The sequence below is a fragment of the Podarcis melisellensis genome (assembly GCF_964234715.1).
Source record: "Podarcis melisellensis genome assembly, chromosome: 3".
NCBI lineage: Eukaryota > Metazoa > Chordata > Lepidosauria > Squamata > Lacertidae > Podarcis > Podarcis melisellensis.
This window is the reverse complement of record NC_138530.1, coordinates 68,479,041-68,535,887: the sequence shown is the minus strand read 5'-3', so window position 1 is coordinate 68,535,887 and position 56,847 is coordinate 68,479,041. Positions and strand designations below refer to the sequence as shown.

The 56,847-nt window shown below is 42.2% G+C and overlaps 2 protein-coding genes across 5 annotated transcripts; both read right to left on the bottom strand.

The window, feature by feature from the left end:
• Positions 1-8,361: 8,361 nt before the first annotated feature.
• Positions 8,362-44,143, bottom strand: LOC309366438 (amine sulfotransferase-like). Of its 4 annotated transcripts, none has more exons than XM_081905007.1 (7): positions 44,012-44,143; positions 12,485-12,629; positions 11,241-11,449; positions 10,577-10,703; positions 9,714-9,808; positions 8,916-9,096; positions 8,362-8,574 (listed from the first exon to the last, which is right to left on the bottom strand). In XM_081905007.1, exons 2-7 carry the CDS (start codon positions 12,624-12,626, stop codon positions 8,450-8,452), a joined length of 879 nt encoding a protein of 292 aa, XP_081761133.1. In that variant the 5' UTR covers positions 12,627-12,629; positions 44,012-44,143; the 3' UTR covers positions 8,362-8,449. The 4 variants fall into 4 exon arrangements, with proteins under 4 accessions (XP_081761133.1, XP_081761135.1, XP_081761134.1 ...); XM_081905009.1 differs by having other exon boundaries at positions 44,008-44,120; XM_081905008.1 differs by lacking the exon at positions 44,012-44,143 and adding an exon at positions 14,192-14,340.
• Positions 25,522-43,069, bottom strand: LOC309366444 (amine sulfotransferase-like). Its single transcript, XM_081905019.1, has 7 exons — positions 42,995-43,069; positions 42,757-42,901; positions 34,453-34,661; positions 34,073-34,199; positions 30,382-30,476; positions 26,148-26,328; positions 25,522-25,779 (listed from the first exon to the last, which is right to left on the bottom strand). The coding sequence occupies exons 1-7, from the start codon at positions 43,052-43,054 to the stop codon at positions 25,655-25,657; spliced, it is 942 nt and encodes a 313-aa protein (XP_081761145.1). The 5' UTR covers positions 43,055-43,069; the 3' UTR covers positions 25,522-25,654.
• Positions 44,144-56,847: the final 12,704 nt, after the last annotated feature.

The following is a 56,847-nucleotide window of genomic DNA, read 5'->3' as shown; positions in this document are numbered from 1 at the left end:
GCAAAGAAGCTGCAAGCTAAGGTCTTGGAAAGCCTTATGTAAAGGTTTAAACTTCCATCGATTAAAATCATTAAACCCCCCTTGGAAGCAGGAGAAGAGGGGGGAAATTTTGGGTTGCGTAAGCCTGCAGGAGAGAGTGATGAAAATCAAATTACCACTGCTCTGAACCTGGAAACAGGCTGCCAGTAAGATTGACGTCTTGGGAGAGTTCATTGACTGTTAATAGAACGTATGTTGACAGTTAGCTAAATAAGAGAAATATATTGTTTCCATTGTCCTCTTCTGCATTTAAAAAGGAGGAAAAGTAACTGAAAATTGAAACTAACTTTATTTCTTGAACTGTGCTTGAAAGGATTGATACAATTGGAGACTGTTTCCCTCTAGAGGGAGCCTTTGAAACTGTTACAAGAGTGGAGCTGGGGAATCTCCAGCTGCAAGATAAGAAACTGTGAGAATCAGGGATTGACCTTGGACCATTTAAGAATGTCGACAGGAGAAGCCTTAGTGACTGCATTATGTAAGATAAACTATTCGTTGGAACAGCTCCACAAGAATACGAATGTTATGACTACTAAAATTGATAACTTGGGACAAAAAGTGATTAATTTGGGACAAAAAGTGAACATCAACACAGAAATTATTCAGGATTTGGTACAGGAATCTACTTTGACAGGACAAATTGTGGAGAAGGCGAAGGAGAAAGTTGTTGTTGTTGAACCTAAAGTAATACAAGTGGGAGCCCCAGCCTTACAGAGGCAAATTGAGGACTATAAGTTGAGGCCTTTTATGATCGAATCTAGAAAAAGTCAGATTTTGAGGATCGGAGCCCTGCTTGGACTGGAGAAGGAAAGTTGGATACATCCCTTCATGCAGGGATTTACTGACCTTTGGGACCTGGACTTGGGTCAGGAGGAGATTGAAGTTGTGGGGGCCTTTGGATTTGGAGGAATCTTGAAACATGTCCTGAAATACTTTACGGATCTTAGCTTTAACTATGGAAATTTGGCTGACCTGTCGAGAAGGAATAAAAGCATTGTTAGGTCAGAGTCTCCCCGAGATCTGCTCTTCAGCATCAAAGAATATGAAGAAGACCTGCAGAAGGGACTTGGAAAAGAGTTAAGAGCCTTGGACATAAAATCTCCAGGTTGATGGACTATATGGAATTGATGGAAATGACTGGCAGAATCCGAGACCAGGGAGAAGAGATGGTGGAAGAAGATTGGAAAAGTTTAAAGTCTATATATAGAAATACTGTAAAATTAATGAGTGATAGAAAAATGTTGGAATGAAATTTTATGGCCTTAGTAGAAATGTTATAAGGAGTTAAGCATAAATAAGTATTTTAGTATTAATGGAAAATAAGGTTAAAAATATGTTAAGATATTTATATGACAGAAAATAGGGACTACCAAGAAGTGTTTCCTTTGTCTTTTTTATAATAAATTTTTATTAATTTCCACATAAAATACATAACACATCACATTTCAACTTTAACAAATTTTTCATTTTGGACTTCCTTCAACCTCTCCGATAATCATCCGAATTTAATTTTTAAATACACATTTCTTAAATTCCCTATTGCCTTTTAATATACCTTTTAATCCTGTTTTTCTTTTTTGCAACATTTCTTCGACTTTTACAGAGCTTCTTTAAATGCCACTAACGTTATTTCTCTGTCACTTATACCTTCCCAATAATCCACCAGCTTTCCCCAGTCCTTGATAAACTTTTGATCTCATAGATATCTGACCTTTCCTGTCAGTTTATCCAGTTCTGCATAGTCCATCAGCTTCATTCTCCACTCCTCTAGTGTTGGTACTTGTTCCTGTTTCCAATTCTGGGCCAGCAATATTCTCGCCGCTGTTACTGCATATTGAAATAGTTTACAGTCCTTTCTATTTATTTCGTTTCCTGTAATTCCTAAAAGAAAAGCCTCTGGTTTCTTAACAAATGTATATTTCAACATTTTCTTCAATTCATTATAGATCAGTTCCCAGAAGCTCTTCACTTTTTTACATTCCTACCACATATGATAGAAAGTACCATCCTTTTCTTTACATTTCCAACATTTCTTACATGTTTTATACATTTTTGCAAGTTTCACCAGTGTAATGTACCATCTATACATCATTTTCATAATGTTTTCTTTTAACACTGTACATGCAGTAAATTTCATATTGTCATTCCATAGTTTACTCCAATCATCAATTTGTATATTATATCCAAAGTCCCTGGCCCATTTTATCATAACCGATTTAACTTCCTCATCTTTTGTATGCCATTCCAGCAAAATTTTATACATTTTAGATAATATTTTATATTCATTATTTATTATTTCTGTTTGAAATTTTGATTCTTTCTCTGCATAACCATGTTCTTTAAAATCCTTCTTAAACATTTCATTTATTTGTAAATAATGCAACCAATCATATACATGCTCTTTTACCTCTTCATAGGATTTCATTTTCCATCTCCCCCCTTCCTTAACAATTAACTCTCCATATGTAATCCAATTTTTCCTCATATTAGTTTTTTTGACACTCATAACCTCTAGTGGAGACAACCAGTGTGGAATTTTCGGCTCGAGTAGGTTTTTATACCTATCCCAAATTTCTTTCAATGATCTTCGGAAAATGTGGTTCTCAAAACCTAGATAACCTTTCTTCTTTCCAGACCATAAGTATGCGTGCCACCCAAATCTGTTATCAAATCCTTCCAAATCTAACAACTCCGTGTTATCTAATTTTATCCATTCCTTTAACCAACAGAGACATGACGCTTCGTAATATAATTTCAGGTCTGGCTGGGCGAAGCCACCTCTTTCTTTCGCATCTGTTAATAACTTAAATTGAATTCTTGGCTTCTTACCCTGCCAGATATACCTTGAAATTGTTCTTTGCCATTCCTTAAAAATAGCCGTCCCTCTGATTACCGGAATTGTTTGAAACAAAAATAATAATTTTGGCAGAACGCTCATCTTTATCGTTGAAATCCTCCCCCACATCGATAATTTCATTTGTCCCCACACCTTCAGATCTTTCTTTATTCCATTCCACACTGGTATATAATTATTCTGATATAAATCAATGCTCTTGGGGGTTAACCAGATACCAAGATATTTCACCTTCTTCACTACTTCTATTCCTATTTGCTGTTGCATTATTTCTATCCTTTCTTGATCCACATTCTTAGCAATTATTTTGGTCTTTCTCTTATTCAGTTTAAAAACCTGCTACTTGACCGAATCTCTCCACCTCTTCAAGAATATTTTTGGTGCTCTCTAAAGGCTCTTCCACCGTTAAAACCAGATCGTCGGCAAAGGCTTTAACCTTATACTCATTCCGGCCTAATTCTACCCCTTTTATTTCCTTATTTTCCCTTATAGAGTTTAAGAAGACTTCCAGGACCATGATGAATAACAATGGCGAAAGTGGACACCCTTGTCGTGTACCTTTGGTTATCCCTATTTCTTCCGTAGTCACATTGTTTACAATTAATTTAGCTCTTTGTTCAGTATATATTGCCTTTATTCCATTCAGGAATTCCTTCCCCACCTCCATAAATTCCAAGTTTTTCAACATAAAGTCCCATGATATATTATCAAAGGCCTTTTCCGCATCTACAAATATTAACATTGCTTGTTTCTCATTCCTGGCAAAGTGTTTCCTTTGTCAGCGGCCAGGACATTTTGCTAAGGTCTATCCCCAACGAAAGGCCTGGCAAGGCATGATGGGGACAGCAGACCACGATGAGGAGGGGGAGAAGGGGCCGGTGCAGGGAAATGAAAAAGCCTGGCTGCCGACCAGCAGGGGCAGCAGCCAGGCCAGCGACCAGTAGAAGTGCCCCAGCCTGACCCTCCCAAGGCAGCTATAGCCATTGAAGTGGTGCTAGAACTCCCAAATGGGCACCCAGTCAAGGTGAATCGTCTGCTGGATTCTGGGTCCTCATGTAACTTCTTCAGTAGAGACTTCGCCCTGGAGCACCAGCTCCACCTGTTGTCCCTAGATTTCCCCTTGCAGGTGACCACCATTGATGGCAGGGAACTACTGGGGGCGAAGTGACACACCAGAAACCGCCAATGCGGATGAGTGTTTCCAGGCACACAGAAACCATTGCCTTTCACGTGGCCACGCTGGCAGGACCCCCAATAATACTGGGAATGAGCTGGGTGGCACTACATGACCCAGTGGTGTCATGGCATCAGCGGTCGCTCACCTTTGGGTCAGCTTACTGCTTAGAACACTGTCTGGGAGGGAAGGAACCAAGAATGACTGTGGCCAGGGTGGCTAGGGTGGCCCTGGAGGAAAAAGGGTGGGTGCCACCACAATATGCAGATTTGAAGGAGGTCTTCAGCGAGAGAGAAGCAGACAAACTGCCCCCCCCCGGCCATTTGACTGCCAAATCAACCTGCTTCCAGGGGCCCAGTTACCGGTGGGTAAGCTGTATGCCATGTCCGACTGGGAGATGCAGGAATTGAGGCAGTTTATTGACAAGAACTTTCATAAGGGAATTGAAGGCAGTGGGGGGAAGTCCAGTGTTCTTTCTGGACAAAAAAAAAAACCCAATCAGCCCAGATTAGTCGTGGACTACAGGGCTGTAAACCTGGTGTCAGAACCCATGGCCTTCCCAATGCCCAGGATTGATGATATTTTGACACGTGTGAGGCAGGGGAAGATTTTTACCAAGCTGGACCTCAAGGGGGCATACAATCTGATTAGAATAAGGGAGGGGGACGAATGGAAAATGACCATGTTCACCTACCTGGGGGCTCTTGAGTATTTAGTTATGCCATTTGGATTACAATCGGGATCCGCCTGCTTTCAATCCTTCATGCACCATGTGTTGGGGCCCCTGCTGTACAAGAATTGCGTGGCCTTTTTGGATGGCGTTTTAATTTATTCGGAGAATGAAACGCAACACATCAGAGACGTCAGGGAGGTGCTACAGAGATTGAAGAAGCATCAGTTGTGGGTCAAGCTGGGAAAATGCCAATTCCACGCCAGGGAGGTCGAGTTCCTGGGGTACAGGTTTTCAGACAAAGGACTGGCCATGGACCCAGGCAAGTGAAGGCAGTGCTGGAATGGAAGGCCCCCCAAAACAGAAAGGTTCCTAGGCTTCAGCAACTTCTACAGGAAGTTCATAAAGAGCTTCGTTCACTTGACAGCGCCCATAATGGATTGTCTTAGTAGCAAAAAGAAGTTCGCATGGACAGAGGATGTGCAGCAATCCTTTGAGAAACTGAAGAAGGCGTTCGCCTTGGAAGAGCAGCTCCTGCACGTGGATCCGGAGAAGCCCATGAAACTGGAGACGGACGCGTCAAACCGCGCAATTGGAGCGGTACTTTTGCAACCCGGGTCCAAGGAGAACTGGAGACCGTGTGCCTTTTTCTCTAGGAAGCTGAGCAAGTCAGAGCAAAACTACACGGTGTATGACCGAGAACTGCTTGCGATCTACGCGGCATTTCGGCAATGGAGACATCTTTTGATAGGGGTGCAGCACAAGATCCAGGTCTGAACTGACCACAAGAACTTGGAATACTGGTAGACCGCGCGAGTGCTCAACCAGAGACAGATCAGATGGTCCCAGGAGTTCGCCAAGTTTTTCTTTGAGATACAATACGTGCCGGGAGGGGAAAATGTGAGGGTGGATGCACTCTCCAGGAAACCGGAATACATGGAAGGGGAGGGGCCACTGGAGACCAGGCACATGTTCCCCGAGGACCGGTGGGTGTGGGGGGGAGCGTTGGTAGGGAAACGAGAGCTAGCAGGGCTCACCAGAGACGATGAGTTTGCTCAGACTAAAATCAGGGAGCTCAGAGACGGAAAGGAAGACAATGGGGGGGTTGAGGAAAAGGAAGGGCTACTGTACTACAAGGGGGCGCTGTATGTACCATGAGAGACTTTGAGGGAGAAGATACTTAGACAGCTCCATGACAACCCAACAGCTGGGCACTTTGGACAGCACAAGACCACGCTACTTGTCACCAGGCAGTTCTGGTGGCCAAAGGTGAGGGAAGACGTACGAGAATATGTACGAGGGTGTGACCAATGCCAGAGGGCAAAGGGGGAAAAGACTGCCCCCGCAGGGTTACTGGAACCCTTACCTACACCGGAAAGGCCCTGGGAGGTGGTGTCCATTGATTTTATGACAGATCTGCCCAAGTCAAGGGGAAAGACAGCGGTCATGGTAGTGGTCGATCTACTGATTAAATGTGCCATTTCGTAGCTTGCTCACATGCAGTGTCGGCAGAGGAGACAGCCAGGCTGTGGACCACATTTTTAGACTGCATGGCACCCCATTGAGGGTAATCTCAGATCACGGAAAACAATTTACCTCCTGGTTCTGGCAGAGACGCATGAGCTTGCTGCAGGTCGAGGTGAGCTTCTCGACGGCGAGGCACCCAGAAACCAACGGACAGGCCGAAAGAGCGAACGGTATACTCCAGCAGTACCTACGCTGCTATGTCAGCGAGAGGCAGAACGATTGGGTAGAGAAATTAGTTTTGGCTGAATTTGCGTACAATAACGCTGAACACGTGTCCACAGGAATGAGCCCTTTCATGGCCAATTACGGGTGTCACCCCAGGGCCTTCCCGGGATGGGGGGAGGAAGGATGGAGTGTACCTGCGGCTGAGCAATTTGCTGAGGAAATGGAGGCCTTACACCAGCAACTCAGGCTGAACTTGGAGCGGGCCAAGGAAGTTTACAAGAGGCAGGCAGACAGGCACCATCGGGAGGGGGAAACCATACGGGTGGGAGACTGGATGTGGTTGTCATCCCAAGGTTTGCCCCTAAAGGGAGGGTGCAAGAAGTTGCAGCCTAGGCGGCTGGGGCCTTTTGAGGTAATACAGCAGGTTAACCCAGTGGCATTTAAACTCAAGTTGCCCGACAGCATGAAGATACATCCGGTGTTCCATAGGTCCCTACTTTCACATTACAGGGAGGGGTTACCACCCACCCGCGGGTAGAGGAGAGGGAACACTGTAACGAAGCTACAGAAATACTCAATTCGAGGTGGCGAGGTCACCAGGTAGAGTACTTGGTAGCCTGGGAGGGAGAACCCAGGTCTGAAAACACTTGGGTCCCTGCTGAATCAATCACTGACGGGTATCTGGTGGAAGAGTTTCATGGTTTGTTCCCGGGTAAGCCCAAACCATTAGCTAGATTCTGGGAGGAAGAATTTGGACCCACAGACTACGAAGGGGACTTTGTGGGTTTTCCTGCCTCTGAAGAGGAGAGAGGGGAGGTGTCCGAGGGAGAAGAATCAGACTGGGAGGTTCAACCAGCTGGAAGAGATCCGAGGGGATGGGAGGCTGGTTTTGAATCCTCAGAAGATGATGACAGTTCTTTCAGGGGATTCCCCGCATCGTCGGTCGAGGAGAGAGAGGAGGATGTATCGGAAAATCGCGCCAGGGGTGAGAGGGGTCCTGAGGAGGGGGTGGATGTCAGGGAACTGTCATCAGTGCCGGAGGGAGAGAGCAAAAGCCAGAGGGATTCCAGAGAGCGTCCAGGGATCGGGGGAAGCAGCCCATCTTCTGGGGAAGAGAATCAGCGTAGCACCAGTGGAGAAGGGGGGCAGATGGGGGAAGCGGCGAGGCGGTCCCATGACTCCTTGCCTGGGACCAGCGAGGAGAGTAGGGGTCCTCCGTTGCCCACGCCCTCCTTGCGCAGAAGGCTTTCGTGCAGAGAGGGTAGGTGGAGACTAGGCGTCAAAGAGCTTCTTTGCTGGAAGAAGTTTAAGAAACGCTCACTCGCGGATTCTGCCAGCAACTGAGTCAGCCACGGGTAAGTGGCGTCCGGACAGATAAAGTTTACTTTGGCAGCCCAGCCAGGTGTTTGCACCCAGCTAGGGAGATAGTTGCCTGCTTGCGCATGAGCAACCCCTTAGAAATCATTACAAAGAGGCAACAACGTTGTTCCACAGCAGGCTTGTTCTCTAGACTACTGGCCTTCTCCCTGGGTGAGCGGTGAGCATCCGGGGGGCCACACAGTAATGTGACCCCCCTTCAGGGATGACACCAGGGGTGGTCTGTACCCTGCTTCCTGCACCAGTGCATCTGAGACATCAATAGTTGGTTAGTTTGCTTATTTTAGCAATATTTTTTATTAAATTTCAATTACAATAATCCAATGGTAGCCTCATTATAACATTGCCAAATTAAAACACAATTACTAATCCCAATAGATATCTTGGTATTCCTTAACTTTTGCACATGGGGTCACAAATTAGGACATGTTGGAATGTAGAAACAGAAAAAGTGGACAGTAAAAATGTAATTTTATTGTTTTTTTTAAAAAAAATTATTGCTCATATTCGAACATTAGGAAGCTATTAACCCATCCATATGAAAGTTTTTTGGGGTTGTTTTTTTTTTACTAACTCTTACAAATACGGCTGGATTAAATGCATACAGTGCACTTTATTTCATCCTTCCAAGCTAAAGGTAGACTCATGATTCCTCATTGATGTCCCAGCAGAACTTGAAGGGCAGCTTTTCCATTCTCTTCTTAAAAACACTGTCAAATCTTTCACTTTGTGCGACTGTCATCATGTTCTTCCAGTCTCCAACAGTGCCTGGCCCAGGAAGCAGACAAAAAGAACGTGCATTGTGGTGGTCAAATAAATATCCATAACTCCAGATATATTCCATCCCTAGCTGGGTATATGTCCCTCAGTGTGAAAAAATTTCCACACTCTAGATTGGAAAGACAAATATGCCACCCTTAAATATACATATTTAGAACAAGGAAAAAACAACAGGGGAAGTACATAATAGAACAACTCTAAAATTGGGAAACACCAGAAACTGAGAGTTTCATGAAGACAGAGAAAATGAAATCACCATCTCTTGGTGCCTATCAAAGGTTTGAGATTTTGCAAGCACCGCCAATTCAGTTCGACTGCCACTGACTTACCTTTGCGAAGAAAAGGTCCTTTGCTGTGGTCCAGGATATCCAGTGGCATGAACTCATAGTTTGCCCTGGGATCTGCTTTCATTTTATTAAATGTAGCCTGATCCACAACAGCATCCACATCCTTTTCCGTCAGTCTCTTTCCCAGGAAGTTGCATAGTTTCAATACAGAGCTTTTTAGATCCTGAAATGGAACGTGGTTTTAATGCCAGGCCATTAACAATAGAGAAACCTGACAGCTTGGCGACTAAAACTCATGAAATAGGCAGGATAGCAAGCAAGGGAAACAAGCAGCCTGCATGTTTCTTTGTCTAGTTTGCAATAATTGCCATTGCATTATTATATTATATTAAATTATATTATTATATTATATTATATTATATTATAATACTCTCATTGTTGTTGTATTCTATGAGCCATGCAGAATGCATTATATTATGGGGCAGCTCTTTCAATTGAGCCCACAAGTAAATAAACAAATGCCCCTGTTGCAGACACAAGGAGGTTCTGCGACATCTCTCCTCAGCATCAGAGGGCCTGTGAAATGACATAGCTTGCTTGGGATCAAGACACTTTATTTATAGTGTGGGGAAATAGTTACAGAACAATATTCACAGTCTAGGGTCTGAAAAGGTGCTCCTGATTCCATGGCCCACTGATCTTTTTTTAAAAAAACTTTAGAAAGGAAATGAAACTAGCAAGGGGGCACTTGAACGATCATATTGCTTCCTTCCTCCATTTTGTAAAGGAGAGTTTTGATGGATGCTTAATATCAGACTGCATAGCATTTTCATAACTTACCTTCTTCATTTCTTCATAGGTAAGAAACAGAATATTGAAGTCATCCTTGTGAGAGTACCAGCCTTCCACATGGTCCAGCCATGAACTTGCAAGTACTGATGAGAAAGAAGTTGAGTTGGCACAAAATGTAGATCAGGTGATTTTTTTTGAAAAACATTCAGAGGGAAGCAGTAAAAACGTATAAACACCATCAAAACAATTTAAAGGAATCCTATTAAGAACCAGCAGTGGTACAAACCATTAAACAGAAGCTGAACTAATACCACCCAACCTCACCAAACACTTTCTCAGAGAAAGAATTTGCAGAAGAGTTCTGCATTTTAAGGCTCCCTTCTGTGCTTCCAGGCAATGTGATGGAAGAGTGATGGGTGGGCTGAGATCAGTCTAGCCTTCCTCCAGCTCCCTTCCTTCCCACACTGCCAGTTTCCTTATATGGTGTGGCAGTTAATACTTGCAACATTTAAGAGACTGTGTCAGGGTTTCTTAGTTATTACTTGACACAAATCTCTACACTTGATTAAGGATTAGGGGCTGCACCTTGTAATGATTTGTAGCTGCTGCATCCTGATGCAAAGAGAATATAAATCCACCTAATTTTCTTTGGGAGTTGGCTAGATCTATTCCCTACCTTCTGCATCAATGGACACTAGTCATCAGTGGCATAAAATGGTGTAGTTGGAGTCTGAGTTGGAGACTCTTTGTGATGCATGGATGTGGAATTTCCTCAGAGTAACCTATAGCATCAGACATGGCATTGTGAAAACGTTCCTTATCACAAAGAGAATTTCTTTAATCTGTTGTCAAAGGAGGATAAAGATGAAGGGACAAGAGTGATTCATTTTAGAATAGCAAATCTTCCTTACCTTTTCCAGCCAAAAACCTCTCCATGAAAATTCCAAAATCTTCTACCTCTTCAAATTTGACTGCCATTTTGGAAAAATGGTAAAAGGAAACCATGACATCCTTTGGGTTTCTGGCCACATAAACAACCTGCAGAAATAACAACCAATTCCATTCTATTGCTGATCTTATTGTTTCTACTGTTTCTTTTGTTTTGCTTCTGTAGTTATTTCTGTGGTTGTGAAATGTGTCTGGACCCAAGTTGTTGAAGAGGGATATATATGCCTAAAATAATAAATGGATGGATCTCAGATATCTCTTCTTGTGGATTCTTGGTGCTTCCCAGTTGCTTTATATCCCTGGCAGCCTCCTACTCTTTTGGAACATGCATGTCACATGCACAGAGCAATCCTATGGTATTGAATGAACTTATTCTTATTATGTGTGTTGGATGGCATCCTCCAAGACTTTTACTACGATGGAGCATAACATCTTTGCTGCTTAGGAGTCATGGGAATTATTCTAAGCTCAGGGTGCACAGAGCATTATTCATTCATATGGAGAAAGGATTGCAGCTCGATGAACTGCCTTGAAAAATGGAGAAATGTTAATGGAAACTGAGGTGATCATTTAAATAAGCAAGACAAACGTTTAATTTTATCAAATAATAAATGTGCCATTTCCTACTTTTGCTCTTCTGTTCCTTAATCCTTTGGGTACTAAATAGTAGGGAAGATGGGAAGCAAAGAGACGAGGTGATGGGCGACTGTCGTAATCCACATTGCGTATATTGTACTCCAGCCACGGAGCCCTGTCTAGTAAGTCGACTTTTTCGGTTCCATCTCGGTGACCTTCATGATAAATCAAGCTCAAAATATTTTGGGTCCATATTGTGCCTATAAATGAAAATAAGCCTATTTCATTCTTTCATTGTCATGAATGTACTTAGTACTTTGCAGAGTGAAATAACTGAGAACAACATGTCTCAGCATCGAGGAGGTTACTGTTGAATTGCAACACTGTTAAAGAAAAGAAATGAGGGAGAGGAAGGAAGTCATGGGAAACACAGCCAGCAGAGGCAGATTCAGGGATCTGGCTGCACAGGTTGCCACCACTATGACATAAAAATAGAAAGTGGGAGGTGGGGGGCACTAAAGTTTGGTGTCACACAGACCACCACTGCATTAAGGGCAGCAATGGGTGATTGAGGAAGATTGACCAAGGCTTCCTTTCCATTTTGGATGAGAAAGGCGAAGTTCAGCTAAAGGCTTCATAGAATTTGAGGATTTGGGAAGATAGAACAAAACTGGCAAATAAGTTCCCTTAATTTTCAGAAAGCTACCAAAAGCTCTATTCCAGATTCTTTGCAGCACATTATACAAATGATTGTCAAAGTCCAAGGAATAATAAAAAAAAGGTTGTCTGGTTCTCCAAAATACTCCAAAGAAGGGTGAAGGAAGTTCTGGTGGGGAACTGGAAGTTATTGCATGTGGGGCACAACTGCATTGGATACTGGCAAAGTTGTGGCAGATAAAAGCTGAAATAAAGAGTCATGGGATGAAAGCTTTTTAAGAATAGAATTTTACAAACACTATTTTACAACCACATACAAAATCCTGAAAGTCAGTAAATACAATAAACCCTTAGCAAGCAAATTTGAATGTTTTTGAAGTGTATTTATGTTGTTTTCAAAACCTCAAACAGGTTGACACCGGTGGAAAACACATTATCTCCTATTTTTAAAAAACAAACAAACATGACCCGGTTCTCCTTTATGTAACCAGGTAAGTTCTACACTACGCATATTCACCTCAATTTTGCATTTGGTTTTAAACTCGCCTTAGTATAATATGGATACTGTTTACATACATGTGGATATCCATCATGGTTGAATAGCAATCATAGTTCGTCCTATGAAAATGCACTCTTACCTGACTTTGGATAAGTGACTAAAAATACATCGCTGTCTCTTATTTCAAAATCCTCTAGGGTATCCAAGTACTCCACTGAAACCAAATCTGGCTGGAAATAAAATCCTTTGTATGTGAAAACATATTTTTCATCTGGTTCCATTGCCTGTATAAGAATAAAGAGAACAGTTACCTCTATTATGCAACAACGGGAAATCACAAAGAAATAGAGGTGTCATTTTGTGAAATCCTACTGTTTTTAGCAGAATCCCATGCTTCTCTTCCATCACAGGTGAGCAACATAAAGGCCGATCATTTAGACCTTAGAACAGAGACTTGGCTCATCAACAAAGCATTCTTTTCCTCCTACTTTATGTCTGTTTTTGTTTTTGTTTGGTCAGTGCTGCCATCCTGACACTCATTCTTGTACTCAGGGGAGGTGGGAAGGAAGCAAAAAACTGCTCCCTGTAAATGGAGCCAGGGGAAATGAAAGACTGAAGTCTGTTGGGAACTCTTGCCAATTCCTCCTGAGTTCTTGATCCGCTTCAAGAAATTGGGATGACATATTTTCTTGCCTGCCTGGGGCAAAACCAGTTTTTCTTTCAGTGTTAGCCTCTGACTGTTCCTGGGGTCATAGGAGAGATTGTTCCTGTTCTACTCTCTCGACGACAGACAGTGCATGCATGTGTGTTTGCAAAATGAGTGGATGCTGGATGAAGGGGACACATGGCTCTGTGTATGTTTGAGGTTGAATGGATGTCGAAGAGGGGAAAGAGAGACAGGGTGGTAAAGAGAAAGGTATTGTTCACTGCCCATCTGGCTTCCATTGCCAGCTCTGACTGAAACTGCTGCTGGAATGTGGTGCCTAAGGACGTTCCATGGAGGGAATGCTGCCCTCAGCTTCATCTATGATAATACAGAGAGTTGGCTACACATACAATGGGCCCTATTGGGCAGGCGTTCCCATACTGAGACACCACTGCCAAAATAGCCCTTTCTTTTTTTGTCTCCTCCCTGCGCCAATTTCTCTCCTCCCACGTAGCGTCTGACAAGGAAGGCACTTGCAAGGGTGGGCTCAGTGCATGGTATAAGGAGGCGGGGAATTGTTATGGGAGAAAGATCAAGGCTCCATTGGGTTGGGTGCTGAGGAAACCAAAGTTGTCGCCAGTGTGTTGCTTGTCTTTTATACCTGTTGGGACATTTCAAGCCATAATATATAATATGATGCACCAAATCGAGATATAACACCTTGTGATATTTTAGACGAAAGGATGGCTTATAAAGTAAATAAAAGAAATAACAATATTCAGTTGCTTATAATTGATAAAGAAATAAAGTGCCATGAAGCCTGAAAGTCACTTTAATTCTCTATATAAGTCTTGTGTGTCATCGCTAAGAAATGCAACAATCTTTTAGTGGAAAACATTATATGTACAAAATAGTAACAAGAAAAATACTCTGGTTGATTTTCCAATATATACCGTAAATGAGCAGGGTTCTGCTTGCACAATTGGAGTTCACATTCAATCCCCTTAAAAAAACTTTTAATCTCTGGTAGCACAAGTGGTGCACTCTGTGTGACACCAGAAAAGAATATGAACTGTGACAAGAGTTTTCATGCATCTTGTTGCCCCTCGGGACTCATGCATGAAAGAGTTGATTAGTTGTTTGTCATTTAGTAGTCCTGCTTTGCCCTGGAAAGTTTGAATTACAAGAAAACTTACCTACCTTTTGTTTTTAGAGTCAAAAAGTGTGGGAGAGAGAGGGAGAGACCGATCTCTTCTGTAGCTTGGAGTATTTCAGCTTTTGAAGGCTCAAGTTCAGAGCTCTCCAGGAAACTGCTTTATAGAATTCTGTTAGATAATAAGGGTTGGATTAAACCGATGGCTCCTCCTTAGTAAATCATTCCTGGCATGTTATGTAAGAAAAGAAAGGTAACACAGGTGCATAGAGGCATAGAGGCAGATAATGTAAAGAATAACAGGGGGAGAACTTGTTTCTTTACACAGCCAATATCAACAGTGGTCTTCGTCTGTTTAAGAAATAAAAGCAGTATTACATCTGGTCTGCTAGTAGAAAATGGGCTCAAATGGTAAGAGAGACCTGAGATTCACCAATGGATGTCTATTTGTACACACATGCCTGCACTGACTTACACCCCAATAACACCAACTTTGACTCCAAAATAATCCCTATTTGTTTTAATAAAACTTACTAAATAATTAGCATGGATTGTTTTAGAAATCTATCCAAGAAAAGTAGAAACCTTTTTCATTTGTGCACAGCTTATCTGAGATCAAACATGACTCATGTCCAAGAATAAACTTTCAGATCCAACAGATTGGCAGCAAGCTTTCCCACCCTCCAAAGATTTTGAAGAATTTTCAGAGTCCACATCGAGATGGACAGCTCCCAGTCATTTTAGTCAGAATTCCATGAAAGCTATTTCGCAGTACACAATGCCACATGCAGAAATGGCTCGTTTTGTTTTTGTTTATCATCTAAAGCTAATGTTTTCAGGAATACCTTTGCGTAGAAAATGCACTTGCTGTCTTCCTGTATTCTCCTTGCTAAACTGTCCAAATTTATCCTGCAATGACCACTCCCAACATCAAATTGTGGCGCCTTTTGCATGGTCATGTTCAGACCCCCGGATCCCAGTGAGATTCCTGGTAGTTTGGGCTGGCTTCATCCTCCCTAGGCTGGATACCTGGAGGTCTCCACCTACCTCAGCCAATCGCCCAATCCCGCCTGGGGAGGCGTTGCCAGGGGATTGGCCAGGTAAGGGGAGGGACCATCCTGCCCACACAACAGAAGATGAATCTTACCTCCGAAGCGGCAGTGGCGACAAGACTGCGATTCTGCAGCCTTGGGTGGCGGTTTCAGGCCTTGGGCGGAATCCTTTAGTCTATCTTCCTAAATGGGGTGTGTGTGAAGCGGTGACCCACGCCTCCCTTGTGGCAGTGATACCAGGGTTCCCCGTTAAAGGGATCTTGAGGGGAGGCATTGGCCATACGCCAAGAGGTTCTCATTGCTCTCCCCTCCAACGGCGGTGAAACGGGGGGCAGGTTCTCTGCTTGAACATATGTTCTCCAGAGCCAGCCCAACCCCCACACATTCTGGATAACCCTAAAGTCTCCCAGATCCCCGGCTGGGGATTGGGAAGGATAAGCGCCCAATGCCTGAGCCACGGTCTCCCTACATCTGAAACTTAATAAAGTTGTGGCCAATTTTAATCCCATAGCACGTTGTTTTGAGTCATTATTCCATTCGGGGGTCACCTGGGGTTGGGGGGGGACTCCGCCTGCCCACGCAAACCACTTTCAATGTCTTAGGCTTGGGCAGCTCCACAACTTTGTCTATCTCCCCCTACCTCAGCTCTCCCCCCACGAAATCATGGGGTTTTTTTATACAGCACCCCTGAGATTGTGAAATCGTAGTTTATTTTATGGTTGCAGGGTTTTTTTATTTCAAAGGATGGCAAATCTCAGTTGTGTTTCCTAATAAATGATGCTGACTTCATATGCTGGAGCGATAGATGTTTCAGTATCCTTACAAGCCATTCCTGGCTGATAGATGTTGGTTTCCTGGGTCCTTTATCCATCAGCTTTAGTTGCTAGGCAGACAGTAATAGTACTCCAGAGCATGACAACCAATTGGCCAAAATATTCCGAGATATTAGAATTTGAAAGTGGTGAATTTAAATTACAGAGTTTTGAGAAAATAAAGTCCAAGGTACGAGATTGGCTCCATGGAGACTTTTAAACAAGACAGGAAACTCGGATTCCAGGTGGAAAAATCGAAATTAGAAACTGAACTGCTAGAACCCAATACTAAGAACTTATCAAGAATGTATAACATGCTGTTGAAGTGGAATACAATTGATGAGACAGTTAAATCAGCTATGATTAGATGGGCACAGGACTTAGGCCATGATATTATGTTTGCTGACTGGGAACAGTTGTGGACCACAGGTATTAAATTTACGGCTTGTAATGCCTTAAGAGAAAACATTATGAAAATGATCTACAGATGGTACATGACCGCAGTCAAGCTCGCGAAGATTTATCATTTGCCCAATAACAAATGCTGGAAATGTAATGAGACCGAAGGTACCTTCTTTCACCTTTGGTGGACCTGCCCAAAGATTAAGACCTTCTGGGAAATGATCTATAATGAAATTAAGAAAGTACTCAAATGTACTTTTCATAAGAAACCAGAGGCTTTTCTCTTGGGCATGGTTGGCCAACTGGTGCCAAGGAGGGATAAGATCTTTTTTATGTACGCCACAACGGCAGCAAGAATTCTTCTAGCAAAGTATTGGAAGACACAAGAGCTACCCACGCTGGAAGAATGGCAGGCGAAAGTGATTGACTACATGGGACTGGCAGAAATGACCGGCAGAATCCGCGACCAAGAGAAAGAGACTGTGGAGGAGGACTGGAAGAAATTTAAAGCATATCTTAAAAATTGCTATAAATTTGAGGAATGTTAAAGTGTTAAGGGAGAGGAAGATGTATAATTACAGCTATATTTATCTTCTTTTTTTTATTTAAAGTGAAATTGAAATGAGAATAAGTTACATTTTGATTGATTAAAAGGGTTGCTGAAAAACTGGAAAACTAGGATGCAGAAAGGGGAAGGTATGGGGAAGTCTGAGAAAAGAGGCTTATGAAAATGAGGTTAAGAAAGCAAAATGTATGTTTTGTCTGTGTCTGTTGTTGTGTGTTTTGTTTGGTGTGGTTTTGTTGTAAAAATTGGAAAATCAATAAAAATTATTATAAAAAAAAAAGTAATAGTACTCCAGAGCAGGAATGGGGAGAAATCTGAATAATGTTTTAATGCAAATCCACCTAATTTCAACTTCCTCAGTCTGTGAAGAGAAACACAGCTAAAGTGCTGAGATAAGATGGGGCCTGGCACACTTCCCCTGTGCCGATGGACGCCTGTGCCAATAGAAAAAACTTGAGCTCTCTTAGCAGAGTCCTTAGCAGAGTTCTGCAGCGGTAGAAAGTGTTGCCTTGTGTGTGGATAATAAATCAGACTGAATGCAGGCTTCTTGCTAATCTCCAACAGTCTTTAATGAGAAGAAACATAACATCATAAATCAGCCCGGCGAGAGAGCAGGCATTCCTTCATCTCTCAGCCAAAAACGAAAGGAAACTCACACACAAATAAAGATTCCCGTATGTGAACATAACCATGCCTCAGAATGTGAGACACAGAACTGTTTAACCCTGTAAGTTCTGATTCTCCTCACATAAAGTTCATCCATCAAAATTCACACATCTTCAGATTTTGTGATACACCTTTCTACTCATCCATACCCTTAAGACTTAGAAGAGGCAGAGACAGTTTTTACTTTGAAAGCAGAGATGGATCCTGGCACACCTACTGCTTGCTGAGAATAGGACTGGTTGACTCAACCTGTACTAAATTATATTGTGATGGTTTATAAATATCAGAGTCTGGTTACAGTTTGAGATCCAAAGAATGGGTGCTGCTAAACTCTTGGAAGAGCACAAAGAACCATTCTTATTTATGTATTCTTATAAGCTGTAAATAATGGAATCTGTTATTTTTTCATGTGATCGTGTTTGCTCAGTGAATGACAGGGAGGAGAATGTGTGTCAAACAATGCAAGGAATACATTCTGGGTGCACTTGTCTCTTATCAAACTTTGCTGCCTTGAACTGGCATGCAGTATGAAGGTGCAGCTTTTTTCCTATAGGCTGGCATGGGCTTGAATTCTGATTAATCATTGTCATTCACTAGGAATTGAATGCTTCCTCCATCTAAAATGCTTGTGAGGCAATTTTATATTGGAGTTCAAATAAGTTCTCCCATCAAACTACTTTTTCAAATCTGCTCAGGTCAGAGTTTTGGCACTCTTGCAAAGTTTATGACCCTTGGGGTAAGATGAGGTCCTCTGGAATAAGACTTTGTGAGTTGAGGACCCTCCACCCGCATAGGATTATAATAAGACACACAGACACATTATTTTAGGTTAATGGGCAAAATTAGGCCACAACTTTTATTGGTTACAGTATATGAGTAGTATTGGCTTAAGCATTGGATGAAACAGCAATACAAGACTCCACCCCGCACAGCCGGGAGTCATATTGGGGTTAACAACCAATAGGAGGAGCTTGTTGATGTAAATACAACTGGAAGCTCCCCCGTGACATCCCTGGGGGTCGTGCCATGGCCCTAGCCACTAGCAGGGCATCAGACAGGATCCTCGTCCTCCGGATTCCTTTAACGGAATACCCAAAAGAGGAGGGGTAGATGATGGCGCATACCCAATCCTCCAACACAACACACATATTCCAATGCTTAACCACAACCTGAGCCAAAAAGCTCCCCACCAATACCCTCACTGCTGCAACTAATTCCTAATACTTCTGATGACGTCTGCCAACCACACATCATTTCCTTGATCGGAAAGATGGACGCCATCGTCACGAAACAGAAACACATCGCTGAATCGGATGTCAGGATGTGCAATCACATGGCCATTCATATATAGCAGCTTGCGGGCCACCGCACGATTCAGAAGTTTCCTGGATTTGTCAATGGCTATAGGGTTATGACTGCTACACCACACCCTTCTTTTTAGAAGGAAGGACCAAAACACAGTTGTTTCTGGGAATAATACAGCCAGTTCATCAAAGTCCTTCTTAATGTGGAAAAACAAGTCCACGCTCTTCCTGAAGGCAAGGTCATTCTCCCCTAGCTGGATAATCAAGATGTCGGGAGGACCAAAAGATGCTGCATTTGCCTTCACTACTGGCATAAACTCTTCCCAACGCATGCCACGTCTTAAAATCCAGGAAACACGAACACCTGATGGCAGACCAAGGTCATTGCCGATGCCACACTTGACCACACACACGGGCCCAATGAACAATGCTATGACCACAGATCCAAATTTGGAGACCTGGAGAAGCTGGAAAATAAGAAAATGAAAAGACAGATAAGGGTTGAGCACTATGGATTTTGAAAATACAGGTCAGCAGTTGAGAATTACTGATTCTTGTGAATGTATCCCTTATAAGCATTTGACTTCTAGCAACCTAGTTCCTTGATCCTATCTGTTGGGAGGCCTAAATGGGACGCCATAGTGGCTGCTCCAATCCTAAAGGAGTCTGGGAAACCACAGGCATCAATTGCCTTACGTAAGACACGCGGGAACTGGTGTCTCATCAAGCAGGAACCATCTTCATGTATGAATAAAGGGCCCACACAGGCAGATCTAAGCCTCAAATGATGTTTTTTACTGGGCAGGGGCCCTGATGTTTGGATGCTGCTAGCTTGATCAAGGCACCCCTGCCGCTCTGGTCCATTTTTGACTGCTGAATGTGCAATACCAACTCAGAACTAGATAACTGAATGTCTTCTAACAGCAGGCCCCATGAGGTACTATTTGATTGGGTTTCTGCAACAACCTCCCCCACTCTCAAGGCTCCAAAGAAAGCAACAGCATAGGCAGCGGAAAATAATCATGCTTCATATTTTGACCAACAAATGGACCTAGGTTTTCTGCGTATCAAACAGAGAACGCCAAAAGTTATTGGCCTTCTGCCATCCTTTTTTGAGGGTTGAAGCCTGCTCCATCCCTCGATTGCACTATGGACAATAAAGTCTGCACAAGGGTCAAATGAAAATGTTGATTTGCTAAAGAACGTAATTGTAGCAATGTGAATTTTAAAAGTTTTTGCAGCACACCCAAAGTTATGCAAATGTGCCAAGTATTGTAGAACATGATCAGGAGTGGGTGGAATACCATGCATGAGAGCTATCTCCTTAAACTGAAATTCCAAGAAATCACACCAGGCTTTTTTATACGACCTGAGAGTGGAAGGTGCCACAGAGGCCAATACTCCCTTGATAACTACATGCTTCCAAGGCTCCAAAGGTGGTCCGGGAAAGGTTCTGGCAGCAGGTGAGCCTGAGGTGCTAATGACTGGAAGTGGTTAATCTGAAATCGAGATTATTATTAATGCCTGGGATGAATTTGGCAGAGAAAATAATATTAATTTTGAGGCACAGCAGCACGAATGCGTGAAGCAAACCAGAAACCCTCTCAGAACGCGAAGACTGTTTGGCCAGGACGTTCACCACTGCTTGATTGTCTGTCCTAAAGCACACCTGGCGATCATGAAATTCATTAGTCCAAAGGTGCACAGCCAACACTATGGGAAAAAACCTCAAGAAAGGTAAGGTCCCGAGTGATGGCCTCGCCCTGCCAGCTTTCAGGCCAACACTGAGCACACCATCGCCCCCTAAAGTAAACTCCAAAGCCGAGGGACCCTGTGGCATCTGACTGGACCTGAAAGTTTGAAAACAGTTTAAGGTTGTCCTGCCATAGGGAGATTCCCATTGTAATTTTCTAGAAACCTGAGCCAAATGTCCAAATCTGCCTTGACAGACTTGGGCAGGTGGACCCTGTCATGTGGGGACTTAAGGCACACAGATAACCTAGCCAGGCGGGCACAGAGAAGTCACCCTGGGGATGCTACCCTGCAAGCAAAGTTAAGGTCTCCCAGGAGAGACTGGATCTACCTGAGGGTGACCTTCCTGAGGGGGAGAATTTGCAAAATAAATTCCTTAAGGGCAACCAGCTTATCCAGGGGCAGACGGGACGATTGGGCAATGGTGTCTAATTGAATACCAAGAAAGGTGAGCGTTGCAACTGGGCCCTCTGTTTTGTCAGCTGCCAAGGGGACTTCCAGCTCCTGCGTCAAGAAAATAAAAGCCTCTAAAAGAGAAGTACATTCAGAATTATTTGATTTCCCAATCAATAAAAAATCATCTAGATAACGAAGAACCCCTAACAAACCAGTTCTATAACGCAAAGCCCAGTCCAGAAAGGTACTAAATGTTTCAAACTCTGCACATGCAACCGAACAGCCCATGAGCATAGCTTTATCAATGTAAAATCCACCCAGAAAGCCAAGAAGATGGAAATTGCCAGGGTGAACTGGTGATAATCGGAAGGCTGATTCAATGTCACACTTTGCCAAAAGTGCCCCCTGTCCAAACTGCGAATAAGTTTGACAGCCTGATCAAATGAGGTATATTTAACGGAGCAAAGTTTGGGGGGCATAGTATCATTAACTGAACCCCCTTTTGGATAGGACAGGTTATAAATCAGCCTGAATTACCCTGGGGTCTTTTTTGGCACGATGCCTAAAGGTGAAATGTGAAGGTTTTTGAGGGGGGAGTTAAAGAAGGGGCTGCCACCTGCCTGCCTTGACCTCTTTTTCTATCTTTTTTCCTGGCAAACTCTGGCATTTCCCTCACAGATTTTTGGTTTGGAAAATCTTTAGCTGTAAGAGTACTTGACAGTACTCTAAAGAGTATTCTAAAACCCTGAGAAAAACCATGCCACAAATAGGAGGCTGCTTCCTTACTAGGATAAATGTTTAAAATATGACACAGGGAGGAAAATTTGATGGGAGTGAAAGCCAAGCAAAGGAGGTTGTTATCTGCGGTTTGCTGCTGAGCCATTGTTGGGACCAGGGGTTGTTTTTTGGGGGGGAGCCCTGCTGATAGTGCCCCTGGCCCCCCGAAAGGACTGCCTCCGTTTGAAACATGACCATACCAGGTGGGCACCACCACACACTCATGAGGATACTTAGAAACCTGCCTTTGGCATAACGCTTTGTTGTGCTCCCAGCAGAATTTGCGTTTAAAATCCATCTTTGTGTCCTGAGCAGATGTGATTGTGTTTGCTCAGTGAATGACAGGGAGGAGAATGTGTGTCAAACAATGCAAGGAATACAATCTGGGTGCACTTGTCTCTTATCAAACTTCACTGCTTTGAATTGGCATGCAGTATGAAGGTTAGCGTTTTTCCTATAGGCTGGCATGGGCTTGAATTCTGATTAATCATTGCAAAGTTCTCCCATTTATCTTTTTCAAACCCACTCAGATACACTTGAGGGCCCTTTGCAATGTTTATCATCCTTGGGGTAAGATGAGTTCCTCTGGAATCAGACTTTGTCACTCTTCTTGCACAACCTTTCTGTAGGGGAGTGAGGTGAGGTGAGGTGAGGGAGCGATAAGCAGCCTGTCCTCTGAATTAAAGCCAAATGTGCTCAATAAGACTTTGCCTCTAATAAATTTGTTTAGGAATGAAGCTTTCAAAGAGATTATTCAGTACCATAAAAATAAATATCTGTTCCAGCAATCAAGATTATCCCCCAATTATTTGCAACACATGGATTGCTGATTGCACAAGCATTCTTCAGGGGCCAAAGGTGAGTAAGTGACAAGCAGCATACAATAAAACTGCTCTTGTAATTTTTATGTTACTTTTTCTACAGTTCTGAAATTATACTATATCACACAGTTATGCATACCCAGTAATTTGGTGTAACCCACCAAAGTGACTTATCTTCACCTGGGAAATGATCAAGTATCCATATTGGTTTTGTAGGACCATTACAAGGAAATTGCTTCTTGCCTGCAATAGTTCTACTCAAAATGCCTTCAAATAATCACAAGCATCAGTTCCAACAATCACAGCTCTTGACCAATTATTTGCAACACATGGATTGACAGATGCTATAACACATGCACATCCTGTTCTAGAGGAGGACCTAAGCAAGGAACTCTATTGAGAATACTGCTTGCTTGGTTCCAACACAGCTTTAGATGGACATCAGCAAATCTCTCAAGATCTGGACAATTGGTAAGGTAAAGGTAAAGGGACCCCTGACCATTAGGTCCAGTCGTGACCAACTCTGGGGTTGTGGCGCTCATTTTGCTTTATTGGCCAAGGAAGCCAGCGTACAGCTTCCGGGTCATGTGGCCAACATGACTAAGTCACTTCTGGTGAACCAGAGCAGCACACGGAAATGCCGTTTACCTTCCCACCGCAGTGGTACCTATTTATCTACTTGCGCTTTGGCGTGCTTTCGAACTGCTAGGTTAGCAGGAGCAGGGACCGAGCAACGGGAGCTCACCCCGTCGCGGGGATTCGAACCTCTGACCTTCTGATTGGCAAGTCCTGTGATTTAACCCACAGTGCCACCCGTGTCCCTTGTGTGTACCAATGCATGTGTGTACCAATTGTGTGGACAATTGGTACACACATGCAAGACAGAGAAAAAGTTTGTACAGTGGTGCCCTGCAAGACAAACGCCTCGCAAGACGGAACACCCGCTAGACGAAAGGGTTTTCCGTTTTGGAGGTGCTTCGCAAAACGAATTTCCCTATGGGGTTGCTTCGCAAGACAAAAAAATCTTGTGAGTCCCCGCGGGTTTTTTTCTGCTTCCCCCCCCTTTTCCTAAGCCGCTAAGCCGCTTAACAGCTGATCCGCTGATAAGCCGCTTAACAGCTGATCGCTAGAAGCCGCTAGACCGCTGTAGCGCTAATCCGCTAAGCTGTCAATGGGCTTGCTTCGCAAGACGAAAAAACCGCTAGACGAAGAGAATTGCGGAACGGATTCTTTTCATCTTGCGAGGCACCACTGTATAAGTATTCTCAAGCTGGAAGTAGACTCAGTTCACCACTAATATTCCAGCAAAACCTGAAGAGGAGCCTTTCCATCTGCTCCTGAAAAACACTCTCAAAGCTTTCACTTTTTTGCAATGGCCATCATGTTTTCCCAGTCTCCAAGAGGGCCTGGCACAGTGGTGGTCAAATAGATAGTTGTAACGCCAGGTTGTCACAAACTGCTATCCCTAGTTGCTGCACAGAATCCGGCACCTTTATTGGGAGGTTCCAAGATCAACATGCACATTCTTTTAGTGTAATGTCTCCCAAACATGGAATAGTCACATACCCTTTTTGAGAGAAAGAGCACTTGGAACCCCGGGAATCTTGCACTGCTCAAAATTGGAGTGGCATGCAACAAGATGACATAAGAAGTCTTTCTTGACAATAGATTGCGGGGGTAGGAAGCAGAGGGCTTCTTCACTGCTTTGCTGTCAGCTCCAGCCCAGGTTTCTCAGAGATGGGCAGTGGGGTCAGGATGGCACTAGCGATGTGCCCCTCTGAGCTCCTGAGACCTTGCCCAGGGCCTGATGTGTTTGATCGCTGCTCTCAGGCCTAGGTTGGACATTGGGCTAAATTTTCCTAGACCTTCAGGATGTGGCAAAGTGCAGCCTTCTCCCTTCATATGTCCCGTGCTTGGGCCCTGTTCCAAGAATACCTGGGGCCTAAGCTCTCTAAGGAAACTATCAAGCACGGTGGGTTGAGTCTGCAAGGATTTTTTGCACTGGCGCAGGCATCTTTGTGTCCTTGGAGGAGATGGCGGCAGTGTTGGCAATGGCTTAGCATTGAATTTACTCTAGTTTCCTCCCCTGAAGGAGAAGGCTTCTTGCTGATTGCAAGAGGCACCAAGGTTGTTCCACAGCAGGCGGTGTCTGGCTTGAGGTGTCCAATGTTTCAGGGCAGAACATTTCTCTACTACTGGCCTCTTCCCTGGACTCAGATGCTTCTTGGGATCCTCATTTCACCTCCTCCATTCCCCAAAATTTGTTTTAACCCTTTCTCTCTGTTTCACGATCCCGATGGAATTTGCCCCTTTTCAACCTGACCCATGAAAGAAATTGCTATGGGCATCAAACATGCACTGTCCATTTTCCCCACTTGTCCTCCCTGCATATTCCTGACACACCCTCAAAAATGACTCTGTGGGGTTCAGGAGAACCCCAAGAACAGAGCAGAGGGAAAGGAAGGTGAGGGGGAAGGGGTTGTGCCACCTGGCAAACTGAAATGTTTGTCCTGAGAGAACAACTGGAAGAGTGTGAAGTGAAATTCCACCAACAATAAATAAATAAATGACTTGAATGACTCGTATGATTTACATTTGCATCTGCAACACCAATAGTTAGTTAGGTTTTTTTAACAATAATCTTTATTAATTTTCAATTACAATAATCCAGTAGTAGCTTCATTAAAACACAGTTACTAATCCCAATAGTTAGTTTGGGATTCCTTGACTGTTGCACATGGAGTCAAAAATTAAGACATGTTGGAATGCAGAAAGAGAAGAGGTTTACAGTACAAATGTAATTGTATTGTAGTGGGGTTTTTTTAATATATATATATATATTACACATATTCAGGCATTAGGAAGCTATTAAGCCACATGAGAGGTTTTCCCCCCTAACTCTTACAAATAGGCCTGGATTTAATGCATACACTTTAATTCCTCCTTCCAAGCTGAAGGCAGACTCATGATTCCTCATTGATGTCCCAGCAGAACTTGAAGGGTAGCTTTTCCATTCTCTTCTTAAAAACACTGTCAAATCTTTCACTTTGTGCGACTGTCATCATGTTCTTCCAGTCTCCAACAGTGCCTGGCCCAGGAAGCAGACAGAAAGAAAGTGCATTGTGGTGGTCAAATAAATATCCATAACCCCAGATATATTCCATCCCTAGTTAGGAATATGACCCTCTGTGTGAAAAAGTTTCCACACTCCAGATTGTAAAGACAACTATGCCACCCTTAAATATACATATTTAGAAGAAGGGAAAAACAACAGAGAAAGTACATAATAGAACAACTCTAAAATTAGGAAACACCAGAAACTGAGAGTTTCATGAAGACTGGAAAAAATGAAATCACCATCACTTGGTGCCTATCAAATATCATAGTAGGTGCCAAGTGAATCTGTCGGGAATTCTGCAAGCCGCACTAAATCAGTTTGATCTGCCACTGACTTACCTTTGCGAAGAAAATGCCCTCTGCTGTGGTCTATTAAATCATTTGGCAAGAACTCATAGTTTGCCCTGGGATCTGCTTTCATTTTATTAAATGTAGCCTGATCCACAACAGCCTCCACCTCCTTTTCCGTCAGTCTCTTTCCCAGGAAGTTGCATAATTTCAATACAGAGCTTCTTAGATCCTGAAATGGAATGTGGTTTAAATGTCAGGCCATCCACAATAGAGAAGCCTGACAGCCTAGTGACTAAAACTCATGGAACAGGCAGAATAATAATAATAATAATAATAATAATAATAATAATAATAATAATAAAAAACAACCTGCTCATCTGGCTGTGTTTTCCCAGCCACCCTGGGAAAATACAATAATTAAAATACAATAATTAATCAAACATTAAAAGCTTCCCTAAACAGGGCTGCCTTCAGATGTTTTCTAATAGTCAGATAGTTGTTTATTTCTTTGCCATCTGATGGGAGGGCGTTCCACAGGGTGGGCGCCACTACCAAGAAGGCCCTCTGCCTGGTTCCCTGTAACTTCGCTTCTCTCAGTGAGGGAACCGCCAGAAGGTCCTTGGGGCTGGACCTCAGTGTCCGAGCAGAATGATGGGGGTGGAGACGCTCTTTCAGGTATACTGGGCCGAGACCGTTTAGGGCTTTAAAGATTAGCACCAACACTTTGAGCTGTGCCCGGAAACGTTCTGGGAGCCAATGTAGGTCTTTCAGAACCGGTGTTATGTGGTCTCGGCAGCCACTCCAAGTCACCAGTCTAGCTGCCGCATTCTGGATTAGTTGTAGTTTCCGGATCACCTTCAAAGGTAGCCCCACGTAGAGCACATTGCAGTAGTCCAAGCAGAAGATAACCAGAGCATGCACCACTCTGGCAAGGCAGTCCAAGGGCAGGTAGGATCTCAGCCCTGGACACAGAATTGGCCTGCACCTCCATGGACACCTGGAGTCCAAAAGGACTCCCAGGCTGCACACCTGATCCTTCAGAGTCACAGTTACCCCATTCAAGACCAGGGAGCCCTCCACACCTACCCACCCTCTGTCCCCCCAAAACAGTACTTCTGTCTTGTCACAATTCAACCTCAATCTCTTAGTCGCCATCCATCCTCCAACTGCCTCCAGACACCCACACAGGACCTTCACCACCTTCACTGGTTCCAATTTAAAAGAGAGTTAGAGCTGGGTATCATCTGCATACTGATGAACACCCAGCCCAACCCCCCTGATTATCTCTCCCAGCGGCTTCATACAGATGTTAAAAAGCATGGGTGAGAGGACGGAACCCTGAGGCACCCAACAAGTGAGAGCCCATGGGTCTGAACACACATCCCCCAATACCACTTTCTGCATACGGCCCAGGAAGAAAGAGCGGAACCACTGTATGACAGTGCCCCCAGCTCCCAGCCCCTCTAGACAGTCCAGAAGGATGCCATGGTAGATGGTATCAAAGGCCGCTGAGAGATCCAGCAGAACTAAGAAACAGCTTTCAACTTTTTCCCTAGCCCACTGGAGATCATTGACCAGTGTGACCAAGACAGTTTCAGTCCCATGATGAGGCCTGAATCCTGACTGGAAGGGATCCAAATGGTCCACATCCTCCAGATGTGCCTGGAGTTGTTCAGCAACCACCTGATCAATCACCTTGCCCAAGAATGAAAGATTTGAGACTGGGCAATAGTTGGCCATATTGGCCGGGTCTAAAGATTTTTTTGTTAAGAAGCAGTTTAATGACTGCCTCTTTCAGTGGGTCTGAGAAGCCCCCCCCCCCGAGGGAAGCATTCATCACCCTGCAGAGCCCATTGCCCAGCCCTTCCCGGCTAGCTTTTATAAGCCAGGATGGGCAAGGATCAAGGAGACAGGTGGTTGGTTTCACTTGTCCAAGCAGCTTGGCCACATCCTCGGAGGTAACAGATTGGAAACAATCCCATACAACTTGACTAGACAGGACTCTAGCGCTTTCCTCCCCAGCCCTGCTCCCACTGTGGCGTCTACCTCATTCTGAATCTAAGAGACTTTATCAGCAAAGAACTTTGCAAAGTCATTGCAGAAGATATTGGGGCCTTTACCGGGCCCTGATGGCACAGGCGGTTCCATTAAATTGTGAACTACCTGAAAGAGTCTCCTGCTGCTGTTTTCTGCAGATGCAACAGAGACAGTGAAGAAGGTCCTCTTTGCTGTTGCTATCGCCACTACCAAGTGGTAGGCTCAATGTTGAGCTCTAACCCGTATCTGCTCAGATTCAGAATGAGTTTTCTGCCACTGACGCTCTAGCCGTCTCAATGATTGTTTCATCACCCTCAGCTCTGGGGAAAACCAAGGGGCTGTCCAGGCTCCATGTAATCGGAGAGGGCGCTTTGGAGCCTGACAGTCAATAGCCTTGGTTAGCTCAACATTCCAGCGGGCCACCAGGGAATCAGCTGAAAGGCCATCAACATGGGATAAAGCATCCCCTACCACTCTCTGGAAACCATTTGGATCCATTAAGTGGTGGGGGCGGACCATCCGAATTGGTCCCACCTCCCTGCAGAGGTCACGGAGAAGTCCAGTTGCACCAGGAAGTGATCTGACCATGGCACTTCTTTTGTTTCACTTTTACTTAGTGTCAGGTCACCCACATCCATAGAGGTGAACACCAGGTCTAAGGCATGTCCATGGTTTGAGTTGGGCCAAACTTATTTAAGGACAGCCCCATGGAGGCCATGCTTTCCACAAAGCCCTGAGCAGCCCCTTGTAAGGTTGTGTCTGTGTGGATGTTAAAATCCCCCAGGACAACCAAACCAGGTGTTTCCAGGAGAATATCCACCACAACCTGAAGCAGCTTGGGCAGCGAATCCTTGGTGCAGCAGGGAGGTCGGTACACCAAAAGAAATCCTGTACTGCCCCTATTGCCCAACTTCCAGAACATGCACTCAGAAAACTGAGCAGGGAGGTCGGTACACCAAAAGGAATCCTGTACTGCCCCTATTGCCCAACTTCCAGAACATGCACTCAAAAACTGAGTCTTCCCAATAGGATGCCTGGTGCAAGCTAATGACTTCCTAAAAATCACTGCAACACCCCCCCCCCACATGACCTGGGTTGTTGTGCGTAAGAGAAATCTGGTGGACAAGCAGCGGCAAGAACAGGACCATCTGCTGCATCCAACCAAGTTTCTGTCACACATGCCAGATCAAGTCCTCCATCCACGATCAAGTCATGGATGGCAGTGGTCTTATGAATCATTGACTTGGCATTGCACAGCTGCACCTTCAGGTCATGTGCTGATTCCAGTATCCATCCGGTCAAGACCAGACCTGGAGGCAGGAATAGTCCTCAAACAGCGACTAAATCTGCTTACTCTCTAATGACATGGTCTGGTCTTAGCGTAACTCCTCCTCCTACCCGTGATCACTGAGATTGGTTGTCCCAGTACATCCCCCCGCGGAACCTGCCCCAGCCATTCTGTTGGCTGGGGCCCACTCCCAGGCAGCCTGGACCCCACCCCTTAAAAACAAATTACAAACTAAACAAAAAAACCAATAAAACAATAGAAACTAAAAATAATTTAATAAACGACTCTCATACTAAATTTAAGCAAATCCCTAACCACAACTAAACATTTAAGCTAAAAAAGAATTTAAAAGGATAAAAGAATAATTTAAAAACATTTTTAAAAGAACCCTCTCTACTGTACAGAGGCCTGTCAGGCCCCGTTCTCAGGATAACAAGCAGGGGAAACAAGCAGCCTGGATCTTTATTTGCCTAGTTTGTAATAATTGCCATTGCATCGTATTATACTCTCATTGTTGCTTTTATTCCATGAGCCATGCAGAATTCATTATATTATGGGGCAGCTCTTTCAACTGAGTCCACAAGTCAATAAATAAATGTCCCTGTTGAAGACACAAGGGAGGTTCTGTGAAATCTCTCTTCAGCATCAGAGGGCCTGTGAAATGACATATCTTACTTGGGATCACAACACTTTATTTATCGCCCCATAATCCCTCAGGGGAAATGGTTAAAGTGCACTTTTCGCAGTCTGGGGTCTGAAAAGCGGCTCCTGAGTCCATGGCCCACTAGTCTTTTTTTTTTTTTTTAAAAAAAACAACCTTTAGAAAAGAGATGAGACTAGCAGGGGAAGCAGCAGCTGAGGGCACTTGAATAATCAAATTGCTTCCTTCCTCTATTTTGTAAAGGTGAGTTTTGATGGATGTTTAATATCAGACTGCATAGCATTTTGATAACTTACCTTCTTCATTTCTTCATAGGTAAGAAACAGAATATTGAAGTCATCCTTGTGAGTGTACCAGCCTTCTACATGGTCCAACCATAAACTTGCAAGTACTGATGGGAAAGAAGTTGATTTGGCATAAAATGTAGATCAGGTGATTTTTTGAAAAACATTCAGAGAAAAGCAGTACAAACATATAAATTCCATTAAAACAATTTAGAGGAATCAATTTAAGAACCAGCAGTGCTACAAACCATTAAAGAGAAGCTGAATTAATACTATCCACCCTCACCAAACACTTTCTCAGAGAAGGAATTTGCAGAAGAGTTCTGCATTTTAAGGCTCCCTTCTGTGCTTCCAGGCAATGTGATGGAAGAGTGATGGGTGGGCTGAGATCAGTCTAGCCTTCCTCCAGCCCCCTTCCTTCCCACACTGCCAGTTTCCTTATATGGTGTGGCAGTCAATACTTGCAACATTTAAGAGACTGTGTCAGGGTTTCTTAGTTATAACTTGACACGAATCTTTACACTTGATTAAGGATTCGGGGCTCCACCTTGTAATGATTTGTAGCTGCTGCATCCTGATGCAAAGAGAATATAAATCCACCTGATGTCCTTTGGGAGTTGGCCAAATCTACACCCTTCCTTCTGCGTCATTGGGCACCATTCACCAGTGGCATAAAATGGTGTAGTTGGAGTCTGAGTTGGAGACTCTTTGTGATGCATGGATGTGGCATTTCCTCAGAGTAACCTATGGCATTAGACATGGCATTCTGAAAACGTTCCTTACCACACAGAGAATTTCTTTAATTTGTTGTCAAAGGAGATAAGGATGAAGGGACAAAAGAGATTCATTTTAAGCTTCTGGATCCTGTCTGCCTTGATGAAAGCAGCTCTCAAGAGAGTGGGAAATCATTGCCGAGGGAAAACCAATGATGATTGAGGGTTATTATCCTTGCATGTTTCCCGGGCTTCACTCGCAGTTCGTCTCGGTACCTGACTCTTGCTCTGGCATGGAATGCTAAAGACAGGGATTTGTTGAGTGCAAAAGCACTCCACCTGCCGATAATCCTCCTATACCGCCACTAAGAAACAGAGGTTCTCCTGTTAATGAGAGCTTAATTTTGACTAATGTATAGGCATGTGCTAGAAGAGATGAGATTACAAACTGCAGAATGGAATCAACCGCAAGGTCATCAAGGTTTGAACTTGAGAGAAGACTTCATTCGGTACAAAAGACAGCGGGAGGTGAGCCTACGTCTTCTTTATACAAAGTTTTTTATTTCTTTACATTTATGATATGCTAACCCTCCCTTGAATGCTAGTCCAATTTATATATGTGCAAGTGAGGAAGGAGGACACTGGATTGTTGATATGGAATACAAAATTAAATGGAACTATGTGTGAAGAAGAAAAATGGAAAGAGAGAGGGAAGCTCTGTTTTGCAAAAGATTTACGATGGAAACTTAGAGCTGTCTTTTCCATATCCTTTATTGTTTATGGGCTGAACTAGAAAGTGCTAAAAGGACTTGGAATTTAATTTAATTTAATTTAATTGGAAGTACGACTTTGTAGTTATCTCTAGCTGAACAGAAAGATGAAAGGGATCTGTGAAATTGCCAAGGAACTGATAAGGTTCATTACTATTCAAACATGTATATGATAGAGAATACATTCACTTTTCAGACCCTTCTCAATCTGCCAGAAGAATTGACTTCATTTGGATCTCAGATGACTTAGTGCCAAAATCAAAATGGACAGAAATAAAACCACTGACTTTTTCAGACAATAACCCAGTTTATTTGGAATTAAGAGGTGAACAAAATCCAACAAGAAGATGGAGGTTATCAAAAGAAGGTGAGAGATGCGAAGAAAAAGATGTGAAGAAAAAAGAAATTATGGATGAATTAATTTAAAAAGAAAAAGAATTGATAAAGGATCCTAAGAAAGAAGAAATAAAACAAAATATAAAGAGATAAAAACACAATTTTCTATGCTAGTGAACCAAGAAATAGAATGGAAAATAAAAAAAATAAAATAAATGAATTTTGAATTTGCAAATAAACCAGGGAAATAATTAGCATGGCAGTTAAAGAGAAAACAAGAAATTAATGTTATATCCAAGCTTGAAGTCGATAGAAAAATAATAGATGACCTGAAGGATATAACAATTTGTAAAGTATTACTTGAATTTATACAGAGCTGGCAAAGAAAACAAATTTAAAATAGAGGAATATTTAAAGGAGAACAATTTACCAAAAATTTCAAAAAAAAAAAACCCCATACATTTAAACGCATCAATAACAATGAATGAACTTCAACAAGCTATCAACCAGACAAATCGTATGGACCAGATGGATCGACCACAAAATATTACAGAAAACTGCAAATGTATATCTCAGAGCCACTGAAAGAACTTATGAATAACATCCTGAGATCAAGGAAAGTCCCAGAATCCTGGAAAGAGGCATATATTAGCTGCCCTGGAGGCCGGGGAGGGCAGGGTACAAATAAAAATTTATTATTATTACTATTGTTGTTGTTGTTAAACAGGCTACTGATTTAACAGCAGTAAAAAATTATAGACCAATTTCTCTGCTGAATAATGACTATAAACTGTTCGCCAGTATTATGGTGGAACGTTTGTAAGTAATTTTGAAGGATTCAATACATCAGGATCAAGCTGGTTTTCTACCTGGCTGACAGATGAAAAATAACATAAGGAATATAATAGATGTGATTGAGTATCTAGAGGTCAGAGATGAAAGACAGGCGGCACTGATGTTTGTTGATTCAGAGAAGGCTTTTGATAATGTCTCTTGAAAAAAGTGATTGAAATGATGGACTTCAGTCAGACTTTCTTAAATAGTATAGAAGCAATTTATTTTGAACAACAGGCGATGTTGATTGTAAACAAGACAATAACAGAAAAATGTAAGAACAAAAGGAACAAGACAGGGTTACCTCCTATCTCCATTATTATTTATATTAACCTTAGAAATCTGGCAAAGAATATAAGAATGGATGATAGCATTAAAGGAATAACAGTGGGTTGAAAATCATATAAATTAAAGCTTTTGTGGATGACCTGGTGATAACGGTAGAAGACCCCTTGGACAACATACCAAGGGTGCTGGAAAAAATTAAACAATTTGGACAAGTCGCAGGCTTTAGGCTAAATAAAAATAAAACAAAGCTTCTGTTAAAGAATATGTCGGAACAATGGAAAAATGAATTTAGAGAAACAACAAAATTGGTGGTAGAAAAGAAGGTAAAATACCTTGGTGTATGGCTAACAGCTAGAAATATAAACATTTTGAAAGATAATTATGTAAAGGAATGGAATGAAATGAAATAAAAAGAAATATGGAAGTGTAATATGGAAAATAAACCTGTCACTGTCGGGGAGAATCTCGTTGATCAAAAAGAATGTATTGATAAGAATGCTGTTTTTATTCCAATCAGTACCTGTAGTCAGAGGTGCAGTATACTTCAAACAATGGCAAAAAGATGTTTCAAAATTTGTCTGGCAAGGCATGATGGAAAACAGCAACAACAACCGGGAAAGATAGACATAATGATTGGTATTAGTAATTGTATTGCATTGTTGTAATGAGTCTGTCATTGGGTTGTAATTGAAAACTAATCAAAATTATTATTAACATTATTATTAAAAAGTTGTTCATTTTAGAGTAGGAAATCATCCTTACCCTTTCCAGCCAAAAACCTCTCCATGAAAATTCCAAAATCTTCTACTTCTTCTAATTTGCGTGAAGTTTTGGAAAAATGGTAATAGGAAACCAAGACATCCTTTGGGTTTCTGACCACATAAACAACCTGCAGGAATAACAACAAATTTTATTCTATTGCTGATCTTATTGTTCCTACTGTCTATTCTGTTTTGCTTCTATAGTTATTTCTGTGGCTCTGAAATGTGCCAGGAACCAGGTTGTTGAAGTAGGATATATACGCATAAAATTTCTGAACTGCCCTCAGAAACGGAGAAATGTTAACAGAAACCCAGATGTTAATTTAAATAAGACAAGACAAACGTTTAATTTGATCAAATAATAAATGTGCTGTTTCCTACTTTTGCTCTTCTGTTCCTTAATCCCTTGGGTGCCAAATAGTAGGGGACATGGGAAGCAAAGAGGCGAGGTGATGGACGAATGATGTAATCCACATCGCGGAGCTTGTACTCCAGCCATGGAACTCTGTCTAGTAAATCCACTTTTTCAGTTCCATCTCGGTGACCTTCATGATAAATCAAGCTCAAAATATTTTGAGTCCATATTGTTCCTATAAACGAGAATAAGCCTATTTCATTCATTTATTGTCATGAATGTACTTAGTACTTTGCAGAGTGAAATAACTGAGAACAACATGTTTCTGCATCGAGGATTTGGGAAGACAGAACAATATTTGCTAATAAGTTCCTTTATTTTTTAGAAAGCTACCAAAAACGCTATTCCAGATTCTTCTCAGAACATTATACAAATGACAGTCAAAGACCAGGAAATTAAAAGAAAGTTTTCTGTTCTCCAAAGTACTTTGATTCAGTGGATTCAAACCATGATTTTTTATCAATGCATTCTAGGAACAGAAATGTTGACAAATGGCCAGTGAGACAAACATAATAGGCAAAAGGCAGTTGCAGAAGCCTTTATTCATGTCACCCAAGTCTTAAATGCCTATACAATGCAGAACTTCCCCTCTCTCTCCTCTCCCACTCCCAGTTCATAGCTGTCAAGCGTCCCTTATTTGGAGGGACAGTCCCTTATCCCAGCGCCATGTCCTGCTGTGGTCCCTTGTTGATGGATGTCCCTTAAATTTCCCGGGTTTCAAAGGAAGCAGCTCCTCTCCCTCCCTCCTTGCTGGCCAGGGAGGAGGGAGGCTCCAACTGTGTTGCTTTTTTTAAAAAAAGATATTTATTGAAGTTTCAAAAATTATACAAAAAAAGTAATAAAAACAAAACACAAACACAAAAAATAACAAATATAAAAAACAAAATACAAAACTAAAAACCATTAAAAACAAGTAAAGTTTCAATCCCTTATTTTCTTATAACTTACTTCCCCGACCTCCTCATACCTCCCCTTTCTGTATTCAAATTTCTAATTATTAATTCAACAAATCCTCTCCCTTAATTTTCATTTAATTTTTAACCTTTCTTTTCTTTTTACTTAATCATTACAGCTGAAAACCACTTAATTTCTAAACCAACATGATTCTAACATTCATAAATTTTGCAATGTTTCCTAAGATAGTCCTTAAATTTCTTCCAATCTTCTTCCGCCGTCTCTCTTCCCTGGTCTCGGATTCTGCCAGTCATTTCTGCCAGTCCCATATAGTATATCACCTTCATCTGCCATTCTTCCAAGGTGCGTAGATCTTGTGTCTTCCAATACTTTGCGATGAGTATTCTTGCTGCTGTTGTAGCATACATAAAGAATGTTCTATCCTTCTTTGGCACCAATTGGCCAACCATGCCCAGGAGAAAGGCCTCTGGTTTCTTCAGGAAGGTATATTTAAATACCTTTTTCATTTCATTATAGATCATCTCCCAGAAAGCCTTAATCCTTGGGCACGTCCACCAAAGGTGAAAGAATGTACCTTCATTTTCTTTACATTTCCAACATTTATTATCAGGCAAGTGGTAAATTTTTGCAAGCTTGACTGGGGTCATGTATCACCTATAAATCATTTTCATAATATTCTCTCTTAAGGCATTACATGCCGTAAATTTCATACCTATGGTCCATAACTGTTCCCAGTCAGCAAACATAATGTTGTGTCCAACGTCTTGTGCCCATTTAATCATAACAGATTTCACCGTTTCATCCTGAGTGTTCCATTTCAGCAGCAAGTTATACATCTTTGACAAAATCTTAGTTTTAGGTTCTAACAGCTCTGTTTCTAATTTTGATTTCCACCTGGAAGCCAATTTTTTTGTCCAAATTATATGCCTCCATTATCTGATAATAATGAAGCCAATCTCGCACTTTATTTTTTAATTTCTCAAAACTCTGCAATTTCAATCTATCTCCTTCTTGTTCCAAAATTTCCCAATATTTTGGCCATTTGGCCTCCATATTGAGCTTTTTCTGAGCTTTCGCTTCCATTGGAGACAACCACCTTGGGGTTTTACTTTCCAATAGGTCTTTATATCTTATCCAAACATTAAACAATGCTTTCCTGACAATATGGTTTTTAAATGCTTTATGTGCTTTGACCTTGTCATACCATAAATATGCATGGCATCCAAAAACATTGTTAAAACCTTCTAAATCCAAAATGTCTGTATTCTCAAGAAGCAGCCAGTCTTTCAACCAGCAGAAAGCTGCTGATTCATAATAAAGTTTAAAGTCTGGCAGGGCAAATCCCCCCCTTTCCTTTGCATCAGTTAAAATCTTAAATTTTATTCTGGGTTTCTTGCCCTGCCAGACAAATTTAGAAATGTCTTTCTGCCACTTCTTGAAACAGTCCATCTTGTCCACAATTTGCAATGTTTGAAAGAAAAACAACATTCTAGGCAATACATTCATCTTTATAGCTGCAATTCGACCAGACAAGGAAAGCTTCAAATTTGACCAGATTTCTAAATCTTTTTTCACTTCTGTCCAACATTTCTCATAATTATCTTTAAATAAATTCACATTTTTAGCTGTCATGTTAATCCCCAAATATTTCACTTTCTTAACCACAGTTAGACCTGTCTCATTCTGAAACCTCTCTTTTTCGATAGCTGTTAAATTTTTCTCTAATACCTTAGTTTTTAACTTGTTCAGTTTAAATCCTGCTACTTGACCAAACTCTTGAATTAATTCTAAAACCCTTTTAGTACTAGATTCTGGCTCTTGTAATGTAAGTACCAGATCATCTGCAAATGCTCTCAATTTGTACTGTTTGGCTCCGACCTGTACACCTTTAACCAGCTGGTCTCTTCTGATCATGTTCAGCAAGACCTCCAGGACTGATATAAAAAGTAGTGGGGAGATTGGGCACCCCTGATGTGTCCCTTTTTCTATCTTAAATTCTTCCGTAACCACATTGTTTACAATTAGTTTAGCTTTTTGCTCAGAGTATATTGCACCTATACTGTTTTCAAACCCTTGGCCTACCCCCATCCCCTGAAGATTCTTCCTCATAAAGCTCCAAGAAATATTGTCAAAGGCTTTCTCCGCGTCCACAAATATCAAAACTGCTTTAGTGTTTATATTCACTTCTAGCTTTTCCAAAATGTCAATTATATTCCTTACGTTATCTGACAGATGTCTTCCCAGGAGAAAGCCCGCTTGGTCTCTATGAATCTCCTCCATCAAGACTTTTTTCAGTCTCTTAGCCAAAATGTCAGCAAAAATTTTGTAATCCACATTTAGTAGCGAAATAGGGCGGTAGTTCTTAAGTTGAGTCTTTTCAGTCTCTGTCTTCGGTATAAGTGTAATATAAGCCTCTTTCCACGATTCTGGTGCCCTTTTCCCCTCCAAAATTTCATTGCAGACTTCCTTCAAAGGTTGTAATAACCACTCCTTCAAAGCTTTATAGTATCTGGAAGTCATCCCATCCGGTCCCGGAGACTTGCCCAATTGCATGTTTTGAATGGCACCTTCTATTTCCTGTTCAGTTATTTTATGATTCAGCGCTATTTTACTTTCATGAGAAATTTTTTGTAATCCATTTATCTCAAGAAATCGGTCTATGTCCATTTCTTTCTGTGGCCCTTGTGAATATAATTGTTTAAAGTATCTCTGGAAGCAATTTCTAATCTCAATTGGGTTATAGATGTTCTTTCCTTCCACTTCTAAATTTGTAACCGTATTTAATTTTTGTCTTTTCCACATTTGCCAAGCCAATAGTTTACCACATTTATCTGCTGATTCAAATGTCTTTTGTCTCATTTGTTTAATTTTCCATTCTATTTCTTGATTCATCAGTTCCATATATTGTGTTTGATATAACTTAATTTCTCTCAAAATCTCTTGGGACTTTGGTTTTGATCTTAATTTCCTTTCCCCTTCTTTTATCTTCTCCAAAATCTTATCCTTTTTCTCATTTTGGCTTCTCTTCTTTATTGCATTTTGTTGTATCAGGAATCCTCACATAACAGCTTTACTTGCGTCCCAGATTACTCTTTTTTCAACATTGGTCTTCATATTTATTTCAAAATAGTCTCTCAAAGTTTTTTTGGGCCTTTTTATACACTTCTTCATCTCTGAATAAAGTGTCATTCATCCTCCATCTGAAGGAGCCAGCTGTTGCTTGCTTCATCTCCATCCTTACAGCATTATGGTCGGAGCAAGTTTTTGGGCACATTTCCACTTTCTTTATCTTTGGTGCCATTCCTCTAGTAACCCATATTTGGTCAATTCTAGTCCATGTCATCTTGGCTTCAGAAAAGAAGGTTCCCTCTCTCTCAAGAGGATTCTTTGTTCTCCAGATATCAATCAAGTCCATATTGTCAGTCATTTCAAAGAAAGTTTTGGGTAGTCTTCCATCTTTAGTAACTACCTGTCTTTGTGCTTTGTCCATATTTGTAGATACTACTCCATTCATATCTCCCATCAAAATTAAGTTATAGTCCAAATAGTCCAATAAGGTCTCGTGCAACTTCTTAAAGAATTCAGATTTCCCCTCATTCGGTGCATAAATTCCTACGATCAAAAATTTCTCTCCTTGAACTTGGATTTCAATTGCCAAAAATCTTCCTTGTTCATCTTTAAAAATTAATTTCGGTAACAATTTTTCCTTTGCATATATCACCACTCCTCTTTTTTTAACTTTATCAGATGAAATAAATTCTTGTCCCAATCTTATATTAATAAGTATTTTTCTATGTAACCTCATCACATGTGTTTCATCACATGTCCAATTGTTCTTTTTCCAATATGTGGAAAACACTTTTTCTCTTCCGGGGCAAATTCAAACTATTACAATTCCAGCTTAGAAGTTGCAGAGCCATGATGGAGTTACTTACTTTCCCCTCCTACTGCTCCAAGTAGTTGTTCTTCTTCTGTCGGTGGTTTCAGTCCAAATGATAAGTTTGCTATGTCTAGTATTCCTTTTCCTGATGGAATTGGCTCCTCTCCAGATTCCGCTTCTTTCTGAAGATCCTCTTCGTGGTCTCTCAGAAACTTGTCTTTATCGCTCACTGTCCTTATTCTTATTTTCCTTCCTTTGTATTTAAAGGATAGGCCTTGGGGGAATTCCTACCTGAAGAGTATGTTGTTTCTTCTCAGTAGAACAACCAGATCTCTATAGTAGGTTCTTACATCCAAAATATGCTTCGGTATATCCTTAAAGATCTCCACATATGAATCTTCAATTACCAAAGTTTTTTGGTAGTGCAAATTCAAAATTTTGTCTCTTTCTTCTTTTGATCTTAAAGTTATCAAACAGTCTCTTGCCTTATTCTTTCTCTGTCTTCTGCCGAGTCTAAATGCACTCACTATCTTGAATTCTTCCTTCTCCAGGCCCTGTTGCCAAAAATCCAGAAATTCCTTTGTAAGGAAGTCCGCCAAATTATCCGTCTCACTTTCAGGTACTGCTCTGATTCTTAAATTTCTCTCTTTTCCTTGTAGTTCAATCATAGACAGTGTCAAATCATGATCCTCTAATTTCTTATAGACCGGTGGTATCTTCTCCTGGGTAGCAATTGCAATTTCCTTTGCCTCCTCTGCAATCTTTCGAGTTGTGGCCGATTCCTCTAGAAGTTTTTCGAGGGACTGTGTATTAGAGTTCACCTTCTTTCCCAATTCGTTAATACTTGTAGTATTCAAATCAATTTTTGCTGAGGCCTCAGCTACTTGTTTATTAGTTTCTGCAACTTGTTTATTTGTCTCTGCTACCTGTTTCGTTAAATTTTCCAAAGATTCATTAATTTTGCCAAGTACCTGTGCCAAAGTGTCTTCAGATAACATAGCTTTTGATTTTATTTGCGAGGCAGCAGCTGCTCCTGTGCCTCCGGATGTTGAAGCCCTTCGCTGGTGTGGAATGACATTCTTGTATTGTCTGCCAGACCTAGTGGTTTTTTTCCTGTACCAGCTCTATTTTCCCTTTACCATTTGCCATAACACTCTCATGCAAAGCCAAGGTCAGTCTCACGCCTGTAGATTTGTTTTGAAAAGGAAATTTCCAGTGGCCTAGCTGCTAGTGGCTTAGTTGTTGTTGTTGCAACAATGTCTCCTCTAGGGGGAGAAGCTTCCAACTTCACTTTGCAATTTTTTGAAACAAATGTAGTCTTTAAAAGTCCCCATATCCCTTAAAAGCCACAGTTTCAGTTGCCTTTAGGGTTATTTTATATACAAAACAGTCCAGAGATACTGTATCTTTTCACAGAGTTACTTCAAAAGTCTTTACCTTAACGTGCTGACAGCCCACTGATCGGCTTCCCTGTCAAGGCAGTCCATCCCCAGGGTTTAAGGCAGCGGATGTGTTTTTGTTCTCCCCTTTTCATGTAGGTATATAATGTACAATTTCCGCCCCTCCGCTCCTGCAAACAGGAGGGGGGCTGCTTTTTTGATGGTGGATTTGTTCTTTTTCAAAGGAAAACTCTTCCAAAGTTACAGCTTTACAGTCTCTTTGCTTTAGTCTATCTACAGACCGGAAAGGCAGACTTCCTGTTTATACCTTTCCCGTATCGGTGCCAAAATTCTTCTAATTTTGTTCCAATTAAATCCTTTAAACCTACTCACAGGTAGTTGCTTTTGAGTCCAATTTTCAGGAAGAAATCAGCGCTCTCCGATAATGGCCATGCGGCTTCACTCCACGGACTGGGTAGACAACTCTCAGCACCGCGCCGCTCACCCGCTCCCGTTCTGAAGCCTTTAAAAAGGCTCCTTCACGGTTTAGGGGGGCGCAAAAGGTGCCCACTGAGTCTCCTCGCTCACAGGCTTCACTGCCCGTGATTTTTTGGGGTCCCCTCTTCGCCGCAGCGGCAGGACCCGAACCCGCGGAGCAGATTCCCTCCGGAGCTCAGAGGGAATCCGCCATTAATCGCTGGCACTGACCAGAAGTCCTCCAACTGTGTTGCTTGGCTGCCTGGCCCACCCCCCCCTCTGGCCTCCTCTCACCAGCCTCGGCCTCCGGGAACCCCTCCCCACCAGGACTGGTAGGAGCCTTGGACCCTTCCACCACCATCCTCCTCACGGCCACCAAATTAAGCGTCTCTGCCTGGGGCCTCCCCTCTGCCCGTCGCCGCCGCTCCCGCTAGGCCGTACTGCAGCTGTGCCGCTGAAGGACCCGAATGAGATTGGCAGCCTGGCATGGTCTATGAATTGATGAGGAGCCTTGAGAGGAGAGTGAGGGCAACCATAGAGAAAGCAGTTCAGAGAGAGGAGGAAGAGGGGGAAGAGGAGGAGGAGGCGCAGGCAGGTGTTTCAAGGGCTATAAGGGAAGGACCACAAGCGCTTCTCCCATAGATTTGTAGTGGTAGACTAGCATAGATGGTCTGATCTGCAGGTTTACTTCGGGTGCTATCCCCCCCTCCTCCCGCCCCACCTGACGGAATTGAGAGCTGCAGATGGAGCACGAGAGAAAAGATACAGAACTGCAGCAGCATCTTCGTAGCTTGGACTTCGTTTTGCGTGAAAAGTGGTTGCTGCTTGTAGTTATTTAATTGCAGTGCCTCATCGGCTGGTGTCTTGAGCAGCAACCTCTGGAAACAAAGGGCTAAAAACCGGCGTTGCTCTCCAAAATTATCTGGAGAACAGATATAAATTATCCTTTTAACTGGTTGCCTAAAATCACTTATTTTGGCTGCTGGTCCCTTATTTTCAAGGCTGCTGGTCCCTTATTTTCAAATCTGTAAATTGACAGCTATGTCCCAGTTATTGGGTCTTCCCCACCCCACCAACCCTCCAAGGCAGATTTGGGGAACACTGGGGACACAAGGGGAGAGAAGAGTGAAGGAAGTTTTGGTGTGGAAGTGGAAGTTATTGCATGTAGGGCACAACTGCATTGGATATGCGCCCCCCCCCCCCCGTTATTGGCAAAACTGTGGGAGATAAATGCTGAAATAAAAAGACACCGTATGAAAGTTTTTTTAAGAATAGAATTTTGCAAACACCATTTTACAACCACATATAAAATCTGAAAGTCAGTGAATACAATAAACCCCTAGCAACCAAATTTGAATGTTTCTGTTGTGTATTTATGTTGTTTTCAAAACCTCAAACAGGTTGACACTGGTGGAAAACATATTACTCCATCTTTAAAATAATAATTGCCCAGTTCATCTTTATGTAACCAGGTAAGTTCCATACTACCCATATTCACCTCAATTTTGCATTTGGTTTTAAACTTGCCTTAGTATAATATAGATACTATTTACATATATGTGGGTATCCATCATCGTTGAATCGCAATCATGTTTCTTCCTACGAAAATGTACTCTTACCTGACTTTGGATAAGTGACTATAAATACATCACTGTCTCTTATTTCAAAATCCTCCAAGGTATCCAAGTACTCTGCTGAAACCATGTCTGGCTGGAAATAGAATCCTTTGTATGTGAAAAGGTATTTCTCGGCTTGTTCCATTGCCTGCATAAGAATAAAGAGAAGGGAATAGTTCCCTCTATTATGCGACAATGGGGAATCACAAAGAAATAGAGGTGTCATTTTGTCAAATCCTACTCCTCTTGCAGACCCCATAGCAGAATCCCATGCTTCTCTTCCATAACAGGTGAGCAACATAAAGGTCCATCATTTAAAGAACAGAGACTTGACCCATCATTGAGGCAACAAAGCATTCCCCCCCCCCTGCTTTAAGTGTTTATTAAAATTGTGCTGCTTTCAACTCAAAGCTGGCTTTGCCCCACACAATAAGGCTTTTCTCTTTCACCCTGACATAGTTATTTCTCAAGTGCATGTGTGCAGCATGCAAAATAGCAGCCCTTGGCCTCACTTTATTCTGCCTGGCATCATAGTTTGGTCAGTGCTGCTATCCTGACACTCATTCTTGTACTCAGGGGAGGTGGGAAAGAAGCAAAAAACTTCCCCCTGCAAATGGAACGCTTGCAAATTTCTCCTGGGTTCTTTATGTACTGCATGGATGGGGTAATAATATTAATGGTAATGATGATAATAATCATGATGATGATAATAATGATGATCATGATGATAATGATGATGATGATAAGCAACTGGGGCAAAACCAGTTTTCCTTTCAGTGTTAGCCTCTGACTGTTCCTGGCATTGTTGGAGAGATTTATTTCTGTTCTACTCCCCATATGACATACAGTGCCATTAAGCCTGAAAATCACTTTAATTCTTGTGTCTCATTGCTAAGAAATGCAACAATTGTTTAGTGGAAAACACTGTATGTACAAAATAGTAACAAGAAAAATACTCTGTTTGATTTTCCAAGATATAAATTAAGGGTTGTATCCCATGCCGAATGAGCAGGGTTCCACTTGCACAATGGGAGTTCACATTCAGTCCCCTCAAAATAACTATTAATCTCTGGTAACACAAATGTTGCATTCTGTGTGACACCATAAAATAATATGAACTGTGACAAGAGTTTCCATGCATCTGATGAAATACCTTATTGCCCCTCAGAACTCTTGCAAGAAAGAGTAGATTAGTTGTTTGTCATTCGGTAGTCTTGCTTTTCCCTGGAAAGTTTAATTTACAAGAAAACTTACCTACCTTTTGTTTTTAGAGTCGAAAAGTGTGGGAGAGAGAGGGAGAGAGCGATCTCTTTTGCAGCTTGGAGTATTTCAGCTTTTCAAGGCTCAAGTTCAGAGCTCTCCAGGAAACTGCTTTATAGAATTCCGTTAGCTAATAAGGGTTGGATTAAACCGATGGCTCCTCCTTAGTTACTAGCATGTTATGTAAAAACATAAGTAACATAACTTATGTTATGTAAGTTGTTGCTGTAGTTTAGTCGTTTAGTCGTGTCCAACTCTTTGTGACCCCATGCACCAAAGCACGCCAGGCACTTCTGTCTTCCACTGCCTCCCGCAGTTTGGTCAAAGTTATGTAAGTTACTAGCATGTTATGTAAGAGGGAGAGGGAGAGAGAGAGAATGATATCTTTTGCAGCTCGGAGTATTTCAGCTTTTCAAGGCTCACATTCAGAGCTCTCAAGGAAACTGCTTTATCGAATTCCATTAGCTAATAAGAGTTTGATTAAATTGATGGCTCCTATTTAGTAAATCATTCCTGGCATGTTATGCAAGAAAAGAAAGATAACACAGGAGCATAGAGGCTGATAATGGAAAGAACAACAGGGGAAGAACTTGTTTCTTTGCACAAGCAACAGCCAATATCAACAGTGGTCTTTGCCTATTTAAGAAATAAATGCAGTATTACGTCTGCTCAGGTCCACTAGTAGAAAATGGGCTCAAATGGTAAGAGAGACCTGAGATTCACCAATGGATGTCTATTTGTACACACATGCCCACAGTGACTTACACCCCAATAACACCAACTTCGACTCCAAAATAATCCCTATTTGTTTTAATAAAACTTACTAAATAATTAGCATTGGTTGTTTTAGAAATCTATTTAAGAAAAGTAGCAACCTTTATGTCTTACTCTCCCAAATATTTTATGCCGTACTCTCCATCCCAAATATGTTGGACTGATAGATGTTTTAGTGCCCTTACAAGTCATCTCTGATGGAAAGCTCAGAAAGACTAGAGTATGCAATGCCGCAGAATTCCACCAGAGTACTGAGCTGTAACCTCCATCTCATAGGCTGTGGGCAGGTGCACCATGTTACACCAAACATTGGGGAGTGCATCACGTATTCATGATGTCACATGCATGACACACACACACCCCAGCCCACCCAGACCCACTCAGTCCACTATCCACTGGACACATTTTCTGGTGGGGGTGACCGGGGCCCCCCAACAGGCTCCCATTGGAACCTGGCTCCAGCATGTGAAGGAGCTGTCAAGACTGCCACTCTCCTCAACTGGGCTGCACCACGCGCATCTCCTCTTCAAGTTGGTCTGAGTCCTATGCCCCCAAATATTGAGGGGGCTGAAGCCCCCTCCACCCCATATACTCAGTGTCCCTGGCTGTGGGCACAGCTAGGCAGAGGTGGGTGGAGTCAACAATTTGGACATCAAGAGAAAAAGCAATAGAGAGAATTAGAGGGGAGAGTTTGGTTCTGGGGTTCAGCTGGCTAGGAGTGTAACTCCTGGGCTGTGTGTGTGTAAAATCCACTCTGAGGAAAAATATCTACAGGCAGAGAAGGAAGACTCTGAGCGTATACTGAAATGCAGTGTCTTTAAAGAGTATTTACACAAGGTTTAATGTGTAAATACACATGGTTTAATGTGTCAACCAGATTTCAACTTCCTGAAACAGTATGTGAACAAAAATACAGCTACAGTTCATCCATCAAAATTCACACATATCCAAATTATGCAAAACAGCTTTCCAATGGAAAGGGACCATGTTTACAAATAATATGATATAATGCTTATTTTAGCTAAATATCCTACAGAAAGTGTTATATTAAGAAAAAACGTTGTGTGTGTATTAAACATGTTTGTCTATAAATTTGTATATCAAGAGAAACGCACACTAAAATGCTGACACTAAAAATTTTCATGAACTTTTTTCTTCTAAAAAGCACAGACTGTTGGAATATGAGTACTACATAGCTGTGAACAAGCAGCTCGATGTTTACATCACATGATGTGGCTGACCATGGGACAGGATGTTCCAGGCAGTTCACAGGGCGATTCACAGGAACTTGTTCTTTGTGTAATATGAGACCTTCCTGTTGCTTGTGTAAAGGAAGTCTGTGTCAGTTGCTTGGAGGAGTCTGAGTGAACGGACATTTTTTTGTACAGTTGTACAGTCAGAAATAAACTAGAAATGTAATAGACTTTCTGACTATCTTCTTTCTCCTGCTGGTATGCAAGGGGGAAGGGGATGTGCATCTTCCACGCAGGGAGATGTCACCTATCAAGATCTTCCTGGACTGCGGAGATGCCAGCCAGGGTAGATCACCGGCAAACAAGCCCCGGGAGCCTGGGAGAGGGGCCAGCCTCTCCCGAGGGGGCAAGTTTTCCAACACAGACTGGTGCAGAAATATAGTGAACCAAAAAGAACTGTGGAAATGTGAGGAAACAAAAAAGATAAGATTCACTCATCCATATTCTAAAGACCTTGAAGAAGCGGAGAATGGCGTAACCTGTACTAAATCATATTATGGCAGTTTATAAATACCAGAGTCTGGCTAAAGTGTGAGATTCAATGAATGTATGTGTTGCTAAACTCTTGGAAGAGTGCAAAGAACCATTTTTATTCACGTATTCTTATAAGCTGCAAATGATGGAATCTGTGCTTTTTCGTGTGACCGTGTTTGCTGTGTGAACTATAGAGTATGTGTATCAAAGAATGCAAAGAATACATTCTGGGTGCACTTGTCTCATATCAAACTTGTCTCTTATCAAACAGTATGAAGGTGCAGCTTTTTTCCTATAGGCTGGCATGGGCTTGAATTCTGATTAATCATTGCCATTCAGTAGGAATCGAGTGTTTTCTCCATCAAAAATGGTTGTGAGGCAATTTTATATTGAAGTTCAAACAAGTTCTCCCACTGAACCACTTGTTCAAATCCACTCAGGTCAAAGTTTTGGGCCCCTTGCAAAGTTTATCATCCTTGGGGCTTGGGGTCAGATGAGTTCCTCTGCAATCAGACTTTGTCACTCCAATTACCTAACCATTATTCAGGGGCCAAAGGTGAGAAAGCGACAAGCAGCAGAGTCCTCTGAATGTTTACTTGAAGTAAATCAAACTGTATTCATGAAGACTTGCCCTCTTAAAAAAATTGTTTATGAATGAAGCTTTTAAAGTGATTGTTCAGTGCCATAAAACACAAAACAGGGTTAGTGCATATTATGGACTACGTGCGTCACAAGTTCCTCATCTCTAGTGTTTTTTTCTTTGGAGGGGGGACACAGGGGTACGTATACCCCTAAACATTTTGTGAATCTTGTGCTTTTGTCCATTTACTGTATTTATTTTTCTCGATTCGAACTATAAAATAGTGATTTTCTTGAGTCAACATGAAAGTACCCCTGAACATTTTTTTTAAAGAAAAAAGCACTGCTCATCTCAAAGTATGTCCTCATTCTTTCAGACCAAGGGCTCAGCTACATTAGTAAAAAACAACAACAAAAAAACAGCACTTTGAGTGGATTATAAATATGCAACACCAGATGGCGATGGAGAACAAAAATAATTCATTGCTATTTTACATCACTCTTTTCCCCTTTTGCTATAACGATTTAATTTCTGACTTATTTATAGTGCCCCCCCACCTGTGTATAGATCCATCCCAAGTGAAATTGTGGAAGACTTCTAGTCAAAATGACTTGAAATACCCACTAACATGTGTTCCAACAATTACAGCTCTCTCTCCACCATTTATTTGCAACACATAGGTTGGCAGATGCTGTAACAGATGACACACTGTTCTAGAGAAGGACCTTAGCAAACAACTCTATGCATAATATTTCTTTTTTTAAAAAAAAAATTATTCATTTTTCAAACACATAATAAAAAACAAACACAACACAAAACAAAAACATACACAACATTAAACATATACCGACTTCCCCACACCTCCCTTTCACTGCATCCTTATTCCACAATTCTTTAGCAACCCTTTAGTCAATTTATCTATTGGTTCCCTTTCATTAGATTTCCTTAAACTTATTAGTTACAGCTGTAATTCTCTACTTCTTACCCCTTGACATCTTAACACTCCTCAATTTTACAACAGTTTTTAAGATATGTTTTGAATTTCTTCCAGTCCTCTTCCACTGTCTTTTCCCCCTGGTCTCGGATTCTGCCAGTCATCTCTGCTAGTCCCATGAAGTCTGTCACCTTTGTCTGCCATTCTTCCAGAGTAGGTAGTTCTTGCATCTTCCAATACTTTGCCAGAAGAATTCTTGCTGCTGTAGTAGCATACATGAAAAAAGTCCTATCCCTCTTTGGCACCAGTTGGCCAACCATGCCCAGGAGAAAAGCCTCAGGTTTCTTAGGAAAAGTCCACTTAAGGACCTTCTTAATTTCATTATAAATCATCTCCCAGAAGGCTTTAATCTTTGGACAGGTCCACCAAAGGTGGTAAAAGGTACCTTCAGTCTCATTACATTTCCAGCATTTGTTATTGGGCAAATGGTAAATTTTTGCAAGCTTGACTGGGGTCATGTACCACCTGTAAATCATTTTCATTATGTTTTCTTTTAAGGCATTACATGCCGTAAATTTAACACCAGTGGTCCATAACTGTTCCCAGTCAGCAAACATAATGTCATGACCGATATCCTGTGCCCATTTAATCATAGCTGATTTCACCGTTTCATCCTGTGTATTCCATTTCAACAGCAAGTTATACATTCTAGACAAATTCTTAGTATTGGGTTCTAACAATTCTGTTTCTAACTTTGACCTCTCCTTCTGAAATCCTATTTTCCTGTCCTGCTTAAATGTCTCATTTATCTGATGGTAATGTAACCAGTCTCGAACTTTGAACTTTAATTTCTCATAACTCTGAAGTTTAAGCTTCTCACCATCTTGTTCTAGGATTTCACAGTATTTTGGCCATTTAGAATCCATATTAAGTTTTTTCACCGCCTTAGCTTCCATTGGTGACAACCACCTGGGAGTTTTACTTTCCAACAAGTCTTTATATCGAATCAAACATTGTATAATGCTTTCCTGACAATATGGTTTTTGAAACTTTTATACACCTTTACCTTGTCATACCATAAATATGCATGCCAACCAAAGTTATTATCATACCCTTCCAAATCCAAAATGTCTGTGTCTTCAAGAAGTAGCCAGTGTTTCAACCAGCAAAAAGCTGCTGATTCATAATAAAGTCTTAAGTCCGGCAGGGCAAAGCCCCCTCTATCTTTTGCATCAGTTAAAATCTTAAATTTTATTCTATGCATAATATTTCTGACTTGGTTCCAACACAGCTCTAGATGGACTCCTGCAAAATTCTCAAGACCTGGACAATTGGTATACACATACAAGACATAGCAAAAGTTCCTAGAAATATTCTCAAGTATAGTGTCCAATTTAGCCATGCTCCAAGAAGCCTACCTAAACCATTTACTCAGTAAAGAGACAGGGCTGCTCATCCAACTTTGGGCTTTTCCCGCTGCTTTCTCGTGTGAAAACCTGATCTTTACTGCTGAATTGGAGCAGACAGCCATTGGGTTTTCCATGGTAACACTGGCTCTGATTCAGGGCTAAAAAACTGGTTTTCCCAGAAACAGTATATTATTAACATCATTGTGGATGAAAAAGGTACCAATGTAAATAGGAAAGACATTTAATAAACATGTTCAGCATATTTTAGAATGAAGAGCATATTGTGATGCACAAAGAATGTTTTAAGTGGGTTTTTTATCCTCTCCATTGACAAAAGCTATGAATTAGTCGTGTACCACAATGTATACAATTTTCTTCTTTCAAGCTGGAAGGAGACTCATAATTCATCATGGATGTTCCAGCAGAAGTTGATGGGCAGCTTTTCCATTCTCTCCTTAAAAACGCTGTCAAACCTTTCACTTTGTGCGACTGTCATCATGTTCTTCCAGTCTCCAACAGTGCCTGGCCCAGGAAACAGACAGAAAGAAAGTGCATTGTGGTGGTCAAATAAATATCCATACCTCCAGATATATTCCATCCCTAGATGCAATTGTCAGGTGAATATGTCAGGAATTCTGCAAGCAGCACCAAGTCAGTGTGATCTACCATTAACTTACATTTCCAAAGAAAATGTCCTTTGCTGTGGTCCATGAGATATGGTGGCATGAACTCATAGTTTGCCCTGGGATCTGCTTTCATTTTTCTAAATGTAGCCTGATCCACAACAGCATCCACCTCCTTTTCCATCAGTCTCTTTCCCAGGAAGTTGCATAATTTCATAGAATCATAGAGTTGGAAGAGACCACAAGGGCCATCGAGTTCAACCCCCTGCCAAGCAGGAAACACCATCAGAGCACTCCTGACATATGGTTGTCAAGCCTCTGCTTAAAGACCTCCAAAGAAGGAGACTCCACCACACTCCTTGGCAGCAAATTCCACTGTCGAACAGCTCTTACTGTCAGGAAGTTCTTCCTAATGTTTAGGTGGAATCTTCTTTCTTGTAGTTTGGATCCATTGCTCCGTGTCCGCTTCTCTGGAGCAGCAGAAAACAACCTTTCTCCCTCCTCTATGTGACATCCTTTTATATATTTGAACATGGCTATCATATCACCCCTCTTCTCCAGGCTAAACATGCCCAGCTCCCTTAGCCGTTCCTCATAAGGCATCGTTTCCAGGCCTTTGACCATTTTGGTTGCCCTCCTCTGGACACGTTCCAGTTTGTCAGTGTCCTTCTTGAACTGTGGTGCCCAGAACTGGACACAGTACTCCAGGTGAGGTCTGACCAGAGCAGAATACAGTGGCACTATTACTTCCCTTGATCTAGATGCTATACTCCTATTGATGCAGCCCAGAATTGCATTGGCTTTTTTAGCTGCCGCGTCACACTGTTGGCTCATGTCAAGTTTGTGGTCAACCAAGACTCCTAGATCCTTTTCACATGTACTGCTCTCAAGCCAGGTGTCACCCATCTTGTATTTGTGCCTCTCATTTTTTTTGCCCAAGTGCAATACTTTACATTTCTCCCTGTTAAAATTCATCTTGTTTGTTTTAGCCCAGTTCTCTAATCTGTCAAGGTCGTTTTGAAGTGTGATTCTGTCCTCTGGGGTGTTAGCCACCCCTCCCAGTTTGGTGTCATCTGCAAATTTGATCAGGATGCCCTTGAGTCCATCATCCAAGTCGTTGATAAATATGTTGAATAAGACCAGGCCCAAGACAGAACCCTGTGGCACCCCACTAGTCACTCTTCTCCAGGATGAAGAGGAACCATTGATGAGCACCCTTTGGGTTCGGTCAGTCAGCCAGTTACAAATCCACTGAGTGGTAGCATAGTCAAGACCGCATTTTACCAGCTTCTTTACAAGAATATCATGGGGCACCTTGTCAAATGCCTTGCTGAAATCAAGGTAGGCTACATCCACTGCGTTCCCTTCATCTACCAGGCTTGTAATTCTGTCAAAAAACGAGATCAGGTTAGTCTGACATGACTTATTTTTCAGAAATCCATGCTGACTATTGGTGATCACAGCATTCCTTTCTAGGTGCTCACAGACTGTTTGCTTAATGATCTGCTCCAGAATCTTCCCTGGTATTGATGTCAGACTGACTGGGTGGTAATTATTTGGGTCCTCTCTTTTCCCCTTTTTGAAAATAGGGACAACATTTGCCCTCCTCCAGTCTGCCGGGACTTCGCCTGTACACAGCTTCTCAGATCCTGAAATGGAACGTGGTTTTAATGTCAGGCCACCCACAATAGAGAAACCTGACAGCCTAGAGACTAAAACTCATGAAATAGGCAGGATTACAAGCAGGGGAAAGAAGCAGCCTGCATCTTTCTTTGCCTAGTTTGTAATAATCGTCATTGCATTATATTGTACTTTCATTGTTGCTTTTATTCCATGAACCATGCAGAATGCATTATATTCTGGGGCAGCTCTTTCAATTGAGTCCACACGTAAATAAATAAATGCCCCTGTTGCAGACACAAGGGAGGTTCTGTGACATCTCTACTCAGCATCAGAGGGCCTGTGAAATGACACATCTTGCTTGGGATCATAACACTATATTATCAGTCCCATAATTCCTCAGGGGAAATGCTTTCAGTGCACTATTTTCAGTCTAAGGCCTGAAAAGCTGCTCCTGAATCCATGGCCTCCTTGGCTTTTTAATCTTTTAGAAAGCAGGAGATACTAGGAGGGGACGCAGCAGCTAAATTGGGTTTTTGAACTGTTTGCATTGAACATTCAAGTAAAGCTTTAGTGGTTTCTAAGCAGGCTGTTGATTATGGGTAGATCTAAACACAGGGGGGGAACCGCTATAAATAAGTCAGAAATTAGATTGTTTTAACTAGGGGGAATCCTATGGGAAATGTCATTTCAAACAATTCCTGCTCACTGGCGCCATCTGGTATTGCATGTTTAAAATGCATTCAATTTGTTGTTTCTTTACTAATGTAGTTGAATCCTAAGTCTCTACCAAAGTCAGAAGACATTGTTTTTCCCTGAAGAAAGACTGTGTCAGAAATTATTGTTTCCGTTAGCTTTGTTTGGAAAAATCATTGCATTCTTGTACATACAAAGATTGTGTGCCTTTTAAAAGGCTGCCTGGCTGGAAGAGCCCCATGCTGTCATTTATTTTATTTGGTGCTTGTCAGAGGCTGACTGGACCCTGAGGAGTGGTGGCTGGATTCTGATGGGTGGGCACACCAGGGGAAGGCGGCTTCGAGACTGAACTGGGGGGATCTGCAACAGCTGGGAGACAAGAGTGAGAGGCAGGAGAAACAGCAGGATTGGAGAGGGAAGACCAGGCGCAGGAGAAGGCAAAGGCAGGTCAGGCTGCTGGAATGTGAAGGTTTTTCATGCCTCCTCCTTCTGCTCCCTCTTATCATGTTCTTCCAATCTCCAGGTCCAGAAGAGGACTGAAGTGGGAGGAGCAGAAGCGGAGTCATTGCCTGCTTGTGTGTGGCTTGGATAGGGGAGATTCAAAAACCAAGGTTGGGGACAGGGCCTCTCCATTCTGGCAACTGCCTCACCCGCTGCACACCTACAAGTAGCTGAGAGACAAGGACTGACAGATATGCTTTGCCTAACTTGTAAGCGTATTTTTGCCAATGAAGAGTAAATTCCTCACTCTGGACATTCCTGACTGACAACGCCGTGGCAGTGCTTGATTTGTGAATCCAAGTCAACCAGGGCTAGCTCTGTTTTGAAATCAGTTAATAATAATGTGGGGCATTATGATATCTGGAGCTGTTTAAAACTGATTGTATGAATTCATGAAGGTTTCAATGCCACATGATCAGCTCACTCAGAGTGAGTGCTAATTGGCCAGAGATGAGGGGGACACAGAATCTCCTTCAGTCAGGGCACTTGAATCATCACATTGCTTCCTTCCTCTGTTTTGTAAAGGTGGGTTTTGATGGTTGTTTAGTAACAGTTTGAATAACATTTTGACCCCTTACCTTACTCATTTCCTCATAGGTAAGAAATAGAATATTGAAGTCATCTCTGTGAGCGTACCAGCCTTCCAGGTGGTCCAGCCATGAACTTGCAAGTACTGATAGGAGAGAAATTAATCTGTCATAAATGTAGAGCAAATTATTTTCTGAAAAACATCCAGAGAGCATCATAACAGTCATATAAACTCAATTAAAATAATTTAAGGGAATCAGTTTAAGAACCAGCAGTGGTATAAACCATTAAATCATAGTAAAAATTATCTACTTACACTGACATGCTTTTGAACTGCTAGGTTGGCAGGAGCTGGGACAGAGCTCACTTCATTATGGGGCTTCAAACCACTCACCTTCCAATTGGCAAGCCCAAGAGACTCAGTGGTTTAGACCATAGCGCCACCAGCACAATAAGGCAGGACTAGGCAACTCTCTCACCATGACTCCATTGTTTCCCTCTCCATAGTCTTCCCTTGTTGACTTCACTGTTTGGCTAGATTAAACAGCAGCTGTGAGAGCATGGAGACCCCAGGCTAATGGTCTCTGATGCATCCTCCAGCCTCTCCTTTGACTGCATTTCCCTCTAGTCCTGCCATCTAGTCACCAAGCTGCTTGCCAGACGCCCAGTCAGGTTTACATCCGGTTAGGCCAGCCGCAGTGTGGAGCCAGTCCCCTGGCCCCAAATGGTCCCTGACTGTCTCTGCATATTTTTATGTTGCCTTTCCTCCAAATAGACTCTGGGGTGAGTTACAGCTTTCATATTTCATACATTTTATTTTACTTATTTATGCCTAGCATCTCGAGTGCATGTGTGCAGCATGCAAAATAACAGCCCTTGGTCTCACTTTATGCTGCCTGGCATCATTGTTTGGTCAGTGTTTGCCATCCTGACACTCATTCTTGTACTCAGGGGAGGTGGGAAGGAAGCAAAAAAGAGCCCCCTGGAAATGGATCCAAGGAAAATGAAAGACTGTTGTCTGTTGGGAACTCTTGCCAATTCCTTCTCAGCTCTTGATCAATCCCACAAGGCTTCTTGTCAGGGCCTCTACTCACGTCCTATCTAGGCACAAAAATTGGCAACACAACCCTTTTATCTGAGACTGGGCTCCCTAGACTTCCCCACTGTAATCATAAAGAAATCCCAAGATACCAGAGGAATGAGGCAGAAACAGGGAAATCTTCTCTGTGTGGGGGGAAAGACTTCAAGAAATTGGTAGGACATATTCCATTTAACACACTAAATCAGGATATACCACCTTGTGATATATTAGGTGAAGGGGTGGTTTATAAATATTTCAGTAAATTAAAAAAAGAAATAACAATAAAAGAGAGCACTTAATATTGATAAACAAACAAAGTGCCATTAAGCCTGAAAATCACTTTTATTTAATTCTCCATATGCTTCTTGGGTTGTATTGCTAGGAAATGCAACAAGTATTTGGCAGAAAACGTCGTACTGTATGTACAAAATAGTAACAAGAAAAATACGGCCTTTTGCTTTTCCCATGAATAAATCAAGTTTTGCATCCAATACTGAATGAGCAGGATTCCACTTCCATGATAGGAATTCCCCTTCCCCTTCCCTCCCTGTTTCCACGTTATGCTCGAGAAGGCCTGAAAAGAAGAGCAGCTACGGATACAACCCAATGTTCATCTTAAAGGAGTTTCTTTCCTTGAAACTTGGACATTCAGTCCCCTCAAAATAGCTATTAATCTCTGGTGACACCAAAAAAGGTAATGAATGAATTATGACAAAAGGCAAGAAGGAGTAGACTTGTTTGTCATTTAATAGCCCTGTTTTAACCTGGAAAGATTTATTTACAACAAACCTACCTTTTCTTTTAAGAATCAAAGAGAGAGGACGGGAGAAAGATTTTTTCTGCAGCATGGAGTATTTCAGCTTTTCATGGCTGATATTCAGAGCTCTCCGGGCAGCTATTTTATAGAATTCTGTCAGCTGATGAGAATTTGTTTAAATTCTCCCAATATTTGAACTGATGACTCTTCCTTAGCAAATCATTATTGACTTGTTATGCATGATTGGAAAGGTGGAACGTGTGCATGGGCTTTGAAAAAGCCTAGAAGTAGATAATTTGAAGGACAATATGTCTCTCTGCACTCCACCCAGAGCTCATTCCTCCTCTTTTCACTGCTATGGATGCACAAGCTGTCTACCTCTAGTCTAGACACTGCAGTCATCTGCAAGGGATTTCCACACAGCAAGGCTGATGTTGCAAGCCTTCCTGTCCCACCTGCAGGCATCTTTTAAATACAGAGTTGGTCTGCCAGTGGGGTAGATTTCAACAGTACAGAATACAGTTATACAAACAGATAAAACCAATACAATTTTAAAACAAGCCAGATGGTTACAAATGGAACAATGCAGTATAAATTCAGCAGAAGAGACAGATCCACCAAAATGAAATACCATAGCTGCTGAAGGCCAGTATAGAGTGTGTGGGGTTGTGAGTATAGGGCCCTGCCTGCAGAGCCCCACAGGGTACACTTCCTCCCAGGGATGAGTAAAGCCAACTGAACATATTCGTCCTTCTAGCCATTCCTGCCAATGGTGTCCTTTAGTTTAAAGCTCCTCAAAGAACGTATGCAGGGAGAGGGGAATGGTATTTGTGATAAATTGGAGGATTTCTCATGGGCATTGTTATGTACTGATGTTCTCACCCTGGGCCAGCAGGGGGATACTGTAGATAGTTATGGAAATGAAGGATCGAAAGTGACGTTCTGTGATTGGGTAGTTTGTATGCAAATGAAGGATAGAAAAGTGACGTTCTGTGATTGGATAGTTTTAGAAAGTCGCAACAGTTACAATTGTTCTGGAGCTCTATATAAGCAGGCTGACTGAGCTCCTCAGTTAGTTCTGTCCTGGTATCTGAATAAAGAAGAGCTGTTTGAAGAATCGCTGTGTCGTCTGATATGTTCACCCACAACTTAACATTGGCGACGAATATGGGATCGATGGACATCAGAGCACAGCCAGATGCAGCCACCCTCTGAGCAGAGCTGAATCACTGAGCGAAATCACTGAACAGAACCAATTCAGAGCTGACTGTTCTGGCTAGAGCACAGTGCTCCATCAATTGCCCTTCATGCCGGCATCGGAATCATGACTTCACTTGTGCCTCTACCGCTGTTTGCGCCAGCCTCTGAATCATGGGACTCCTACCTTGCTCGGTTCAACTGCTACCTCCAAGCCAACGAGCTGACAGAAGTATCAAAGGAGCGGAAGCGGGGCCTATTCTTCAGCCTCTGTGGGCCTGAGGTGTTTGAGATGGCACGAGCATTGGTTGCGCCTGAAGCAGTCCAGGCAACACTGTGGGACACGATCCAAGAGAAGCTCCGCAACCACTGCGTGCCAAAGCCGTCCAAGATTGCTGCCCGCCATG

Coding starts and splice junctions, on each gene's coding strand:
- LOC309366444 (XM_081905019.1), bottom strand. CDS start 43,054: ATGTTGCTCACCTGTTATGGAAGAGAAGCATGGGATTCTGCTATGGGG. Junction 42,902..42,994: donor CTATGGGGTCTGCAAGAGGA/GTAGGATTTGAC, acceptor ATTCTTATGCAG/GCAATGGAACAAGCCGAGAA. Junction 34,200..34,452: donor TAAGGAACAGAAGAGCAAAA/GTAGGAAACAGC, acceptor TTATTCCTGCAG/GTTGTTTATGTGGTCAGAAA.
- LOC309366438 (XM_081905007.1), bottom strand. CDS start 12,626: ATGGAACCAGATGAAAAATATGTTTTCACATACAAAGGATTTTATTTC. Junction 11,450..12,484: donor AGTCACTTATCCAAAGTCAG/GTAAGAGTGCAT, acceptor TTTCATTTATAG/GCACAATATGGACCCAAAAT. Junction 8,575..8,915: donor AGGACCTTTTCTTCGCAAAG/GTAAGTCAGTGG, acceptor TTCCTGGGCCAG/GCACTGTTGGAGACTGGAAG.